General features: G+C 44.0%; 2 long non-coding RNA genes across 4 annotated transcripts in view; one reads left to right on the forward strand and one right to left on the reverse strand.

Annotated features, from left to right (window-relative positions):
• The window catches only part of LOC111098106, an 11,122-nt gene extending 5,106 nt beyond the window's left edge, over positions 1 to 6,016 (forward strand). The window contains exons 2-4 of one of the 2 annotated variants that reach the window (XR_005367046.1): positions 4,102 to 4,414; positions 5,422 to 5,649; positions 5,767 to 6,016. This is a non-coding gene — a long non-coding RNA (uncharacterized LOC111098106). The remainder of the gene's footprint in view (positions 1 to 4,101; positions 4,415 to 5,421; positions 5,650 to 5,766) is intronic. The other variant, XR_005367045.1, reaches the window with a different exon arrangement.
• An 18,734-nt stretch (positions 6,017 to 24,750) lies between these two features.
• LOC102153673 lies at positions 24,751 to 45,364 on the reverse strand. Of its 2 annotated transcripts, XR_005367048.1 has the most exons (4): positions 44,967 to 45,364; positions 44,011 to 44,548; positions 28,113 to 28,177; positions 24,751 to 25,654 (listed from the first exon to the last, which is right to left on the reverse strand). It is a non-coding gene; the product is annotated as an uncharacterized LOC102153673 (long non-coding RNA). The 2 variants fall into 2 exon arrangements; XR_005367047.1 differs by lacking the exon at positions 44,011 to 44,548.
• Between the last annotated feature and the right edge of the window lie 26,725 nt (positions 45,365 to 72,089).

Consider the following 72,089-nt stretch of genomic DNA (forward strand, 5'->3'; position numbering starts at 1 on the left):
CTCTTTTCTCTCACTGATACAGCTCTTTATGACTACTGTGTGTGAATTATTAATTTTCCGTAAATTCCCTTTTATTTCCTTTACAAATTTTTATAATTGACTTGTCTTTTTCTTTTTGCTTTGTTAGAAACTCTTTACGTTCTGGGTAGTAATCCTTTATCTAAGTGTGCACTTTAATTTTTTCCCAAAAGGATAGCTAATTGGTCCAGTCTCACTTGTGGATTAGTCTGTTGTTTCTCTACTAATTTGAACTATCAACTTGATGGTATACTTAATTTTCATAAACACTTGAGTTTGGTGCTGGGTTTATTATTTTGTCTCGTTGATCTATTTCTTAATATCTGCACCAATACTTGACCATTTTACTACAAAAGCTTACTGTGTGTTTTGACATCTGGTAGGATAAGACCCGAATAAGAAATGCTGTTGAATGTAGAAATTGCATTGATAAATAAATATGGGGGGGAAATGGTGTATTTTCAATACTAAATCTCTCCAATCAGGTTTACAACTTCATTTATCTAGGTTCTTAAGTTATTTTATCTTCAAATAGATCTTGCATACTTAAAAATTATATTTGTGGGTTTTGTATAAATTGAATTCTTTTAAAAATTATTATTCTGCTAATTCTAGTATATTGGGAAGCCATTGGATTAAGTATATAGATGGGTCTCTCTATAGTTTTGAATTTTCTTACTAATTCTGATAGTTTTCTTTTGGTTCCCTTGGATTTTTTTTAGGTGGGCAGTCATATTATCTGCAAAAAGTGAAAGGATTTGTTGTTGTTGTTGTTGTTGTTGTTTTTCCTTTCTAGGATTTAAGTCTATTCTCCTTGCCTTTTTGACTTCCTGGGCAATAATAACTAGTATCAATGACTCCAATTGGTTCTGTCTTGTGCTCATCTTTAGTGGGAATGCTTCTGAGACCCCATCACTGAGCATTTAATTACAGATGATTCCTGATTGATACTTTTTTTTTCTGTTGCTGAACTTCCATTCCATTTCTGACTCACCAAGATTTTAAAAAATTAATTCTGAATGCAGAATTTTATTGAATGCTTCTTATATTTATTGAGATCATTAATATTACTTCAACTTTGTGGTGGATGACATGATGAATTTCTCTAATGTTGAGTTGTCCTTTGCCCCTTGGATCTGCTCTCCTTGGACACAATGTATTCTTTAATACACCCTTGGATTTGATTTTTTAAATATTTATAATGTAAAATGTTTGCTTCTATATTCCCAAGTGACAATTGGCCATGCTTTTCTATGGTTCATACTCTCCTTATTCTCATCTCTACTACTACTCTATTGTTAACTGTTTTCTATGGCCACTCCAGCTTTTGTACTCTTCTTAAGACACTTCAAGGCCAATATACTCCCTGTTTCCTCAGACCCAGTTGTCTTCCCCAAGAGGTTTGTGCGGCTGGGTGTTGGATGCTTATTAACACTCAGACACCTGGCCAGATATCGCCACCTTATCTAAACTAGCCACCCCCTCTACCCCTTTAGCCAGTTTTATGTCCTAAGTGCCATTTCTATCAGAAAGTGTATTATTTACCAATTTGTTTCCTTGTTTATTATCTGTTTTTTTTCCTACTAAGCTGTCACCCCATGAAAACAGGTCCCTATCCTGCCTAAGCATGCCACATGTCACAGAATAGATGCTCAGAAAGCAGTTATTGAATGGAGACATGTTTTTGTTTTTGTTTTCCAGACAAGGGGCCTGGGAGACAGTATTTCTCAGTCTCTAGCTTGGGAACATGTTGAATTTTGTCTTCTTCGTTGCATGTGAGTTGGTTGGCACAGGATTCTAATATTTAAGTGCCAGCCCTGGCACATGCAAAATGGAGACAATGAAGGTACTAGTGTCATGGAGTTTTTATGGGCACTAAATGAGAAATGTATACAAAGTACTTCTCAGGAAATGCTTGCTATTATTGCTAGTCCCTCACACAACATGGAGGGGCCTCCCTGAATCTCAGTTGCTCCTCAGTGTCTGAGGCAGATGGTAATTCCTGCCCTGCTTAATCATAGGGTGATATGAGGATCAAAAGACAGCATGGCATTTGACAACAGTAACGTGTCATGAGAATATTGTGATTCTGTCCTGCCATGTCCAAGAAAGAGCCCCTTTAGTTAAAAGGAGCTGGGAAGCAGTGTGCCCTGTAGGCAAAGCACAGACCTGGAGCTGGACCACCCAGGGCTCAAATCTCCACTCTGGTGTTTATCAGCTGTGTGACTTTGGGCAAATCACAAGCCCCTCTGATCCTCATCTTTGTTGTTATTGCTGTTCATTCTGACAAGTGATAATAACACCTATTTCATGAGGTTACTGTGAGGATTAAATAAAAAGGATTATATAAAGACCCACTTTAGCAGTTTTTAAGGAAGTGGGTATTTAATAAATGATACCTATTAATATTATATCTGGATGAAAAGGATTGGCAAGCCATGATTTAGAACATTCTCTTTCCAATTTCCCATCATCGAAATAATCACACTTCTCACATCCTCGCTGGCAGATTTCACAGCTAGTGCATTCAGTAAAAGTTATTTATTTGAATAACAAATTCTTTGCCCATTCCCCAAACTGCACATTCGAGCAGGAGTTGTTATAGGTGGGCAGCGTAGGGTGGATGGAAGAAATGTGGTGATGGTGGTCACAGAGCTAACATGTGTGGGGTATGAGCTGTGTTCAGGTACTTTCTTATTCATCTTCATCTCACAGATAAGAAAGCAGAAACCCAGAGAGGCTAGGTAACTTGCCCAAGGCCACACACTATCAGAGGCAGAGACCAGACCTGAGATAGCAGCCTATTTTCAGGTTAGTGTTCGGGTTAGTGTTAAAATGGAACAGAGGTCTTTGGGGATAGTAGCTCTTCACTTGTAGCTTGCAGAACAATGGGAGAACTCTAGGCCTCCAGTATGTTGTTTTTCAGGGCTATAGATTACTTGCTCATAGTATGGGCTTGACTAATGCTTTTTTAATGAATGAAGAATCAATGAACAAATGCATAAACAAATGTAGTCTTCCTCTAAAGATCCCTGTAAACAAAACCATATGAGTATGCTATGAGGCCATACACTTATAAGAGTGTAAGAGTGTGCTGTGAACAAGACTATAAGGGACCACAAAGACAACCATGTCATTCACTTTAAACCCAAAACTCTAGGTAATGATCACTCTTAGCATCTATTCTTGGCATAGGTTTCCTCCTAATAATTATACTAATACATGTGGCAGGCTGGCTAACCACTCACCAAACCTAGACTGTATTTCCCAGCTTCTTTAGCATCAGAGTGTGCTATGACATGGATTCTTGCCAATGGGATATGATGAAATGATGAGTATCACTTTCTGGCTGCTGTGACTGACAGGTAGATGTGTGTGTTTTCCCTCCTTCCATTTGTCTCATCTGCTGGCTGAAGGCAGAGTGTCCAGAAACCCCAGAGGGCAAGGACAGAGCCACAATGTGGAAGGTGCCCAGGTCCCTGGAAGACTGGTCGCCAACCAGCAACACCTGTGTTGGATGTTCACAGGAGCCACACAACATTTCTTGTGTTAAGCCACTGAAATGTGGGGATTTATGACAGCTCTGAACATAATTTTACTCAAAACTCTGATTCCTTTTAAATTATCAAATCTCCTTAGAGTTTTAGGTATATAGATTGGTTTATCTTGTTGATAACTTGTGAAAGCATAAATAATTAACAAAAAGTATAAATGTAGGAAGAATGCCCTAGAAGTTCCTTCTCCCTGTCTAATGAAGGTATAGAAATAGTCCTTACAATTTACAGAGCAGTTTTACCTCATCATCTAACCCTCATAATTTAGTGGTGTATTTGTTATTAAACAGAAGAAAAGATTAAAGCCCAGTGAAGGTGTTTCCCTCGGGTCACCCAGATGGCAGTTTAGGGGCAGTGTGGGGACTCAAGCCATGTCTGCTTGGCTGTGCATCCTCTCTTCTTTTTTGTCCCAGTGCAGTAATAAATGTGCTCTCCTCCGTGGATAAATTCCTTTTCAGTAAATACGGTGTGTAAGATAGTTCTGACAAGCGCCTTGTCCTTTCCTTCTTTACACCTTTGTCTCTGCCAGGGTTTCTTTGGGATGGAGTGCCCAAGGCTTGTGATTAGAAACAGCTGCAGAAACAAGAGGAAAACATCTTCTAAAAATAAGTAGCGCCTTGGAACACAGTGTGCCAGGACTTGTAGGAGGTGGATGGGGATGTGAGATCTAGAGCGGCCACAAGGAGAGCTCTCATTCTCACACACAAGGTGACTGTTTCTGTTGTCAGCTGCTCCCAGGAGGCTCTGTGAATTTGATCTCGGGACCAGGGGCAGAAAAATTGGACTCATCCTTCCACTAAGGAATGTGAAGACTTCCTTCAGGAGTTCAAACTGCTTCTAAGGTAGGGCCTAATTAGCCCATGGAGATAATGTTATTTAATTATATGGCTGGTTCAAAAGTATTTAATGATACAGGAAAATGCTCACCAGAAAAAAAAATCAGGTCATGAAATAATAGGATGCAAAATGATATAATCAAGAATTTATTAAAATTTTATACAGTTGCACACACACTTGGCAAAAAAGACCAAAAGAGAATGTACCTCAGTGTAGCAGGAGTTATTTCTGGATGATGAGAGATTAAAGTTGAAATCTATTTACTTTTAAATTCCTTTCTGTCATTTTTAATTTTTGTAAAATAAACATGCACTATTTTTATAATCAGAAAAAAAACATTGTAATACAGAAGTAGAGGTTAGGTTTTCCTGAATTGATTTAATTTTAAGGTTTTTGCTCATTTTCAAATTACAGCTTTGTTGGGAGATAAAAGAAAATTAAATAAGCCACAGAATTTTTGCCAAAAATAATAAATTGTTATTAATGTTATAAATTATAGAATAAGTTATCAGATTAAAATGGAAAGCCAGCATAACAGGTTATTCATATAATACTCCACTTCAAATGTTCCCATTTGTTTTGAATTGCCTAGCCTGCTTCACAGAGTTCAGATAACATAGAATTTGTTTCATTTTGTTGTTGTTAGGGTTTGGGTTTGGTTTGATTTTCCTAAAAACTTATACAAACAAGCAAATCCAACCCTCCAGAGGGAAAATTAAAAAGCCAACCAGATGACCAAAGACAAGTAGACACTTTTGACAGAAAGTTAACAATTACATTTTCTAAAGTATTATTTATAAGAAAATAATCAAGTTCTTACTATAGGTAAATGAACAAAGGCCATAAGCATATTTTGCTCAATAAAAATATAACAAATGACATAACAAATGGATGGTCACCCTGACTAGTGAACAAAACCATCACAATATACACACAACTATGAGAAGTCCCAAATTCCAAGAATAGTTGTGAAACTGGTCAACTTCTGACAGCCTTGCTGGTATCTCTCTAGCGATACCCATCGAGAGACATCACTACTACTGTGACTCTTTCAGTTGTCTCCATTGGGGAAGTCAGCTGTGAAGATAACTCAGCAGAAGCAAAGGCTAAAGGAAAACAAAGACTAATTCCAGTATTTTCTCTGAGTGTAAGGAAAAAAGACCTGAAAAAAACCCAATGACTGACCGAGTAGGAATGAATGGAAAGTAAGTTCTGGCACTCCAGCTTCATGGAATGAAAGGTAATGATTTAATCACAATTATGAGGACCACATCAAACTATGAGATATATTAATCATAAGATACCAAATGTAAAAGGATATGTAATCCTATTTCTGCTATGATTGTTGTGATTTCAGGGTAAAATAATACGTGCCTATGATCAGGGATGGAAGGGAAGAGAGAATGACAGCAATTGCATCTTGGTGAGGTGATAAATGATCCTCCTCCTTTCTTAAGCCTTTAAAAATATATACATTGTTTTGAGTGTGTGTTTCAATGAAAAGAAAGAAGATTTACATTTCTGCTCATCTCCATAAATAAAAATCTTCTAAATGTGAGATCCTGTGAAATTTGAGTTGATTTAATTCTGGTTTAGAAATAAAAAAATGATTAAAAAATGACTGTGATCGGTTAATTAAACAAATATTCGTTGAGATTTGTGTTTGTTGTCTATGGCCGTGGTTTAGAAATCACCACAAACTGAGTGGCTTAAAACAACGCCTATGCATTATTTTATGGTACTGTAGGTCAAGAGTCACACAGGGGCTCCCTGGCCTAAGATCAAGGTGCCAGCAGGGCTGTATTCTTTCTGGACTCTCTGGGGGAGAATCCGTTTCCTTGCCTTTCCCAGTATCAAGGGGCTGCCTGCACTTCTTGGCTCGTAGCCCCTTCTGCCATTTTCACAGGCAGGTTGAGTCACATTACATCACTCTGACCCTCTCCTCTGCCTCTTCTTCTACCTTTAAGCACTCATGTGACTAGACTGGGCCCACCATGATAATCTCCCTATCTCCAGGTCAGCCAACTAGAACCCTCATTGTATCTGAAACCTCAATTCTGTTTTGCCAAGTGAGGTCACCTATGAATTGTTACTCTACCCAACAGAAGGTCCTATTCAGTTCTAGAGGTGGTGCTGGCAGATGTTGGGAAAGTGGGGAGAGGGTCCAAAAATGAAGCTCATGGTTAGGAGTTGAGAGTAGCCATGTAAAAGCAGAGCCTACAATACCCCTTGGGCAGTGATTAGGGTCGTGGTAAATTAGCACACAGACACTTGCGAGGGGGAACTGGGTCTCGAGGGAGGTGTGTGGTGGTCTAATATTTGGGCTGAGCCTTGGAGAAAAGGGATTTGATACAGAAAGATGGCAGAAGAAGCCAATGGTATTTCAAGTAATAGATATTGAATCAAAGCCAATGAAATAGCCATTTTCGTAAGGGAAACATAGTCAAATATTGACTTTCTAGTTCAACCTCATACATCAAAGCCAAAGGCATGGAGGCAAAAGGCAGCAGTACGTGTCACAGGAAACATTCAAAAGGCCTCTTCCACCTCCTGTCTAACTAACTTGGTCAGAACTTCTTGTTCACTTATTTGTTTTATCAGCTGTTCATACTCTTATTTTTCCTTACACAGCTTCCAAGGTGCCAGTTATGTAGTTCCGTTCCGAGAAAAGTAGCCTCTTAGCAATTTTTTATGGCTTACAGAGCTTTAGGCTTTGAGCAGAACAACTTCTGCTGTTTTGATTGGACCAGATGGAGCTGAAGGCTGCCTACCAGAGAAAACTTCTATTTGGATGCCTATGATCCAGCCCTGTCGCATGGTACCTGCTGAGGGCAGTTGAGCAGGAAAGACCAAGAGAAAGCAGACACTGTAGGGGAGAGGCGGTGGGAGGTGAAGGAGGGAGGGAAGGAGAGAGAATTGCTATTGCAGTGTCCTTCCAATATGCTTCCATTATTGAAGGTTTTCTGAGCATGTATCTGTGTCTTGAAGTCAATGAAAATAGTGTTTGGGATGTTTTATGGGGGAATCACTTGGCCTCACCAAACCTCTGAGTCTGTTGTGCCTGTAGGTTATTTTGGTTATTAAGATTTCCAAGTTGATTTGATTATCTGTGAGCTGAAGACAGTCCTTCGGGTAGCCAGGTGCTTCTCTTTTGTACCTTATCACTTGTAGCTCTTCTTTACTGATTTTCAGATAATTAAATTACCCATAGAGTTTTTTTTCCTTCTGGATAGATTCTGTATCATATCACATCATATCACTTTATTGGTCTGGACTCTCAAGGGTGAGGATGCTCTTGTACCCCCATGTCTCAAATCCAAAGAAGATAGCACCTAGCGGATGGTGATATAGCCATGGACTCAGCCTCAATAATCAACTCTCTATGGCAAAAATGGAAAGATATGGTTAGAATGAATTACAAGCCTCTGCATTCACATTTGTCGCGTTTTTTTCCTCTCCAAAAATAGAATGCTATTAAAATTCAAAGCAGAGGAGGAGTCATGAGGGCCGCTGAGTTACAAGGCAGGCAAACCCCTAAAGAAAGAAAATAGTAGACTAGTTAATAAATTAATTCAGGAAAGGAAAAAAAAGGTGATTAAATGAAAACAGACACCTCCAGATGGTATTATTAGTAATTACTGTGATAAGATGGAATAAAATGGAAGAAAACAGGAAGGATAGAGAAAAGAAATGATTCACAAAGCATGTCTCAGAAATTCAGAAACAGGGAGATTTTGGATCAACCCCTTTTTATAATCACAAGCTTCAAGGAATTATAAAAAGGACATCAGAAACAATAACCAGCAAACTGGAAATTATTACCAGCCAACAGGAAGAAAAATTAGGTTCACAGAAAAGAGGGTCAAGACAGCCAGAGCCAAGAAATTCCACAGCCTGGCTTTCAAACAAGTGAGGGCCTTGAGGATTGGCAGAGGAGAGATGTTCCCCAAGGCATAGGTAAACTTGAAGGAAGTGAAAAAAGAAATAAGAAGAAAACACAGAAAAATTCCTGTAATACGGTTCCCAAAGAACTACAGTAGAAACAACTCAAGAATGTCTGCAAAAGGAAACCTCAAAAATAAAGATGCCCCCAGATAATTAGTGGCCGAAAATTCCTGAAGTCTGCGTGGAAAGAAAAGATCTTAACAACATATGGAAGAAGAAAAAAATGTCATCCTGTACAGCTCAATATAATAAAAATATGCCATAGTTAGCAACAGCCACTCCCGGAGAAAGCAAAATGTATGATTCCCGAGTATATACACCCTGGTAATACATCAGCCCAAATAAGAGCCCAGCCCCAGGTCTGGTTTCCAGCCAAAATACGTCGTCCCATTTAAAGAGATTTTCACACAGCTAGAAAGTCCACAAAAATTAATCAGTCTTGGTGCTGAAAGAAAACATTCAAAGCTCAGAAAAACATGTTATTCTCTTATTCCTGCCGGGGGCGGGAGGGGGGTGTTGTCAAGGCATGGACTGTGCTAGGTAAGGTCATCAACCATCCCGGTTAGGCTGGGACAGCAAGTTTCCTGAGATGTGGGACGGTGGGTTCTCCCCAGGTCTAGTCTCTTCCACATGACAACCCAGGTGAGCTAGTTGGGCTCAAATGGTCAGTAAAATTAAGATAGAGAATTGTCTAAACTCTTGCAGTACTGCAGTTTGGAATTTGTTGTTTTTCTCCTGCCTTCTAGGAAAATGTTCCTAAAAGATTCAGCATTTGGTGGTTCATTCACTCATCCAGTTAAATATTGATTGTGTGCTTTTGCATGCCTTGGGCTGGGTATGGAGTTACAATGACAAACAAGCCCCTGCCTTCATGGGGCTCAGAGGCAAAGTGGAGGGCAGGGTATGAGGGAAACAAACAGCTATGCATGTAATTGGAAATGTGATAGGTGGACTGAAGGAGAAAGACAGAGTTAATATGCTTGAGAATGCCATAGAACATGTAATTTCAACCCAAGGAGGGGAGTTCTAGTCAGGAAAGCCCCTCTGAGGAAGTGGTCTGAGAGCAGAGACCTGAAGGATGGGAGCGGGGGAGCCAGAGGAGGAGTCAGGCTGCAGTGGGGAAATGTGTGAGTGTGTGGAGATGGAGGGCAGAATGTTCCAGGTGGAAGCAGAACATGCAAAGGCCCTGAGGCAGGAAGGAGCCCGATGAGTTGATGGAGTTGAGGGAAGGCTGGAGTTTCTCTTCTGTTAAGGGGAAAGAGAAATGCTTTACCCTTCAGCTGGAAGAGCCAGGAGTACCGGGAATGATGGTGATAACAGTGGGCCAAGCAAAATTGGCAAGAGAGAGACAGAGACAGACAGAAGGGATGGGGGAGAGACCCAAAAAACAAAGCCTAAATATCAGTAGATGGTGACTTTGTGTGTGTGTGTGTGTGTGTCTGAACTCTTCTTATAACATCTAAAGAAATCAATATAACTGCCCTGGGGTCTCTCTGATGAACACACAGTATAAAAAGCTTTGGGACACAGATGGGAGCAGAAGCTCTGAAACAGAGCTGAAAACAAGAAATGACAGAGACTTAGGAGGATGAGTTGTGGAGGATAAAACCCTACTTAATCTGAGATTTGCAAAAAAAACAAGGAGAAAAAAAATTACAAAGGCTGTTTCTAGTTATGCTAAGCGCCAGAAGAAGGGGTATTAAAATATGAGCAACATTTTGTCTAGCAGATGGTCTCGTGCCAAGAAGACCCAGAAATGCCTAAATATTGCTTCACGGTCACCCTAAGAGGCCCCCAAATGAGAGACACCTGAGGGACTCTGACACAGGAAGGCGATTTCTTGCAGAGCTGCTTCTTCTGCTCCTCCTCCTCCTCCTTCTTCTTCTTCTTCTTCTTTTTAAAAAGCACAAAGGAATCCATAACTTGTTAATTACTCAGGCTGAACCTGTAGGGCGGATTTTTCTATGCTTCTAAACTCCATCTTTCGACCTATTGAATGTTCCAAGTAAAATCCCTGTGAAAATGTTGAAAATGCGTTTTACAGTTTTGAAGATGAAACAAAAGTGGGAGTCCTGTCTGCAATACTGGATTACAGAAATTCATAATCACATTGACAGGCTGGGAGGATGGGGTTTAGGGATGATAGGAGGAGCCAATGCAACCAAGAGGTGCTGGAAGGGACTTTTCTGGGCAAGAGCCCGGGCTCTGGCTGGTGGTGGGGCTGCCCAGGACCAGAGGGGCAGCCAAGGTGTGGGCGCAGACGTGGCCTCTGCCTGGGAGACGGTGTCCTGCAGTCCTCCAGCAGCCACTCCTCTACGTGAGGCTCATGTGTGTGCTCCCTGGGGCTGCAGGCCCGGGGCTTGGGGTGTAGGCACTACTCCAGGTACTCATCCTTGTCTCTTCTGCTTCCAGAAGGTGCCACACAAGGTTCCATAAAATAATGACGAGAAACTCTCATTTCTGCCATTAACCGAATCTCTGGGTGTCTATGTGCCAAACAGCACGGGGAAACATTTAAAGGAAATGCCAGTTTCTAAACAGAAAAATTTCAGAAATGATTTTAAGCCCAAGGAAGTCAATATATGGTGTGGGTTTTACAATGTAAGTTGAATGATATGGGAGTTTTTTTAAAATCCCAATTCTTGCCATAAAATTCCCACTAGGTTTTTAAATTTTATGTGCTTGAAAGAAATGTCATTTCTTGTGGTTTTATGTGGCAAGGAGGAATAAACAGAAAGCCACTGATGAAGTCAAAGACCAGAGAGGGGTGAGATTTGTCAGCATTATTGAAAAGCAGCCTGGGTCACATGGTGTTAATGTTAAATAGAGCAGAGCACACAGACTTTGGAGTTAGAAAGACCTGAGTTTATTTAATTTTTTTAAAGATTTTATTTATTCATGAGACACACACACACACACACACAGAGAAAGAGAGAGAGAGAGAGAGAGGCAGAGACACAGGCAGAGGGAGAAGCAGGCTCCATGCAGGGAGCCCGATGCGGGACTCGATCCCAGGACTCCAGGATCAGGCCCTGGGCTGAAGATGGCACTAAACCGTTGAGCCACCAGGGCTACCCCAGAAAGACCTGAGTTTAAAGCACACTCTGTCACCTAGTGTCCTGGTTGGTGTTGTCATATGATAAAGGGGTTAGTGATACTTATTTTAGGAGGATTAAATGAGATGATGAATGCAGAGCATTTAGCACAGGGTCAGGCATATAATGAATCCTCAAATTTATGATTATTGCTGTTATTATTATTGCTATAATTTTAGGATGCATGAAATCATGGTGAGAATCCTCACTATCAACTGATTAAAAAAATCACTTTAATAATAGACCCAACAGGCAACCAAGCCGTTAAATTCACAGGCCTGGTAAATATCTTGAGAAGCCAGCCAATGAAGTAGCATCTAGTCAAATCATCTTTGTAAGTCCAGAGATGATTTCAGCATCAAACTAAAGTGTTATGGACTGAATCTTCGTGTCCCTGCCCTCCTCACCCCATGCGCATGTTGAAATCCTAACTCCCGATGTGATAGTACTGGGAGGTAAGGTGAGAGGTTCCACCCTCATGAATGGGAAGAGTGTCCTTATAAGGAGAGATGGGACACAGCTTGCTTCTCTCTCTCTGCTCTCTGCCAGGTGAGGATACAGTGAAAAGACAGCCCATCAACAAACCGGGAAGTGGGTCCTCACCAGACACTAGATCTGCCAACGCCTTGATCTTGGACTTCCCAGCCTCCAGAACTGTGAGAAGAAAATGTCATTTAAGCACCAGGTCTGCAGTAATTTCTTATAGTAGGCTGAACTGACAAAGACACTAAGACAGTAGGAATCTGAAAAATAAGAAGACAACAATACTGGCCCAGTTGCTTAGAGGTGATAAATTTATGCAGTATTTAAGTATGTAAGAAACAACACTAGATAATATCACCTACTTAGAATATGCAAAGCTAGAATGTCTCTGCCAAAAGGCAGACAACGACGAGGTTTTAATGAAAAGAACAAATGGGATAAGATGACAACAAGGAAAAAGAAAAAGCTAATAATAGATTAAGAATTAATCTCAAAAAAGATGATGTTCACATAAAAATAAGCTAAAAAATGCACACTATTTTCACGACCAGAGAAATTAAAATAATTTATTAAAAATATCGATAGCATCTAAAATCCTCCATGCCAGCAGAAGACATGCATGGGAGTATTGACAAGATTATACTTTTGAGAGATTTTTTTAAAGCCATTAACAAATAATAATAATAATAAACACAGAAACAATGTGACTAATAAGAATGGCAATCTCAAAAAAAAAAAAAAGGAATGGCAATCTCGAATGTGTGGAAATAGGTCAGAAATGCACACAAATAACAGACATAACACAGCATATGTACCCATTTCTTTTTCTGTTTTGTTTTTTATACGTACTCATTTCCTAAGATGTACTTTTGTAGGAATTATGAATCCCAGAATTCAAGACAGAAATATAAAACCAAGAAAATGGATAACATTTGCAACAAGTTGGGTGGTGGTCTCTTTGGATTCATGACTTAATAAATTGCAGGCATTTTATCCTTTTGTTTGTTTTCTTTTGTTTTAAAGACTGCAAGACAATGACATAGAAATCTCAATATAAGATTTATATTGAAAGACTTGCTCACCTTTCCATTTGAAATCTGAAAGCTCTCCAGTGGATGCAGAAGAAAGTTTAAACTATGAGGTTCACTGCTCGTCTCTGGCTAAGAGCAGATGCTCTGAATCAGGTTGCCTGGATTGAAATCCAGGCTTCATCACCAATGAATGCTAGTTGTGAGAACTGGAAAAAGTTACTCTTTAATCCTTAGTTGATTAATCTATGACGTGAGGACAGTTGTGTGTGATGACACAGTGCTTGGTGCATGGTGGTTGCACAGTCACTACCGATATCATGCGGTCCTCTCTCTGTGTGTTCAGTCTTCTTCCTGTATCCTTCTTTTAAAAATCTTTTAAACCATTTTATTTTTTATTTGATGGGGGGCAGAAGAAGGGAAACAATCTCAAGCAGATGCCATGCTGAACAAAGAGCCAGACATTGGGCTCAGTCCCAAACCTGAGCAGAAATCGAGTCAGACGCTCAACTAACTTACAGAGCCACTCAGATGCCCCTCTTCCTGTATCCTTCTTCCGGAAGAATAGCCATTTTCTGAAAACACTCTATCATCTTGCACCTCTGTCTTTAATCTGATGTATGTATGTATGTATGTATGTATGTATGTATGTATTTTTAAAGATTTTATTTATTTATTTGAGATAGAGCGAGCGGGAGAGAGAGAGCATGAGCAGAAGGGTGGGGGAGTGGCAGAGGGAGAGGGAGAAGCAGGCTCTCCCCTGAGCAGGGAGCCCCATGTGGGGCTGGATCCCAGGACCCTGGGGTCATGACCTGAGCTGGAGGCAGACGCTCAACCGACTGAGCCATCCAGGCCCTACTAATCTAATATTTTTAAAGGAAACTAAGGCTTTATAGGATCCCAAATACAGTAAGTATCAAAACCTGGATTTGAACTCAACTGTGTTGGATAGCTGACTCCTGCTTTACACCACTTCATATGCTCTTATACTCACTTCCACTTTGATGGGCAAGCTTGTATCACAACAATCCTCTTCCAAGAAAACTAGGGGAAAATACCTATTTAAAATTGTTGACAAGCTACCAAGAAACCAGGATTTGAAGTGTCAACGCCCTTGAAAGAAGGAAGACTCATTGAGATGAGCCTGTCATTCCACATTGCTTTTTCTCTTGAAGCATTTGCTGCTTCGTAAGAGAAACTAAGCAAGTGGAAGCCTATTCCACATTCATGGATTAGGAGACTCAATATTATCATTTCTCCACAAATTAGTTTATAGATTATTATAAGCCTAATCAAAATGTCAGCAGATGTGTGTGTGTGTGTGTGTGTCTGTGTGTATGGAAATTAACAAGCTACTTCCAAAATTTATATGAAGATACAAAGCACAGAAAATACCTAAGAATACCTAAGGCAATCTTGAAGAATGGAATTAGAAGATTTACATTTCCAGCTAAAACTATAGTAATTGCAAGTGTGTAATATTGGTAAAAGATATATAAACACACCAGTAGTATAGAATAGAAAATCCAGAGACAGACCAACACTCGTTGTCACCTGATTGATGACAACAAGAAAAAAATTATCTTCGATAAATGGTTCTGGAAGAATATTCATATGGAAGAAATTTGAATCTTGTTACCCACTTTACACTTTATACAAAAATTACCTCCATGTGCATTATAGCTACAAATGTGACAGTTAAAATTATAAAGCTTCTAGAAGTATGACATAGGAGATTATACTAATGACTTTGGAGTAGACAAAGAGTTCTTAAATATTAGGGCTGAAGCAGCACTAAACAAAAAGGAAAACATTAGAAAATTGGACTATAAGAAAACCAAGAACTTATGTTCCTCAAATATACTATCTAGAAAGTGAAAAGCAAACCATCAAATGGGAGAAGACATTTGCAATAAATGTATTGACAAGGAACTTGTGTCCAGAATATAAAAGCAACATGCATAGGCAGTCCGAAAAAGAGAATTCAATGTTTTAAAAATGCAAGAAACCTTGAGTAGAACTTAAAAAAAAAGATATCCAAATAGCCCAATAAGAATATGAAAAAGGTTCAGGATTATTAGTCATCATGAAAGTGGAAATTAAAATGAAAGAGAAAGAACACTGCACACTCACTAAACTGGCTAAATCGAAAATACTGATAATATCACACTTTGGGGAGGATGTGGAGCAACTGGAACTCTCACACGTTGCTGGTAGAGGTGTAAATTGGAGGTGGAGCCATTGAAATTACTACTATTCAGCTTTCATTTGCAAAAACTATAATTTCCTTGGGTTCGAGTAAATACAACCACTTTGGAAAACTGCTTATCAGTGATTGCTAAAGCTGAATATACACAGTTTGTGACCCAGTGGCAGTTTCTCTCTTAGGTATAAATCCAACAGAAATGTGTACATGTGGGTATTGGAAAACATGACCAGGAATGTTCACAGTAGCATTATCTGTAGTAGCCCAAACCCACAAACCACTCAAATACCTATCGTCATTTGAACAATGACCACCAAAAAAAAAAAAAAAAAAAAAAAGTAGAGAAATTGTGACATTGATTCACTAGAATACTCTCCAACAATTAAAATAAACTATAGATATGGGTGACAACAGAAATGAATAGAACATACATAATATTGAGTGAAAGAAACCAGACACAAAAGAATGATGTTGAATAAAGTTCAAAAACAGGTCAAACTAATGCATGGCACTAGAAGACACAAGAGTGGTTACCTCTGTGAAGGGGTTCTGGGGTGCTAGGAATGGCCCATTTCCGGATCTGTGTAGATATGAAAATCCATCCAACTGTGCGTTTGTGCTTTGTGCATTCAAAAAATGAATTAAATTAATATTATTTAATTACAAATCAGGGCTGACAGAGAGCCTAGATAAGGCTGTAGCCCCAGAACAGTGGGGGTGGGGACAGGTGCTCCAGTCATGGTCAGGGCCTCTGGAAGAAAATGGCCCTATGGTTATTTTGAGCCCACAGGTCCACTATAGAAGAGTAGATGTGGACGCAGGGCGAGTTTAGGCAGAGAGGACTGGAGGAAGCAGTGCACCGTCCCTTCCAGCTCTCCATGCCTGCGTGTCCTTTGGAGGAAAGGACACGTGCCCCCGAGCTCCAGTGGAGGATTCAGAGCTGCCAGAAAAAGCCACGTTACTTCCTGTTCTTACTCGCATCCTGCATTCTATCTGCTCAGGTGGATGCTAAAAACTGAGACCTCTCAACAAACAACCAACCAAACAACTGAGCCCTCTAAGATTCGGCTCTTTTGAACCCATACATTTTTCTCCTCCACCCAAAGCTTTGCTTTTGTAAGTGAAATTCCTGATTCTCCAGTTTTAAGATCCTAATTTGGGAGTTAAAGGTTGAACTAACATCTTTTCTATTTGCATTCCAGCTTTCACAATCCTTATCCTCCTCAAGGCAATGGCCCTCCGGTTGAAAAGGACAAATCTGATGTACAAGGATGTGGGGAAAAGCAAAGCACAGTAAAACACTTTACAGCATTGTGTTGGCACGTTAACTTTCATTTTCATCCAATAATAAGCGGTGATAAAATAAATTATAAAATAATTTTTTTAAACAGCTATTTCGGAAAGTCAACAAGACAACATAAATAGGTGACATTGAGGATTGTGTTGTCCAGAACGAGGAAGATCATCTACTGTTTTTCCATTGTTCTGTGGCCAGATTTTGGGTTCATACTCTAAGTGGATCATTTATGATCCTGAGAGGTTCAGGTACAAAGAATAGATAGATATTGTGTTAGTCTGTTCGGGCTGCTATAACAAAAATACCATTGACTGGGTTTCTTAAACAACAAATAGTTATTTCTCATAGTTCTGGAGGCTGGGAAATCCAAGATCAAGACCCTGGTAGATTTGACATCTGGTGAAGACCAGCTTCCTGCTTGGTACATGGTGGCAAGGGGAAGGGAGCTTTCTAGGGTCTCTTTTATTAGGGTAGTAATCCCTTTCATGAGCCTCCACCCTCGTGATCTAATAACCTCCCAGACAGCACCTCCAAATACCATCACATTGGAGGTTAGGCTTTCAACATATGAATTTTCGAGGGACACAAACATTCAGTCCATAACAGGTAGTGACACCACAATGTGTGGGGTATGGTTAATAAAGCTGTGTGTTTAGTTAAAACAAAACAAAACAAAACACCCAATACCAATAAAACCCAAAACCTCGGGAGATTTTATCAGTTGACTTCAAATATCTACAAGGCTTTCTTTTCTCAGTATTTTAAATTACACTTCACATGTGTTTTGGGTTGTATTACTTCATGTACATTTTTGGATAAGGATGGATAGTAATACATTTCTAAGCAAATACAGTTCAGTTCTTTATGTTGATCAGATTGACCTGTTCAACAAACTCCTTTAAGTTACAAATTTGTATATTTCATTTCCAAATAAAATTTCAAATCAAATAGAAACAGAAGCTCATTTTATTAAGGCAACTATATGTGTATTGCTGAAGAATTTATTGCTGAAAAGCAGATTACAAAAGCTTGTTTGCTTCTTTAAATGACTTTCCATAATAGTGGTTTTCTGCCCAGCACAGAAAATACATCCTTAAAATTTAATATGTAGAATTGGAGACCATTCACAGTCCATATTTGCTTCAATCAACTTTGGAAAATAAAATATCCACATTGAATCTTTTTGATGAAGTTGCAAAGTGGATTGGGATAAAAAGACAATAAAAGTCCATGAAAATGTGCATTTATATGATAAAAATAAAACCTTTATCTATCTGAATCATGGAAAAAAAGAATTATGGTTCTTTTATATGGAAATAATCTCCCTCTTATAGAAAGAAATGTGTATTGGTTACTTGCATTTGTCTGGCTAGTGCTTTCCCTCATAAAATTGACCAGGTATAGATCAAATTCTCCAAGTGATCACAAGTTCAAGGATAGGACAGAGACCAACTTTGGTGCATGTTCAGTTGAAGTTATTAAAACTTAAAACATCTTTAAGTTTGGCTTCACAGACTTTGCACAAGAACATTATGTGAATCTCCATTTAGCTACTTAAATAACACCCACCCTGATGTCCAATTATTTGCAGCAAAATTTCTAATCAATACTTTAGTAGATCACTCAAAAATACCTGTAACACTTTCTTACAAAATTCTTATGTTTGAGAGACAGAAGACACACGATGCTTTTAAGATGTCATCTGAGCATAAAGTCTTGGCATTTGATGTTTTTATCATTATTTAGCACAGGTGTCCCAGTTCCATTCTGTCTGTCCCATTCCATCTCATCCCATTCCAACCCTCTCTACTTTGTCCTATTTGTTCCATTAAGAGTCACTGATCTCTGGCCCTCTACCGTGCACATTGACATTTCAGCATGGAGTGTCCCTCTTCAATAGGGAATTATGGGTCAGAGCAGTGGCAGTGCTGGTGGTCAACGTTTCTGAAACTATTTCATCAGGAGTAGTGTTCTCTCTACTGGAAACAGTTTTATGGCTTATCATTCAAACTTCAGTCTATTTGATTTCAGGTAAGAAGACGAGTCTCATTTAGGGAAGATAAATCTGTTTCTTGTCAAAACTCATTCACTCACACAGCCACACATTTTAAAGTTTAGTCTTTTATTTTAGAGACTAATATAATTCTGAGATCTGGAAGGTCTCTGGGTATCTTGGTAGCAGTGGCTTTAGAAAGAGGCTTTGAGCATGACATTCTTTCATTCACTCATCAATACGCTATTATATGAGTATTTATTGTGCATCGGACACAGTGCTAGATGTGAGGGAAATGGTGGTAAGACACAAGATCTCTGACCTCTTCACCATCCTTTGGGTGCTAAGAACATTTCCTTCCACTTTCCTCCTTTTTCTTTTGTTTTGTTTTCAGCCCATTTGTAGTTTTCCCCAATTATCAGCTCTTAACAAATGAGTAGAGGCCCAGATTCCAATTCCGTGCAAAGCACATACATTGGGTGAGACTAGCCATATGCCTCAATTGGCACATACTCCTTTTTTTTTCAAGAAAGAATTTTGTTATGTCTTTAATAAAGATTTAAAAAATAGATGCAGTTTTTATTCTATCACACAATGGAAATATTTCTGCAGTTCATTGGGGAAAATTAACATGGGCCATTTGACACTGAGTTGGGGCATAGGGATGCCAGATGAAATATAGTATTTGGGAAATACTTATTAAAAATTTGTCGTTTATCTGAAATTAAAATTTAACTGGGCATTTCCCCCCCTAAACCTAGCCATATTATTTGGGCATCCTAAATTTTATAAAGCGAGTCAGGTCCACAGTTCATCTTTCAGTAAAATCCAGTCCAAACACTGTTAAATAGAATTGGACATAAAAAAAGGGCTGGAGATCCTTTAGTATCTAAGAAAATTCTGTTCTGACCTTACCAAAAAGTTACCAAGATTATGTCAAGATTAGCAGACTCTAACAAGAGTCCTTAAATGGAGAGTAACACAGGCTTTAGAAATGAGGTAAAATGGCCAAGAACCAGGGGCCTTCTGAAGGCCTTCCTACATGCGATGCTAGAAAGGAATTCATAGATGTGAAGCTGCTCTGTAGAGGGCATGATAGTACTTCAGGTGAATCCCTGGGTTCACGGCATAAACACTCCTTTACATAATGTTTATCTCAGAGACTAGAACAGTTCCAAAAGAACTTCTCTCACTTGCCAAGAAAGATCTATTTTTAAAAACCCTTATTATAAAAAAAACCCTATTTAAATATCATGGCAATAATCCCTGAGGAAAGGTGTAGTATTATAAAGAAAATTGTAAGATAAAAAGATTTCGGAAGGAACTCTTAGGGAAAATTCTCTCTTCCCAGCAGAGACTTTCTGAACTCACATACCCGAATAACTCCAAATAGATTTGCTACTCAGTATTTTTAAGTTATTTGTACATGAATATTTTATAGTGATTTTAAAGAACAGATGTTCTTGTATTTTCCCCTCTTACAAATTTTGAAAATAATCTTTTAAAATGTCTTCAATATTCCAAAGTGCTTAACCTTTGCTCTGAGGTAATTACAGGTAAACATCTTGTTACCCAGTAGGTGGGTTTTTCAAGGATTTCCTAAATCATCTATGAGTTGTGTTCAAATGTTTCTGGCACCTGGTAGAGTCTACCAAAGAGTAGGGTGAGGATCAACACAAATGTCCAGCATTGTCACTGACAATAGTTGACACTTCTTTCCTAATTCCCTCATGACCCAGCTGCGCACTAGAAATAAATTGAAATCAGCCATAGATGAAAGAGAAGAATTGTGGGACGGCTAGGCTGCAAAAGACAGAAGACAAGAAAGCTTCATCTAGGCTCTGAAATGCTATCAAGAGGAAGAGATTAGGTTGGTTGTGTGTGGCCCTGGAGGCTAGAGCTAGGATCCCTAGGAGAAACTGAGGGAAGGTAGATTTCTCATCTGTGCTGTAGAAGAACTTCTAATGATGAGAGCTTCCACTTCTTTGCTCCATCAGAGGGGACTGAAATGTTAGCAGGATTTCTAGATGAAGGTCTCCTTTTCGATTCTATGATTCTGGGGTGGGTCACAAAAGTCAGCAACAGTGAAGCCAGAATGTGCTCCTTCAAATCTGTACATTGCGGAATCTTCTTTGAATCTGAATCTCAGCTCTAGCTGAGTGACCTTGGGTAAGCTGCTTAGAATCTCTATCTACTGCAAAACATTGTGGGAATTGAACAGCATATGAATAATGCCTGGCATATACCAGGCACACTGTAAAATGCCCAGTTTTTAAAACAACAACAACAACAACAACCCCACATCCCTAAACAGCTACATCAATAAGATGGTTTCACCTGGGCTGGGCTTTTTCTGAGGTCTGGGTCTTTTTTGATGAACTCACAAACACCGATGGGAGAAAAGAGTGGACTATCCCCAAAGTTTAATGGGGTTGAAAAGGTAAGTAGCCTGGCCCTTGGCTTGGTGGGTTCCTTGGAAGAAGCTTGCAGTTTTCACAAGTTTTCACAACCTAGGTAGATGCCTGAACCATCATGACCTCCTTTCAAAGGGCCATTTTGGCCTGCAGAGCACTGGGCAAGTAAGACTTTTCTGCAGGAAATAGCAGCCCACAGATGGTGGGATACCTGGTATGGATGGTGGAGATACTGGATGGATTGGAGGGGACACCGGGTAGATGGTAGGGGCCACTGGGCAGATAGTGGGGATACTGGATGGATGGTGGGGATCACTGGATAGATGGTGGGGATCACTGGATAGATAGTGAGGGTTACTAAATGGAGGTGGAGGACACTGAACAGATGGTAGGGAGCACTGGATGGATGGTGGGAGACACTGGGTGGATGGTGAGAGACATTGGGTGAATGATGGAGGACACTGAACGAATGATAAGGAGCATTAATTAGATGGATGGTAGGGAACACTGGACAGATGGTAGGGGATTAGTTCCAATATCCGTGCAAAGGGTTTCTTTCCTGTTCAACAAGAGTTTCTAAATGTATGAGTCCTTGGAGTTTTCATACAATCTAGGGGAGGGGAGGGAGCCATGAGGATAAGACACTGGACCTTCTGCTTTTGGTAGACAGGGCCATGAAACATCTCTAATTTAATCTTCAGAATAAATTAACATGCCCTTCCTTGCATCCTTAGTGAGTGGAGCACCCCTGCTTTTCCCTGGTGCTTTCCCATATCAGTGCCCAGTCCATGCCTTACTCAGTCTGGAGTCTCTCAGAACACTCTCTTCAGACTGCAAGCATCTACCTTGGGGCTACATTTCTGTACTATTTTTCCCTTTGTTTTTTCAATGTTAGAGTTATGGAGACATCAGGGAGGAGATTTCTTGTTTATAATACTGACTGTTTGTCTTTACATAGTTCAAAAAAGTAAACTGAGTAAAGCACTTTGCCTGCTATCTTCTTGAAATGCAGGGGTCAGAATCTGTAAGATTTTTCCTAGTTCAAAAGTCCTGCAATCTTTGATAGAGTTGGGAAGTTCTATTCGGTCATATTTGCAGTAACAGAGACAAAAACAGAACTGCTATGATACATTTGGGTATTTCCATTTCTGTGGCTACCACTCCCATGTCCATACTGACTGTGGGAAACGGGCGTGTTGTCCTTGGAGAGACACAGGCTCCATTCTCATACTCAGAAGCACCTCTGGAGAAACTGGTTTCTAACCTCAAAACGCCTAAACACAGAAGTTCAATGTTAGCCCTTACCTCTCAGTATGCACTTTCTTGGAAGCCTTATTCAAAGGCAAATATTAAAACATTTTGACTTAAGAAGTAATCATCAACAGTGTAATCACTCTAAAAATACTCCTATGGTCCCTTCCATTTTCTACCAGAATCCTCCACATCTTTCTGCATAAAATCGAGGTGATTGCTTGTGTGATTAATTGAGACAAGGTGTAAATGGTGCCTTCCGTGGTTGCTGTGAACAGAGAGGTTCTTGAGTACAGTCAGTGGCAGTCCTAATAGAAGGTATTGATTGCTCTTATATTTGGGCTCTTACGTTCGCCATTTCATTCACACCACTGAGAGGTCAGGACTTCATTTTTGCTCCTATTGCTCTGGAAGGATCCTGAAAGTATCTTTTATGAGGAATCAGATTTTCCAGCTGTGAACACAACAAATCCAGGGGAATTGTCAATCTAGTGATCCATCTCTTTGGAACTCTACTTGCATGATTTTCCATATTTAATGACATTCCACCAGCAGGATAAACATACATGCAAGGTTGAATCATTGTTTCTTTCCCCTTGGATCAGGAATCCAGGAAAACAGGTGCAGAAAGCAGGTGGAAACTCTGGTGAGCAGGCTGCTTCTGCCATTCTTATGCTGTTCAATGGCCCCATGGGGGATGTGGGTGGAGGGAGTGAGAGGACTCTTTGGCTGACTAGGGGTTCACCTCTGTAAAATATGGCAGATCTGCACAGAAGGGGCAGGGTGTGGGGATGTCCAAAAGTGGTTCTCCTAGAAGCCCTTTCAAACAAGACTAGAAAGAGGCAGTTTTCATGGCAGTGGTTGCGAGAGTTTCGATGGGAACCACATCACTCTGGAGGTTTGTTTAAAGATCTAGGGCATAAGGCCTGGCCATGAAGGAAGAGAACTAATTGTGTCTCTGATGAGTGCCATTTGCTCTCCTGGCTAGAGGAAAAGAGAAAGGCTTCAAAAAGTATCTCTTTTTGACCTCATTTAGAGAATAGAAGAGTTTCCAGATTGGATGAGAGAAATGACAGAAGAGAAAATGAAAAATGAAAATACTTCCAAAGAGATGAACAGACATCAAAGTTTAGAGGGACAAGTGGAAGAAGGAGGCATTTTAAAATTTACATGTGTATTCCTCACCTTATTCCACAGCAGGCTTGAAGCAATTTGCAGGACACAGAACACAGAAGGGTAAGAACTAAATGAAAGGATTTGGGCTTCCAAAGGTGAATTCTGGTGAAAGGTGGTAACATAAAGGCATTGTTAGTTCCCCTCCTTTCCTAGACACCCACTGAAAATGAGTAAAAAAGGGGGGGGGTGGGGAGAAGGAAACCCATCATCTTATATAAAACAAGGAAAAAGCCACAAATTGTGATGCCTACCTACCAAATACTGTGAAATCTGGAGGAAAATGGGAGAGGATTGGAAACCACCTCAGGACTTGACCAAGCAGGAGGCTTCCTAAATGTGAGGATTCCCACCCTGACAGCAAACTGTGATTAGAATGGCATGGCCTAGGTTGGATGAGTCATCAGATTAATTGGAATGTCTCTGTAGAGGACAACCTGCCTCCCTGAGAGCAACTGCAGAATTGGTGCTGAAGGCAGAAATCACAGACTTCCTCATACCCATTGTCTGAGACCGACTCCTGGTCCAGGAGTCAACTGGCTGAGGTGAGGTGAGGTGCGGGGAAAGAGGTTGAGGAAACTGCTTTTGCTATTTGCCAGACAGCCTATGGCTTAAAAGTCTTTGTTGTGAACAGTGCAGGCCAAAATATGAAAGGAAAGAAGCATCCAAATGCAAAGAAAATAATGGATTTGATGAAGGGAGGTTTTGAGACCAGAATCCCAAACCCAAGTTTCAGACCTCACCAGCTCACTTCCCCTGCCCTTCTCCAAAGGAAATTCCAATAAACAGCTGATCTCCAGAAGAGTCAGTAAGGAGCATAAAAGAACCCACAGATAACTTACATATAGATCCTGCAAAGAAAGAAGACATATGACTAATAAAGAGAGGCAAAAGCATAAGAGACATCTTGATTATGTTTGAAATATCCAAGATTATTCACTCTGGTGTGTCTGGTGATGCCAAATTAAAGTATTATTTCTGTTGTGAAAAAAATAGACTTGGTCGTGGACTTGAGTTAGCCAAGTAAATATTTTCTTGGCAGTGTACAACATCAGTGCAAAATGCCTATTTATGCATAGACTATAATTATAGCATTCAATTAACATTCTTAAGTGATTCTTATTTCTGGCCTCCTGGTGGTTGGGACTTGGGAGATAGAAGTTCTGCCTGGCATCTTTGCCTGGAAACCACCGACTGATACTTGAGTTTGGAGATTTGAAGTGGACATACTTGCATGGAGGATAGAGGGGGACGTATGAGCTGGGCCACGTTCACATCTCAACTTGTTGCAACTTGGTGTCCAATCTTTGGAGTGAAATGGATCTTACTAAGGTGAGAAAAAAGGCCCAGTTTCCAATCCAATAGACACTTTTAAATATTAGTTTACTTGACTTACTTCCAGGGTACGCAGCACATCCATCATCCTTTTCCCAAGGATTAGAAAGGCAGCAGAGAATACATTATGCCTCCCCTGTACACAGGAGGCCAGTGGTTTATTGAGTGCCTATTATGAGCAATCTGCAATTATTTCTCAAGTTTACAGTCACCCTGAGTAGAAAATGGCATTGTTCCCACTTTACAGATGAGAACACTGATTTGGAGACATCAAGTCATCGGTTCAAACTCACGCAGGCAGTAGTTGGAGGAGCGGAGATTCAAACCCAATGGTGAGAGAATAAGTATTCGCTTCTAAAGGATCATGGTAATGAGCATTCCCCAGTCAGAAATGTTTCTTAAAAGAAACCTACCTAACTTAAAAACTTTGGTGGGATATAAGATGGAATACAAATATATGCATTTTGCACCCCTCTCATGCAAAATGTCATTAAAAGTCCAAAGGAATGTAGTGTGACGGGAAATGTGCAGGAAAATGGGGAAGGATCTTTCCATTTGCCAAAGACCACAGGTCCTTTCTGCAGGATTCAGCGGAGCCATACATGTCTGGACCCAGCAGGGTGGTGCTGGGGGCTGATCAGGAACACTGGGTCACATTTCAATACCATCTTCTGGCTCAGTGCTGGGCTGGAGATGGGAGTGGACCATGGAGCTTCCAGAAGTTTATTAGAGCAAGAAGGCTACCCAGATGCATTCTCCAGCCTCACTTGACCTTTGTGGTGACCGGGCAAGGCGAAGATTCTATTTTTCACCAGCTTCTAATGCAGGCTGTACCTGACCCCGGCAAGTGGCAGAGTCAGGGCTTGAATCTTCTCTGGGATTCAGCACATTTACACTTGCGAGGCTGTTTGTCCAGTGGGCGCTGGGGACACTGAGATGAATTCAGTAAGTCCTTATCTTCCACGAGTCACAATCTTTTGTGGGATGCAGAGTACACTGAGCTATGACAAATGACAGGGAAACTCCTAAGGGCAGAGAAGGGAGAAACTGTGATTGGAAAGGGGCTTCCTTGCAAAAGATGACACTGAGGTAGACTTCAGGGTTGATGAAGTAATTTTTAATCTAAGGTGAAGGCATCTCTGAATGAATGGAAGTATATGAGGAGGAAATGACCGCATGGAACAGTGATAGCAAATCTTGGGAAAATGGAAGAGATTGGCCAAAACACCCACACTCCCGCGCACCTCTAGGGGGCCCACTTCCAGGCCTATGAGGAAAGTTTGCAGAGAGGTGCCTAAGCAGGAGAGTGGGCAGGGCTTTGGAAGGTTCTGTAATAGTCCTGTGTGCTCTGGCAGGGATCCCCATGGGGGTAGTTCAGAGAAGAGGTAGGGATTGCTGCTCTTTATGGCGGAAGGAGACTTCCTACCAGAGCGGGGAATAACATGACTTTGTACTTGTATCTAAGGTAGAGCATTTGATTATGGCACATCTCTGGGTCTCAACAAATAGGACTGAGAAGCAAAATAGTCACACTAGTATTGATACTCACTGAGCATCAGTGTCCCCATCTGTAACCGGGGACATGTAATAATTCCTCCTTCATTCTTCTCTGTGTAACTGAGCCTGCCACATGCAGTATAAGCTCTGGAAGCTTAAATGCAATCATTATTTTTCAGAGTTATTCCTGTTCCAAATCCAACACTTCTCCTAGTCAACAATGGCCTCTTATGGAAAGCAAACAAGCAGAGAAGGAAGCACATTTAAATTTCATTTGTAGAACATCTTAAAATTTGCCAGTTTCCTTCTTTCTATGTCTTTGGCCATGCTTTTTTCATGCCATCTCAGTCCATGGCTCTGCACACGTTGTTCCTTCAGTCTGAAGCATCCTTCCTTGTTATTTCCCCAACTGACTTACTCTTCAACACTCAGCTCAGCCATCGCTTCTGCCCCTGCCTCTACTCTACGTGTCCCTCCTATGACACACCTCTCTCATGGTGTACCTTCAATCCAGATTACAACCACCTGGACGTTTGTCTTCCTTGATAGACAGTGTGGTCCTGAGGACAGGGGCTGTTTTAGTTCTCCTTACCTAACACCTAGCTATGTAGTAAGCCTGACTAAATGTTTGTTGAAAGATTGTCTTGAAGCAGCATCCATAAAATATTGGAGGAAAATGCATTTTTTAACCACTTGGCATTGAGTTATTGTGTGTGTGTGTGTGTGTGTGTGTGTGTGTGTGTGTGTGTGTGAAAGAGAGAGAGAGAGAGAGGGGGGAAGAGAGAGGGAGAGGGAGAGAGAGAAGTTGTAAAATTAGATAAACTCTCATGATTCATTAATTTAAACAATTTTTCCTCGAGGACTCCTCTATCTGGCATTGTTCCAGGCTCTAGGATACAAAGGTGAGTAAGAGAGTCAGTTTCTGCACCCACACTGAGTATGATGTCAGAGCTCCACATCAGGTATTCCGGAGGTGGAGCCAAGGATGTCTCAGCACGGTGGGGTGCTGGGATTGTAAGCTGCTACCTGACACCTGTAGCTGTCCTCTGGTGCTCTATTAAAAACAGTTGGTCTAGTAATGAGATAAGGAAGCATGGAGCTGTTGGATTCAGGCCCCCACAGTAGGGGTAGAAATAGATGTGGAAAGAGCAGCAGCGGTCCAGGGGGACAAGAGAACGGGTTCTTGTGTGAAGTTTGCCATCAAAGGTTGCATGACTTTGGGCAACTTGCTCCCTCTCCTTTGAGAGAGAGCTTTCAAACTTTTGTAAGTTTCCATTTACACAAAAAAAGAGTGGGATGAGATAATCTCTAAGGTTTCTTCCAGGAAGCTTGGATCTATGACAGCTTGAAGCAGGCTCTGAAATCCATCAGCAGGAGCACTTTGATTGGGAAGATACCCCACAGCCCACAAATTGGGTCTTCCCTCTTCCCAGCTGTGTGATTGGCGTCTCACCAATATGGTCACAGCATCTGGTTTAGAGAACCAGCGCACTGACTCGCAACTCTCAGAGCCTACTGTCCATCGGTTAAAGTCATCTTAATGTCTAAATGCAAGTCCATGAACTAGATTAACCAAGTGACCTCAGAAAGGAGGGAGTGGGATTCTGAGTGTAGAGAGGTGAGTCTGTTTATTTTCTAATTCTAATTAGAGAAAGGAAAAGAGTGTCAGGAGTCTTTAGTGATTCACATCTTAATAGCCTGGTTATAATTTATTAATCCCTTTCATCAAATTTTCAGCATCTCTTTCCCCAGGAGTCTAAGACTGACTCAAATGTATTTATTGTTTCTAGGTGGGGTGTCATTAAATATTTGGCATCTCCTAAAGCTGGTTGGGAAACTGGATTATATATTATGTGAAGGCACAATTTCTGAAGGGAAAGGCATGAACTGATGAGACATTTTTAGGCAGAATGAGTGATATATGCGTATACACATATGTTTATTTTTTAAAATATTAATGACTTCATATTTATCTCCAATACTTACAATGCAGGTCTGGCATTTCACTTTTTTCCTGTACTTTCCTTTCACCAGCAAATTCAGTGGTTTTCCTTAAAGTGGAATATCAATTGAATAGTAAATATGTCATGCTTTTAAAAATTTGATATATGTAAATGTTGTAAAATGATTACCACAATAAAATTAGTTAACACATTCATTATCTTGGGCAGTTACCATTCACGCGTGCACGCGCATGTGTGTGTGTGTCGAAAACATTTAATACCCACCAAATTTAATACTCAATAAATTCCAAATATGCATTACAGTGTTGTTACCTCAGGTCACCATACTGGACACTAGGTCCTCAGAACTTATTTATCTTATAACTGAAAGTTTGTACCTATTGACAAGCATCTCCTCATTTCCCCCACTCCCAGCCCCTGGTAATTACCATTTACTTTCTGATTCTATGAGTTCAACTTTTTTTAGATTCCACATATCAGTGAGGTCATAGAGTATTGATCTTTCTCTGTCTGACTTATTTCATTTAGCATAATGCCCTCAAATTTCATCCCTGTTGTCACAAATGGTAGGATTTCCTTTTTTTATGATTGGATAATATCCCATGATATGTCTGTATATACATACATATACGTAGATACCATATATATACACCACATATATACACACACACATATATATATGCACACGCATACATACATCCATATATACACCATATATATATCTGTATCTACATGTAGAGATGTATATGTATGTTTGTACATCTATAGACCTATATGACTCTGTATATACATTATCTATCTCTATCTAGGGGTGTGTGTGTATGTGTGTGTGTGTATGTGCCTGTGTCTATCTCACATCTTCTTTATCCATTCATCTGCTGATAGACACTTAGGTTGTTTTCACATCTTGGCTATTATAAATGATGCTATAATGTACATGAGAGTGTAGATAATCTCTTCGAGATAGTGGTTTTGTTTCTTTTATATATATTCCCTGAGGTAGGATCACTGGATCATGATAGTTCTATTTTTAATTTCTATAAGCACCTCCATACTGCCTCTCATAGTTCACATAACCATCAATAATGTACAACAGTTCTCTGTTTTCCACATTCTTTCTAATACTTATTATCTCCTGTTTCTTTGATAATAGCCATTCCAACAGATCTGAGGTGATATGTCATTGAGGTTTTGGTTCTCATTTCTCTGATGATTAGTGATATTGAGCATCTTTCATTGAGCATCTTTCATATCTATTGGCTATTTGGATGTATTCTTCGAGAAACATCCCTTCAGGTGATTATTTTGTTTTTTTTTTGTTTGTTTTTTTGTTTTTTTTTTTGCTGTTGAGTTGTATGAATTCCTTATATATTTTGGATATATAATATATATATATATATATATTCTTATCAGATATAAGGTTTACAAATCTTTTCTTGCATTTCATGGGGTTGCTCTTTTATTCTGTTGATTTTTCCATTGCTGTGCAGAAGCTTTTTAGTTTCATGTAGTCTCACTTGTTTACTCTTGCTTTTGTTGCTTATGCTTTGGGGATCATATCTCAAAATATCATTGCCAATACCATGGCCAATTTTCCCATTTGCTTTTTCTCTAAGAGTCATGGTTTCTCACATTTAAGTCTTTAATCCATTGTGAGTTAATTTTTGTGAGTGGTATAAGAAAGGAGTCCAATTTCATTCTTTTGTATGAATATCCAGTTTTCCCAATAGTATTTATGGGAGAGAGTGTTCTTCCCCCATTGTGCATTTTTGGTGCCCTTGTCAAATATTAATTGGCCTTATACGCATGGGTTTATTTCTTGTCTCTTAATTCTGTTCTATTGGTGTGTGTCTGCTTTTATGCTAGTACCATACATATTTTGATTACATAGCTTAGTAATATAATTAAAATCAGAAAGTGAGATGTCTCCAGTTTTATTCTTTTTTTTTTCCTAAATATTTTATTTTATTCACAAGAGACACAGAGAGAGAGGCAGAGACACAGGCAGAGGGAGGAGAAGCAGGCTCCATGCAGGGAGCCCGACTTGGGACTCCATCCTGGGACTCCAGGATCACGCCCTGAGACAAAGGCAGACGCTTAACCACTGAACTACCCAGGTGTCCCCAGTTTTATTCTTCTTTCTCAGGATTATTTTGGCTACTTTGGGTCTTCTGCAGTTTTATATGAATTTTAGGATTTTTTTTCTGTTTCTATGAAAAATGCCATTGAAATATCGATAGGCATTGCTTTGAATTTATAGATCACTTTGGGTAGTATGGACATTTTAACAATATTCATACTCCCAATCCACAAGCATGAGATATCTTTCCATTTGTCTTCACTTTTTTTTCATAATTGTCTTATAGTTTTCGGTGTATAGATCTCTTAGTTTCTCAGTTGAGTTCATTTGCAAGTATTTTACTGTTTTTTGACACTATTGTAAATGAGATTGTTTTATTTCTTTTTCAGATAGTTCATTGTTAGTGTATAGAAATGAAACTGATTTTTGTATACTGCTTTTGAGTTTTGCAACTTTACTGAATTTTTTTATTAATTTGAACAATTTTTTGATGAAGTCTTTAGGGTTTCCCATGTATAAAATCATGTCATTTGCAACCAGATGATTTTACTTCTTCCTTTCTGATTTGGATTTCTTTTATTTACTTTTGTTAATTCTTCCAGCTATGTTCAATAGATGTGGTGAGAGTGGGCACCCTTGTCTTGTTTCTGATCTTAGAAGAAAAGCTTTCAGTTTTTACAACTGGAGTATGATGTTAGCTGTGGGCTCTTCATATATGTTTTGGTTAAGCCATGGATATGGCCTTGGTTATGTTGAGGTACATTACTTCTAGACCTAATTTGTTGAAAGTTTTAAATCACAAAGTGATGATGAACTTTGTCAAATCCTTTTTTTTTTTTTTTTTTGGGCATCTATTGAGATGATCATAAAAATTTTATTCATTATTCTGTTAGTGTGGTGTATGTATCACATTTATTGTTTTGTGTATGTTCGACTATCTTTGCATCCCAATAATTAATTCTATTTAACCATGATTCTTTTAATGTGCTGTTGAATTCAGTTTGCTAGAATTTTTCATCATATTCACCCCAGGATATTGGCCTGCAATTTTCTTTTCTTGTAGAGTTCTTATCTAGTGTTGATGTCAGAATGAGGCTGGCCTCAAAAGAATTTGAAAGTGTTCTCTCCTCTTCAAGCTTGGAAGAGCTTGAGAAGGATTGGCATTAATTCTTCTTTAAATGTTTAGTAGAATCACCAGTGAAGCTGTGTGGCTCTGGGATTTCTTTCTTTCTTTCTTTTTTTTTAGATAGAAGGTTTTGCTTACAAATAAGTAAGCTAAATAGCTAAAGAGCTAAATAAATAAATAAATAAATAAATAAATAAATAAATAAATAAATAAAATCTCCTTACTTGTTACTGACCTGTTAAGATTTTGTATCTTCATGATTCAATCTTGCTATTGTATATTTCCAGGAATTTAAACATTTCTTCTAGACTACCCAATCTGTTGATGTATAATGGCTCATACTAGTCTCTTACCATCTTTTGTATTTCTGTGATATTTGTTGTACCATCTCTTCTGTCATTTATTTTATTTATTTGAGTCATCTTTCTTTTTCTTGGTTAGTATAGTTAAAGGTTTGCTAATTTTGTTTGTCTTTTCAAAAAACAAACTCTTAGTTTCATTGCTCTTTTCTATTCTCTATTTCACTTATTTCTGCTCTAATCTGTTTCTTACTTCTATCAACTTTGGGTTTAATCTGTTCTTTTTTTTTCCAGTTCCTTTGGTGTGTAAAGTTTTTTTTTTTTATTTGAGATCTTTATTTTTTCTTAATGCAGTTATTTACAGCTATATATCTTCAGTTCTGTTAATATTTGCTTTATATATTTAAGTGCTCTTTATAATTCTTTTATCTTCCTGATGGATTCACCACTTTGTGCCAATATAATGATTTTTTTTCTCTCTTGTGATCATTTCTGACTTTAAGTATATTTTGTTTGATATAATTATAGCCACCTCCTGCTCTCTTTTGGTTACCATTTACTTGGAATATCTTTTCTGTTCCTTCACTTCCAGCCTATTAATAGAGTGAGTCTCTTATAGGTACATATTATCAGGTCTTGTTTTTTATTCATTCAGCTATTCTGTGTCTTCTGATTGGAAAACAAGTTCAGTTATGTTAAAATAGTTATTGGTTTTTATATACTTACTACTGCCATTTTCTTCACTGTTTTCTGACTGTTTTGTAGTTTATTTGTTTCTTCCTCTCTTGCTGTTTTCTGTTGTGATTTGATATTTTTTTCTTGTGGTTTGCTTTGGATTTCTTTCTCTTAATCTTTAATTTTTCCACTACAAACTTTTCCTTTGTGGTTACCATGAGACTTACATAAAATATCTTATAGTTGTAACTTCCTATTTTAAGTTAATAACAACTTAACTTTGATTGCATACAAAAGCTATACTTTTATTTCTCTTGGCCTTCAGTTACTTCTTTTACTTCTGTCTCCCTCACAATTTAGATTATTGGTGTTATAATTTACACCTTATTTACATTGCGTACCAATAGCAATTATTAAGTTATAGTTATTTTTAGTATGTTTACATTGTGATTTGTAAGTTTGAAATTGGTTTACATATCTCCATTACAATATTAGATAATTCTGACTTTATTTATATATTTACATTTACTGGTAAAAAATATTTTAAAATGCATTCATATATTGTTAATTGGTGTCCTTTTCTTTCACCTTGAAGAATTCTCTTTAGCTCATTTTATAAGACTCAGCTTTTGTTTGTCATATTTTTATTCATTTTGTTCTTTTCATTCACAATGCATCAAACTATGTGGCAACATTATGAAGGGTCTATTATTATCGCAGAGCAGGAAAGGTACTGAGAAGTCATTTTAAAGATCTGTAAATTGAAGCCTGGAGTGGTGAAGTGACTCAAAACCATAATTCTAAAGATGAAAAGGGACCTAACAGATCTATCCTCTTTTGAGGCTGTAAACTCTTCTACAACATTTCCACTAAAAGTTGTCAGTTCTTGGCTAGTTCCTCTCCAGAGACAGAGAGCTGACAATCTTCAGAGGTAGCTTTGCTATCAAGGAAAGCTTGACCATTAGAAAGTTCCTCTTTATTCAGCTAAAATATTCCTCCCTCTACCTTCTCCTCTGTGGTCTTCAGTTTGCCTTGAAAACATCCCTTGCCCTTAGTAAGCAATGGCCGAGCAATGGAAGAATCTTTTTTTTTTATTTTTATTTATTTTTATTTTTTTATTTTTTTGCAATGGAAGAATCTTAAGGCAGGGACAGCCAAGCCTGACACTAACTCCAGCAACCCCAGGTGCATCTATCTCAGATGGGAGAGTTCTCTGGATACAGTGAAACATTATTCATATGGCTTGTCCTGATTAGGAAAAGGAATCCTTCCACATGGTCTAGCTCGGCTTCTTAGAATTCTATAACAGATTTTAATTCTAAAGCCTTAGCTGACAATGTCTTGTTTTGGTGCTTTTGAGCATAAATGTCTCCTTTGGACTCCTTATGGGGAAGAAAGTGATTGGGAGTTTAGGCAGAATTTAGGATATACCTCGTTCTCCCGGCCATATCCCATTTTCTTATCATCTTTCAAATGTATGATTTCTTATAAAGTGAACATTGACATTGTATGCCCTTTGGCTCACATAAATTATCCTTTTAATTCATACATCCTTAGGCTTAGGCATCCTTAGGCTTACACTGCACATTCTCAGACTCCTTTCCTGGCTGCCTATATTTCTTTGGCCCCATCTCATGGTGTCATTGATGTCTTTGGGCCTTCCGCTTTTGAGTTCCTCCTCTTCCTGTAAAACTAGAAACATCTACTTTTAACATCTTTAAGCCAACATTTATTTACTTAGTTCAGAGCCTGGCCAGCACCCCCAGATTTCTTGTCTATAAAAGTTTTCTGTAGAGAATAGGGCCTTCAGCATCTTTATTGGCATATCTTGAAAGCACACAGAATTATAACATGGCCTTTTTCCTTCTCTACCAATAGGCAGCTTATAAACCTAACTGACCCAAATCTACAAATCCCATATTTACATTTGTTCTTAATAATGTAAACCACTTCCTTCTCAAAAGCTCTCTCATCCACACTGTCTCATGGTAATGGCAAGGTGACTACTTTCACAGAAGGAGCTAGGACACATCCCCCCTGCTCAGCTTCTAGCTATCCTGAAGACAGCTTGCCAGGGGGCCTCAAGGTTTCCCAAATGGTTGGATACACCACATTTGGAGTCTGTGAGCATCTCACATCCAGCCCACTGATGAGCAAGTATTTTGTGGGGAAGCTCACCCTGGACCTCTAGAATGTTTTTAAAGAAAGAAATAATGAAAACCTCTCAACGTACAAGTCCTAGGAAGCAAAGTGACTGACATAAAACTTTCCATTATATTTGAAAGCATTCATTTGAACAATAAGGCATAGGATGGAATTTGTGTTGAATTTCTTACTAATGGATCTTTGGAGGAGAAATGCACTGTCTGCTGTTGTCCAGATATTTTCTCGAGAGAATTACCCATCACCACACTACATATCACTTTGGTCAAAAATAAAATCAGATGAGGAAAAATTTGGTCTTCAAGTGACAATCATTATTATAATAATAATAGTAATAGCTAACTATGTAAAAGTTAGCTGAGTAGTAGGCACTTTGTATATATTATCTTTAGTCCTTACATCTCCAGGAAAATATGAATTATCAGTAGTAGTGATAAGATGGCAAAGTGTTTTGCTGAGATCCAAATCCATGAGTCTTTTATCAGTCTCCTGCCTTCTCTGACACCAGCCTTACCAGCTCCATGGGCAATGTACAAATGGACAAAGGTAGGCAGAGGAAAACCGTTTATAACTATAGAGAAAGCTGTGGCACCAAGTCTTCTCACCTTGGGGAGAAAGGCTAGACTGGGTCTGATTCATAAGGGCCTACTCTGTGCTCCTGGATGGACTAAGACCTACATGAGAAACAATCCTAGTTCTTTCTGAGAGCTATCATTCCCATGAGCAGAACCAAGGAAGGACACACCCAAGAGAAAAAGCATAAAGGGAAAGAGTGTTTTCCTATGATTTAGTGCAATAGCTTTCAATCTTCCACCCTATCCACCTTTACAAGATTAATGGTAGAAGGGGGCAGCCTCATAAGCTAGGGGAACTCTTCTTAGCCAACTAGAATTACAGACATAATCATTTCCAAAATGAAAAATGAATCCATTAGGGTATACTGTGAAGAAAGAAGAATTTTATTTTATTTTATTTATTTATTTAGAAAGAAGAATTTTAAAAATTCTTTTTTTCCTCCTACTAAAACCTCATCTTGTTAGTATAGAAATGGCAAAGTACTGAGATGAGTGCAGATACCCTCAGCTCCTGAACCATGGCCAACATCCTAAATCAATGATGGCCCTCATTCTTGCCAAACCTAGAATTTTTCTCAACATCATGTCCTAAGCAGCTATATTAGATGACTAAGATTGGCAAGTGCTTAAAATCCTTTTACCATCATTATCTTAGCACCCCAGTAGAGCACTGCCTATCACCCATGTCAGAAAATTTCTGTTTATGGGTATGGTATGTGAGAGGTGCTTTAGCTTTCCTCCCCAGAAGTTGTAATCTGCAGCCAAAATACCCACTATTCTGATCTGTATTTTTTACTCAGAGATGTGGCTTTGGGCCACAAAAATCAAGAGTATCAGAAAAGTCTTGCTTGATTCTTCAAGAGACCTCTTCTCCAATCCTTGCCTCTTCTCTTATGTTTAGTTTTAGAGTTAATGAATGAGCAGCTCAGCCTATTTTCTTCATGTTTACCTGCTACTTAGATCCCCTAATCTCACCTGTTCTACCCTTCATTTAGAAATATGCTTAGCCACTTTGATAACCAAGTTCACCAGACAGATTTATACAGTGTGCACCAGAGAATGAAGTAACTCCCACAAAAATAAAAAGAACATACAAACATCCTGGAAAAATGCTAAAGCAGATGGCAAGTGAGGGCAACAGGCATAAACTAGGACTTTATTCAGTGAATCTGAGTGTAAAGCCACCTTAGTCAATAGCATCTGTAAGAAGTGCACAATAATAGTCCCATACCCAGAGAATATAGAAATCACAAGCATATCTCAGGATCAGTATGACTCCACATTTATACCTCAGCCTAATATCTAGACTTGATACAGACCAAGTAACTCTCTGGTCCCATTTTCTTACTTCCCAAATGAAAAATACCCTGGGATATTTTTTTTAAAATACATATGGCATGTGATACACCTCCTCCACAAGTAAAACAGGGCTGCTCCAGAAATGGAGATAAGATGAAGTGAATTCTGGCCATTTAGATGCTCTTCAATCTCTAGAGGTAGGCTCTAGGGAAGAGTTTTTAAATTCCATTTAATTCCAGGTCTTTTATGTCCTAGAAACTGACATATATGGATGGCATTTGGCTTTGGGATCTGTATTTTCCAGATGCTGCAAGTGAGTCTTAGTGTAGCAATTTGTTTTGTTGACCCTTTGGAACTTTGGAGAAGTGGAACACATTAGAGAGCTGGCATTGAATGGACCAGCTGGGGGACATGTTGAAGTTGCTGAAGTAGAAGATGCCATCTGTAGCTACTGAAGAAGAGATCTAGTTTCTGTCCCAGCTCCTTTGGCTCCCATGGCTCCTGCTGCTGGGATCAAGCAGAACAGGAAGAAAGAAGGTACACACACACTCTTATATTTACTGCTGCATTATTTACAATAGCCAAACTATGGAAGCAGCCCAAGGGTCCACCAATAGATGAATGGATAAAGAAGATGTGGCATATACACACACAAGAATAATACTCATTCATAAAAAAAAAAGAGTGACATCCTGCCATTTGCAATAAGTGGATGGAACTGGAGAGTACAATGCTAAGTGAGATAGTCAGAGGAAGACAAATACCATATGATTTCACTCATATGTGGAATTTAAGAAACAAAACATATTAGCAAAAGAAAAAAGAGAGAGAGAGAGAGAGACAAACAAGAAAAAGACTTTTAACTATAGAGAACAAACTGATGGTTACCAGAGGGGAGGTGGGTGGGGGGATGGCCGTAATAAGTGATGAGGACCAAGAGTACACTTATCATGATGAGCACTGAGTAACGTACAGAATTGTTGAATTGCTCTATTGTACACCTGCACCTAATAGCACAGTGTATGCTAACTATACTGGATTTAACATAAAAAACTTAATTTTAAAAAAGCATATTAAAAAAAGAAGGTGCAAAGGGAGCTTCTGACATAATTTGAGAATTTGAGAAATTTGTTTCTCCTTGGCAAAGGGGGCACTGATTAAAATAGGAGGGTTTACACTACAATAACTTGACAGTGTGGTGGCAAATGTGGGTGTTTCCGTTGCAGTCACAGCTTGTTGCTCTTGGATGTCCATTATGTAGTCTTCCTTCAGCTTGTTAGCCTTGTGGTGAATATGAGAGAACACAACATGTAGAGAGAATGTGGGGCAGCATGAAAAAGGCATTTGTAAAGCCCTTGGGAACATGAGCTCCCATCTCAGTGGTCTCATGAAGGGCTGAGTAGGACATGGGAGTAGTGAAAAGGATTAGAGATACAGCACTGCCAAAATACTACTAGGGCTTTTCTGATAATTCATGATTTTCTCTCTAGCTGGGGACATCTCTGCCTCTGGTGGGTCTGGTCCTGAGCGCACTGGACTAACTGGTGATTAACAAAAAGAATGGCCTCTAGAGGGCGCGGTAGGTTTCACCTGTGGTGGAAATCAAGTCAAGGGCACGCTTGGATTAGAGTTCTCCAGATGAGAGGCAGGTTGAAAAATTCTGGTATCTGAGTAGCAGGTTCTGCTTAGACCCTCTTCCCTTTGCATCTTCTGTGTTGAGGATCCTACTTTGAGCCTTCTCATCTCCTAAATAAAGAGTGGCTAAGCAGCCAGCCACTGTTTGCACTTGAAAGGCCAGTGGGAACTGAAGTGTGGCATATGTAGTTTAAAAAAAAAAAAAAAAGCGTGGGTAGGTGGCTTGTTCAGGCTGCCCTAACTTCAGAGAGTGGCTAACTTCCTGTCCCAGAATTAGGGCAGAGGAAAGTGTACCTTAGAGCGCAGTTAGCCTGCTTCTGACCAAGGATTTAAGCCAAATGGAATTCCAGGCTCACATATCATCTATCCCAAACTGCCAAGACATTTATTAGGGTTTGGGGCCATGATTAGTAATGAAAAGCGTGGGCATCTGCCTGCCTTCGTTCACCCTTCAAGGACCTCACAGGTCCAAGAAAGCAGCTATGCAAGATGCAGAGGTCCGATGGCCTCTGGGCGGCTCAGTTAGTTGAGTGTCCAGCTCTTGATTTTGGCTCAGGTCATGATCTCATGGGACATGGAATTGAACCCTACATCAGGCTCCATGCTCAGTGGGGTGTCTGCTTAAGGATTCTCTCTCTCCCTCTCCCTCTGCCCCTCTGAGCTGTCTTCTCTAAATAAATAAGTAAATAAATAAATCTTTAAAAAAGAAATCTTAAAACAAAACAAGCAAACAAACTCACAAAAGATCCAGAGGTACGATCCTGGTTTCTTACAGACACAATCGGCCATTATCATCTTTAGTGTACAGATGAGGCCATATGGCTTAGGGGTAGCAGGACGAAGCATGACCCTTCCCTCAGACCCTCCTTCCCACTGCATCCCTGGTGTGGGAGTCAGGACACACACATTTCAGCCCTATCTCTGCCTCCTTGAAAGGGACTCCAGGAAAGGTGCTCTCTGAGTCTCAGTTCTCTCATCTGACAAATGTATGGCTCACACTAGGCCTTCTTCAAATCTGACATTTAATGATTTGCCACATTATTACAGCTCTTACTGTTTTGATTGAGGGACTTGGCATTTTCATCTTCTTAAAAAAAAAAAAAAAGGCATCAAATCAGGAATTCAAGCCTGCAGCCAATGAACTTTCCGCCCCCGTTATGAGAAACAATCCTCAGAATCCCAAGGAAACCGAGGTCCAGGATTTCCCCTGGGGGAGGACTCTGCATGCGCACAACTTATTTTGCCTTGTAAAAAACAAAAACTCTTGTGACGTCCTTCTCCCCAGTAAAGTCAATGACTTTCAACTTCCCTTCCCTTTCCTACTCTTCTCCGAGTCCTAGGCAAATTAAAGCAGGAGCATTTAATCTTCTCCCCAGATGTTTTGATCACAGAAGGGCCACATATGTGCACAACATTCCTGGATATTTTTAGATATTTACAGGCTCCAAAGTTCGAGCTGCTTTCTTGCTCTGCGCTTTGTGGCCGCTGCGGGTCGCTCTGCCAGAGCAGCCGAGGCAGGGCTGCCGGAATAGGGCCTGGCACAGGGAGGTTCTGGAAGCCTCTCTGCTCAGCCAGGCTCCCAGAAGTTGCTCTGAGCGATCATTGCAGGCTGTAAGGCTGCAGGCCCTGAGTCCTCTCTGGTCACCAAGAGCAAACAGATTACTGCCATTTAAGAATTATGCGTTACACGGACTCCCTCCTGGAGTGTTCTGGCTGCAAGTCCCCCCCCAGACATACCAAAACCAAATAAAGAGGTAGCAAGGTGGACAGAAGGTCAGGAGATGTGCTTCTGGTTGGCTATATGACCAGTCACTTTTCTTTACTGGGCCTTAGTTTCTCTATCTGGACAATGGGATGCATTATATGTGCTGCACAGAGGTCTGCAAACTGTGGTCTACAGATTGGCTGCCTGTTTTTGTGATATAGTCATGTTGGGACAAAGTCAGTGCCATCCTGTCATGTATTACCTGTGGTCAAGCTGACTGGTTGCAACAGAAACCACATGGCCCACACATCTAAAATATCGACTCTCTGGCCCTTTAAGAAATAGCTTGCTGACTCCTGATGAAGTTCATCACTCTGGGTTGTGCCAAAAGCCCTACTGCCAGCAGCTGGGACTCTCCTTTCTCTTGAGGGTGGGGCTGATAGAAGTTAATGCCCCCAGGATCCGGAGCAGCCCTTAGCCAATGACAGATGGAAGTTGGTGGTGGTGGTGGTGGGGGGGCTGTAAACCATCCCTCCTTCCTTACCTCAAAGGTGGGAAAATCCTCTGATGGGTTTCATATTGTCTTCTAGATGTTCCCAGTAGGATGGCCCCCCAGATACCTACAAGAGTAGCCTCCTCCTCACTAGACCCTGGGTCAGCTTCCTTCCTTTCCCAGTCCTCTCTCTCCTATCCTACTGGTGCTGCCGGGGTTCCATTCCCCCAGAGCCCCTAGTACTCAAATCATGGACTCAGGCTCTGCTTCTGAGGGTATGCAGCCTAAGTCAGGACATAGGTCTTGTGCACCTTCTTCTTTTTCTCCCTTAGCTGGCATCCCACCAGGTATATGCTGCCTGTTGACTTCTGGCCTTAGATGAAATGCCACAGAGCAGGATGTGGGCTGAATTTTCTCAATGGCCACCACAGTGCTGGATGACTCACCCTGGAAGTGTAGTTTGTTCTCCATGGGGTAGACCTTGACCATAGGAGGAAAACTGACAGACACATGTCCCCTACTGTCCTTTGCCTTGGGCTTCCGTCAAGTGTGTCTTCTCTTTGCAAAACTTCTAGGGAAATTCTGTGTGCTGAGAAAGCATGCTTGCCAAGAGACCTACTGTGTTTCTTTGGTGTCTTGTTGAGTGGTTGCGTGGCAGAGAACCCGTGCATCTTCCCTCGTGTCACTTCCTAGTTTTTTCCTAATACTAACCACCCTGTGTTTGCACTTCCCAAGTAAAGTCTCAGTACTAAAATCCTTGCCTCAGGCTCTGCTTTCCAGAGGCCTTGAGCCAAGGCATGGTATTGATTTAAATAACTCTAAGGACTCTTTCAGTTCTAAAGCACTAGACTTGCACTAAATTCCATTCTTTACATACCTAGGGATTTAAAAAATGCATATCTACCTTTCTGTCCATGAAACACCATTTAATTCCCCTAAAGACTAGTTTCTGAGGTATGCCAGGGGTCTTGATAATTACAATTCAAATCAGACCAACAGAAGGTGTTATAATAATAATTGTTTATAATAGTTTTCAAGTTCTATATGCTAGTTTTAAAGTATTTGATCTTCATTTAAACCTTATTGGGTTCTATTATTACCCTCATTTTGCACAAAAGGAAACCGAGGTCGGAGAGAGTAAGCCACTTCATCCTAAGTTGCTCAGTAAGTGGCCAAGCCAGGATGGGAACCATGACTAGATTCCAAGGGATATGGTCAAAATCAGATGCTTTACTCTATCTACTAGAAACAAATACAATACTCTTTCAAAACTTCGTCTTCGAATAGACACTCCACCAATGAAAATATATGGATGGCAGATAAGCACATGGACAGATGCTCAACGTCCTTAGTCATTAGGAAACATAAAACCACAATAAGCTATCATTACACCGCACTAGGATGGCTTAGTTAAAAAGACAGGCCATACTGAGTGTCAGTGAGGATGTGAAGGAACTGGATTCCTATACGCTGCTGGTGGGAAGGTAGAGTGGCACAACTAATTTGGAAAACAATTTGGCAGCTTCTCAAAAAAAATGAAACATAAACTGACCATGTGACGGAGGCAATCCACATCTAGGTATTTACCCAGAAACAATGAAGACATATGCTCACACAGAGACTTGTCCATGAATGCTCATGGCTACTTTATTTGTAATAGCCCCAAACTGAAAACAACCCAAATGTCCATTGGCAGGTGAATGGATAAACAAATTGCGGTCCCCTATCCATAAAATGGAATGCCACTCAGTAATAAAAAGGAATGAACTTTTGATATATGCAACAACCGGGACAAATCTCAAAATAACTATGAAAGAAGCCACATAAAAACGAGTTCATGTACATACTGTATGATCCCATTAAGATAAATTCTAGAAAATGTAGTAATAGCAGGAAGTAGTAACTCTGTGGTTGCCTCTGTGTGTGTGTGTGTGTGTGTGTGTGTGTGCAAGGAAACTTTTAGGGGCAGTGGGTATGTACACTGTCTCAAGTATGATGGTTTCATGGGAGTGTACATATGTCAAATCTCATCAAATCCTGTGTTTTAAATATATGCAGTTTATTATAGGTCAATTATATCACAAAGCTGCAAAGAACAAAAATCCTGTGGATAACTGAACACTGAAGATATGGCTTTGGAGAAATGCTCTTTTTTTTTTTTTTTTTTAATTTTTATCCATTTACTTATGATAGTCACAGAGAGAGAGAGAGGCAGAGACACAGGCAGAGGGAGAAGCAGGCTCCATGCACCGGGAGCCTGATGTGGGATTCGATCCCGGGTCTCCAGGATCGCGCCCTGGGCCAAAGGCAGGCACCAAACTGCTGCGCCACCCAGGGATCCCGAGAAATGCTCTTTTAAATTGGCTTTTGGGATTGTCCATGGAACTCAAACCCATGGTGAAGGAATGAGCTGATTGATCTTGTCTTGGCTGACTCAAAATGGTGCGGCCCAAAGAGAGAGGGTGGGGATGCAGTACTTTACCTCTGTGAGCCTCAACATCCTCATAGATAAAATGGGAATATCTTCAATTGCCCTGCATTCCCCATGAAACTAATTTGAGGAAAAGTAAGTGAGTTTGCTTTCAGGTGTGAATGACCAAACTTCTTCATCCATACACCATGCCCCTGCCAAGCACTTGGTGGCAATCCCAGTCCTGGGTGTCACTGGCCTACCCTGGCGGGGGGGGGGGGGGGGGGGGGGGGGCGTGCGGCAGTGTGCTGGGACCTTACAGCCCCCGCCTCTGGAATCAGCACAGATCATCTCCCTTTTAGTCTCTCAGGCTGACTGCTCCTCTGTGACTGTTCCCAGACCCTGTGCAGCTTGTCCCTTAGGACTCATTTCATGTCCTTGCTTCCCAGCTGCTTTGATGGCCCAGTTGGCCTCACATCTCCCTCTGCACATTCTCCAGTTCCTCATGTATTTTCTGCTGTTGAGGGCCAATAGGCTGGACCTGCTCACCCACCTAAGAGTGGCTCTCATTGTTCAAGGCGTCCCCAGAGCCTGGGCAGACAGATCTGACACTAAGAGAACCACAGTCTGGTGGGAGAAACAGACACAGGTCTACTGTGCCAGCACCTATCCTGTGTGATGCTCTACGGTAGAGGTGCCCTGTGTCGTCCCAGGGACAGTGGGGTGGGGAGGTGCAGGGTAGCAATGGGCCTGGAGGGGGACTCAGATGAGGAAATGGTTCAAGTGGACCCAGAAGATTGGGTGAGGACTTTTGAGATGGAAGTCAAAAGACAGCATTTCAGACACAGGATGTGGGATCCCCTTCCACAAGGACAAAGGTCTTGGGGTATGGGAACCCTGAATAGTTCGGTGTTACTAAGACCCAGCAGAAGGTGAGGCTACAGGGTAAATGAGGGCCAGATCCTGGAAGGAAGACTAGCCATGTGTGCCCAGAGGTTTGGGTCCAAACCCGTGGGAACTGAGCAGCTGCTGAAGGACTCTGAGCCTGAGGGTGACAGTCACAATGTACACTAGGAGGGCAGAAGTGTTCGTTTGTGAGTCCCTGCTCAAATCCTCCCCAGGATAGTTAGTTTCTCTCTATAATGGAGTTTCTATTGGCATTTGGGGTTGGATAAGCCTTTGTCATGGGCGGCTGCTCAGTGCCTCGTAGGATGTCTAGGAACAGCTTCTCTGACCTCTACCCACTGGATGCCAGTAGTGCTCCTCCAGTTGTGACAACCGAAAATGCCTCCAGACATTGGCCCTGGGGTGACAAATTGCTCTCTATTGAGAACCACTGCTCTGAAGTTTTTTTCTCATTTGTTTGTCTGTATTTGAGTATGTTTACGGATGGCCCTCCCGTGTTTGCCCTCTTCCCTCCTCCCAACACCTGGCTTCCAGCCTTTCCATAAGGTACACACCTGGATGGTGCTCTTGGCTCCTCGCACAGCCTTGTTTTACACCTTGTCTCCAATGGCCAAGCTCCCTGTTCGTGGGGGCTCTGGTTGGGGCTGGCTGCAGGATCCGGCTGCAAATAGCTCCATCCACGTCTGCAGCCAGCCAGTGGGGCACCTACTTCTCAGTGGGGCACCCCACGTGGTGTGGAGGAGACTACTGGATGGGGTCCCACCTTCAGGTCAGCTAGGACCAGAACCGTCCAAGCCTGTTGGCCCTGAAACCTCGGTCCCTCCGTCCTGCTATCTGCCAAGCTTACAGCCTGGAGGGACAAGGGAAGCCGGCCAGGGAGAGGGCACTGGGCTGGGGACAGAGGGCAGGTGGTGGCAGCTGGAGGCCATGTGACCGCTGGAGGCTATGTGTGTCACAGGGCAGAGCTGGGCCACTGGCTCGTTCCTGTGCTCAATCTGAGAAGGCCTCACATGACTTCTCTGTGGGAGCAGGCAGGCGTGTGGGGGCGGGAGAGGAGGTGGGAGGGAGGGGGAAGTGATTTTAGGATCCACGCTGGAAATACAAAATACATTTGTGAATCACAAGCAGATATTCATCATATGACCCCATTGGCTTTGCCAATGCAGACATCAGGCTAAAGGTACCAAAAAATGCATCCTACCCCCTGCTCTGTGCAGGCCACGGTGGCCTGGGGGGTAAGGGGGGGCACTAGCATTAGAATAGAAGATGAAGGAGCCAGCCAGGGGACTCGCACTGTCAGCAAAAGCAGGCACAAATCAGCCCCCCAATTCTGAGTCTTTCCATGCACTCATTCATATGTTAATCTCACAACAGCACCCCCTTCCCAGTGAGAAAACCAAGAGCAGAAGATTCCTCTACATTCCCTTTTCTCCCTTCCTCAGAACTTCCAGGGTTTGCTCTGGTTTTGGTTTCGGTTTTGGTTTTGTACCCCCACCATCAGCTTCCCTACCTCTCACCACGATGGCAGGTCCTTCTTGTTGACAGGACGAGGTGAGGCCCCCTAAAATCACCGCACCTCCGTGGAACAGGCCTCTGTGCTGCTGGGGTTACAGGATCCCCGGCAGCGGGGTCAGAAACGCAGGAGACTGGATTCAGGCAAGTTCTGGAGACAGGGCGAGAATGCCCTGGAGGCTCCCCCACCCCCACCCCAGGAATGAGGGGAAAGCCCCAGGGCTCCTCCAGCAGCCCCACCTCCAGGCCCTCGGTATGCCAGGAGCTTTATTTAGTTGCGCTGAAACCCCAGGGCCTGGATCAGGACTCCTAAGCCTGTGTCCTTACCGTCAGAGAGGACAAAATCTTGTGAGCAGGCTCTGTCCCTCCGGGCAAAGAGCCACCTCTCTCGTGCTTGCTGAATGTTTCACCTCTGCGCTTATCACTTTCAAGATCATATTTAATAGATTTAATCTGATTACATAAGCAAGACATGTTCAGTGCAGGATATCTGGGAAACCCAGAAACGTGTAAAGAAGGAGATTAAGAATTCACCACCAGCTCACCAATCGGAGACCGCCTCTTCGAAAATGTTGGTATATAGCTTTCTCATCTATTCTTGAGTCCTGGGTATGCCCGTAACTATAAAAAGTAAAGCCAGAGTAATAGCTTAGATAAATTTTTTAAAAAAATATTGAGGCCTAACATACATAGTAAAAGGCACAAGTCTTTTTTTAAAATATTTTATTTATTATTTATTTGAGAGAGAGAGAGGCAGAGACATAGGCAGAGGGAGAAGCAGGCTCCATGCACCGGGAGCCCGACGCGGGACTCGATCCCGGGTCTCCAGGATCGCGCCCTGGGCCAAAGGCAGGCGCCAAACCGCTGAGCCACCCAGGGATTCCCAAAAGGCACAAGTCTTAAGTGTACAGCTCAATATATTTTTACATATTATTGTACCCATGAAACCATCACTCAGATCAAGACAGGGAACATCTCCAGATCCCAGAAAACTCACTCCTGTCCTTTCTTAGTCAATAATTACGCTCTGCTTCCAAGATGTAGCCAGGATTCTGAACTTCGACCCTTCCAGATTAGACTTGCCTCTTCTTGAGTATCCCCGGAATGGGCTCACATAGTATTTATGCTCTTGTGTCTGGTTTTGCTCACCCAATCTGCAGCATCTACCACAAGGCCTGGCCTAGCAAAGGCACTCAACGCTGGCACCCGAAATGGACGTTGGATGCATGTGAAGTCATTGAATGAGTGAGGAAATAGGCTTTGGTTATGGGGTAGTCTCCTGTGTGTTTTGGTCACCATGTGGTGGTCTGTGTGGAGAAAGGAGAGCAGTCAGGTGGCTGGCGTAATTATCCTGGTGGGATTAGATGAGCCTGAGCTACAGGGGTGGCTGTGGGGAGGGGGAGGAGGGAGCAGGTTGTGCATGCTTGTCTGCTTGGCACTCACGAGGGTTGGGCCGGTGCCCTGTGAGCAGCAGACCGGGAGTATTTTTAGAAACCCCATCACAGCAGCCACTTGACTTGGTGGCTGCCTCACTGTCACAGTGTCCCATGGCTCTATGTGGAGCGCCCACCCTGGGTCAACCCCCAGTGCTGTGAGTCACACAGCATATAGTGTGCTACTGCCCCCAGTTGGGAATCACACTCAGCAGTGGCTTGAGGTGATGAACAAGAACATGGCAAGGGGCCCCAGGTGTCCCTGAAGAATCCTCCCCTGGCAAATGCAATTACGTGGCTCCTGAAGAAATGGGTGCTGTGGTCCTGCACCCCAAGGAAGAGATGTTTACTCTCTAGATCAGAATCATGGCAGGGCTCCCAGTCACTGTAGCCCCCTTTATAATTTCAAGGCCTCAATATTAAAAAGGATCCCTCTCCTGCCCCATGCCCCATGGGAGGCTTGAACCTTTCTTCTTCTTTCTTCTTCTTCTTCTTCTTCTTCTTCTTCTTCTTCTTCTTCTTCTTCTTCTTCTTCTTCTTCTTCTTCTTCTTTCTTCTTCTTCTTCTTCCTCTTCCTCTTCTTCTTCTTTTTGTTAAATATTTTATTTATTTATTCGTGAGAAACGCACAGAGAGGCAGATACCTAGGCAGAGGGAGAGGCAGGCTCCCTGCGGGGATCCTGATGAGGGACTTGATCCCAGGACCCCGGAATCATGACCTGAGCCAAAGGCAGATGCCCAACCAGTGAGCCATCCAGGTGCCCCTTCCCAACACAAGCTCAGCTCCCTTTGTGCTTCTCTGCAGTTGCCTCTCTGGGCCCATCCACCATCATCGCTCAGCTGCCTGTGCCAGGCACCTCCTTCCTCCATCTGCTCCACGTCCTGCTATCTGTTCAGCTCTGCAGCCAGGGGTCAGGCACTCTCCACAGCTGTGGCCTTGACAAAGTGGCTGGAAGCCTCAGGAGAAGGAGCAACATCAAACATTACTGGGGAGGCATGGAACCGTGGTCACAAGAGAGAGCTGCTGGGTCATGCGGGTGGGGGAAGGACTCAGGTGTGGCTGGGACTGAGAGGTTGATGGGGCGGGCCAGGGTGGGCGGTGCTGACCGGACATGGGTGGCCTGAGACCAGGCAGGATTTGACTATTTTATTAAACGTTGACCTTGGTTCCTTTCCTTGGGCTTGTGGGGTGTGTGGAGATGAGGCAGGGGGAGGTGCTAGGTTCTTCCATTTTTTTTTTTTTCTGTATCACTGGGGAGATGGCAATGGTTTGGAAATGTAGGAAATCGGTTTTCCATGAGCTTATGAACTATTGGGGTGGAAGATTGTCATGTTATAAACTTAAACCACAGACAAGCAGGCCTTGAACAAGCTGTTACAATCAACAGAGTTGATGATTAAGAGTGTATAGCATGTGACCTGGCATGGCTGTGATGCTGTCCCCGAGAACAGCGACATTTCAGGTCAGCAGTATTTGGGGGTTCTACTTGGAGACAACGACCCCTCAGCTGACCGGTGCTGTCCTCGTCCAGTGATTTAGTGGTCAGACTTGCTCAGCTGAAGGGGAGCAGGGTCATGACAAGGCACCTGTGCCCATCTGCCAGTTCAGATGAAGGGCTGAATCACAGGGTCAGTAAAGCCTCCTGGCCAGGGGACATGAGCCGAGCAGCTGTCCCCGACATGCTGGCCAGGAGAGGTCCTCTTACCAAGGCGACCAGGTCACCACGGGGAGGGTGAGTCCCCTGTGGTCAGAGGGGGTATGAGTGGCAGGGCTATGGTCAGAGGGAGGCAGGGAGCCTGTTCAGCCATGAATCCAGGAAGCTGGAAAGGAGGCCTTTAGGCCGGGATGGAGGACAGCCTGGCACTCTCTGTGGCCAGAGGGGTGGGTGCTTGGTGCACACATGGGGACAGCTGGGAGAAGGGACTGGAACCCAGTGTGTGGCAGTTAAGTAATTCCTAGACTGCGGAACATCTCCTGAGCTTCATCTTCCTCTTTTGTAGAATGCATAAAATGAGATGAGGGGTGCAAATTCCCCATAAGTGGAATGGTTTTATATAAATCTGGGGCATTATTTGCCCCAGAAATTTTTGCATTTAATATTTTTATCAGCAAGTTGGAGGAAGGAACCGATCCAGGCTTCTCAGATGGGTACAGAAAATAAAGCTGGGGAGAGTGGCTGAGACAGGTAAGGGAGACCTTGAATGGCAGGATCTGCATCCCTTGGTTTCTCTCCCCTGACCGCCCCCTCTGTGTGACCCTCAGAAAACCCAGTGCCCCTGAAGGAGCTCCACGCTTTGGGATATGGCCACCACCTCTCTCTAGCTCAGGGTTTCCCAATCTTGGCACTATTGCCATCGTGAACTAGATCACTCCTTGCTGTGGGGGCTGCCCTGAGCGTTGTAGGATGTTTAGCAGTATCTCTGGCCTTCACCCACTAGATGCCAGTGGCGCCACCCCTCCTCCCCCTGTGACAACCAAACGTCCCTGGGGGACAAAATCACCCTGGTTGAAACCACTCCATTACCCTCAATCCTTGCACATCCCCGCGTACATCAGATGTGGTTCTGGTCACACCAAAGTACACGTGGCTCCTTAAATAAAGCTTCTCCACATCCTTCCCACACCTTTGCATACACAGATCCCTCCCTCCATCATCCCTTCCCACTCCTGCCTTTGGAGCTTCATAAAATCCAGCTCATCTTTGAAAACTCATCTTAACTATGTCTCCTTTGAGGACACTGTCCTTGAGGCTCCCGGACAGCTCGTGGACTCACAGCATAGTTCTTCTGGAGCCCTGGCTACACGGATGTTCACGTTTTTTTTGGCTTGTGATTGTCTCTCCCATTGGACTGTAAACTTCATGAGGGCAAATCCTGGATCTCGTTCATCTTTGCTCCCTAGTGCCTGGTACATGGCCTGGCACAGCGTGGGACTGGGCAAATCCTAGCTGAGTAATCTCATTTAATGCCTTGCTACTTGCTGGCCACAGGATGTAGAATGCTGCAGTCCAAATGGGAACAGTTTCTGGATCTTAACAAAGCAGAGTCTAGTAGTGCATCCTCAGGCAGCACAACACAACCTTCCTCATCTCTTATGCAGAGAAAAACCAACTTATTATTGTTTTAATCTCCAGGATGCTAGAGAGGTTTGGGGGAGTTGCCTCCTGTGACTCTACCCTTAAGAAGACACTGGCGTGGCTGCAGGAGGTAGCACTTTCCCTTTGAAAGATGCTGAGGATAGATGCCAAGCCCCGCCAAACTTTTCTCCTTGCTTCCCTCCAAAGCAGGGGACTCCATCTCATCTTTCTTAAATGCAAATTTGATCCCTCCTGTCCAAGAGCTAAGCCCCGCCCTGCGGCTCCCAGCACCCTGGGCTGCGGGACTTTCTCCAGCTCTCCCCTCTGCATTGTCAAAACGGAAACAGACTGCGCAGAAGGAACGCGTTTGGTGCTGAGACCAGAGCCAGGGCAACAAGCGGCAGATCCAGACAATCTGCTCCGCTCCTCCCAAGGAGAGAGGAAAGGTTTTTATTCCTTTGCTGACAACCAAGTCAGCGATAGGAAAATCTCTGGGTGACCAAAGCTAAGCAAAGCAAGAGACGCACACCCTACGTTGGTGCGCCTTGAAAATTAAAGAGCCTCTGGCTTTAAGTGGCCAGGCTTCACTGTGTGTGTGTGTGTGTGTGTGTTGGGGGTGGGGGTGATGTGTATTACTAAAAGCAAAGTCCTGGACCATCTTGATATAAAAGCCATCAAGTGCCCCTTCCACCCAGGAGGGGACTGCATTGATGATTCTCCTCCCCACTTGCACACTCCCATGACAGGGACCTCTCATGACCCTAGCCAATGTTGGCTAGCTCTAAGAGAAAGCTTTTGGTCACTCTGATGGTTCAGCCTTTTGTTCTAAGTCCAATTCTTTGTTCCACCTGGAGTTTGGTCAATGCTTCTTCCCCAGGAAAGATGTTCAGGGGCAACTCCTTTACCGCCCAGATCTGTTCTCCTGGAGGAACAGGCCCAGTTCTGTCCGCTGTCCTCTGCGTGGTGCAGTTTCGTCACCTCTCTTCCCGACCACATTTTTCTTGTTACCACGGTGGGTCACACAATACCCCAGTTTTCTGCAGTTCTCAGAGCGTGTTATTTGGGATGACAAGTTTTCTAGAGGGCTGAGGTGGTACCTCCTTAGCAACAAACTTTGGAAAAGCATGACAGCAAGAGTTGGAGCAGACAGGATACAGGTGCCTCTTAGAGTGAGCACAGCCCTGCCAACTCGCTCTTCGATGTTTCTCTGATGAAGTCCCTCTGACTTCACTGCTTGCCAGTTCTTCCATTGCCTCCCAGCTCCTCTGTGCATCGCCCCCTCCAACCCCACTGGACATCCTGTGCCATCTCCGAAGGTTACCGGGGCCAAGGAGAGGCAGCCACAAGGAGTCAGATCACATAGGGCTGTGAGAAGCGCCTTCCAGTGGTTGTGCAGTTCAGACCTGGGAGGGGTGACACCCACTGGGAGCAAGCTCTCCATCTGAAGCAGAGGCACATGGCGGGGTTGTTCCTGAGGGGCCTCTACTCACTGGTCCGCTAAGGTTTGGACGAGGGGCCTCATAGTCTCTTTCAGCCCTATGATTTGTGCTGTGGACAAAGAATCCACGGTGGCGTTGAATGTGAAATGAGGGCTCCTGGGTGTCCTTGTGACAGTGGGAGGAGAGGGATAGAAAGCCAGTCCCTTCAGTTAAATATCTGTGGGGCAAGATGGAGCAGGTCTCAGCCCCAGGTTATGGCTGAGGTGGGCTCTTTGAGAAGAGGGACCTGCACACACAGTGTGGTGACAAACAAAAAGAAGGAGGCCATGAGTCTGTCCCCAGTGTTTAGAGGAATAAGGCACAGGGGTTTGAATGTTTCTGGGTCAGTTCTTCTTCTGGCCCTCTCTATGGGGCTGGGAGGTTCCTAACTGGTCCAGGAGGATGCACTGTTCTGAAAAGTACAGGGGTGGAGTCTGGGACAAATTTGGTGTCCAAATTGCTGGACACCAGAGAGGCCACTGGGCTTATCATAAATGTGAGATGTCAGTGGTTTTCATGGGATTTTGGAATTCAGGCTTTCATGCTCTTCCAGTCCAGACTCTGTCATCCAGCCTCTGCCACAGCACCCCAATGTTTGATTAAAGGAGGTGATCAATGGAAATTATCTGCCCCTGGCAGGTGGATAAATGTCTTCCTTCCCTTTTCTTCCTTTTGATGACAGGGAGCTCACTCACTCCATCTTTGGGTGGCTTTGACCTGTTTAGCTGGGTGCTCCATAGGACGTCTTCTTGTTAATCCTGTGTTATCTGGGGGAATCAGAAGTTATTTATTACTATTGGTTATGATAATGCTCATAGCAACTTCTTAATAAGTACTACCTTGTGCCAGACAGGAGGTTAAATAGTTTATAAACGAAACACAGATGTCTGGCTTATAGAAACTCCAAATCTCGCCAGGTCTCAGCTGGAAGAGCCAGAGGCCATTTAATCTAGCCTTCATGTTCCAGAGTATGACATCTTAAGCCAGCAACACAAGGTCTCTCATGGGTAGGTGAAAACAGTCTCCTTAAAGAAGGCCATAGTTACAAAGATTCTTGGACATCTCAGTCTTCCTCCGAGTTTTCCAAGAAGCCAGTCCTGTAGTTAAGGTCTGTGGCTCCCCCGCCAGGGTCACCCAGAGAGCCTCCTTAGAACAGCCTGCCCATCCAATGCAAAGAGAATGGGCCAAAGACAGGTATTCTCCAGGGAAAGTGGAAGGCCTTCCCTGGCCACCGAGGACAGCAGGAAGAGGCAATGACAGTGTCGAGTCAGGTTCCCTAGAGGCAGAGCCTGAGATAAAGTACCTGTGGTTTATTGAGGGAGGGTCTTTAAAGAAAAATCAGCAAGGGAGGGAGTGGGGAAGCAGGAGAAGGAGAAGGAAAGAGATGAGCACAGAGATGTGGTTGAGGGTAAGGCTACCATATAAAATAGAGGATGTCCAATTACATCTGAATTTCAGATAAACAACAAGTAATTTTATTTTATTTTTTTACTACAAGTATGTTCTAAATATGGCGTGGATGTACTTATACTAAAAATATATGCTTTGTTTATCTGAAATGTGAATTTAACTGGATATCCTGGATTTTTATTTCCTAAATCTGGCCATCCAATCAAGGCTGACCAACTGGCTCCAACTACCCAGCATTGAAAGGTTTCTGGGACCTGGGACCTTCAGTGCTAAACCGGCTAGACAGCCTGGGATGGGAGGGCCCCCTGAGTTGGGGCCTCAGGTAAAGCCTGATCTTGTCCCGATCCTTGGGGAGGGAGTGGAAAGCAGGATGGACCCTGGAGCCTAAAACATGCTACAGAGTTGTCCCTCTGAAGGGAGGGGCCTGCATCCCCCTGGTGTCACTTGGTCATTGCCCTGCTGAGTGGGCTTGGGAGTAGGTATAGGAGAAAGCTGTAACCTCCTGGAGAGGCAGCTGGTTCCTGAAGGCAATTCTTCCAGGAAATGGGGCAGCTGTGAGGCAACAACAGGCAAACAGAGGGTGTGGACATAGGCCCCTCACAAGAGGACTGACTAGCTTGGGTACCACAGATTCTATTGCATTAACTAGGGCTCTCAGGATAAGAGCTCTGCTCCATGCTCCAGAAGAAGGGGAGAGACGAAGCTTGACTCCAGTCCCGTTGATCAGCTGAGCACCTCCCCTGTTCTAGGCTGGGCACACAGACCTGCCCTGCCCTGCTCGGCCTGAGATGTGCTGCCCTGTTCTCCTAGGAGCTGCTGAAAGCCCAGAGGAGGGGCTCTCGTTATTCCAAACTGGGAGAGAGGACCAGAACAGATTTCACAGAGGGAATAATAGTTGCCCCAGACCTTGAAAAAGGGTGGGAATTTGCCAAGGGTCCCGGGGTGGGCAGGTCAAGTGGTGGTGGTGGGAAAGGTGTGGCCAGAGGCTTGAAGGTCACACCTTCCAGGGTCACGGAGGCCAGGTGTAGAGGTGTGGCAATGTAAAGAGGTCTTAACCTCAAGTCCACCAAGAAGCAACCATCGGGGATTTTAATTCCTTTTCTGCAAACCCCTCCTGAAGTTGGGTGAGCACAAGGCAGGTTTTGTCTGAGCTGACAAGACATCTGGTCCGTGCAAAGGGCTGGATGATTTATGATCTGACCCAAGCTAATGCTTTGGAAAAGTGCTGGCGGCCCTACTGACCTGGAGATGCCTGGGCACCTGGGGAACGTCCCAGCTCCTGGCGGGGGAGGCCCTGCCACCCGGCCCTGGCCCAGATCCAGGGGGAAGACAAGCTTCCTTCTCGCCTTTCCAGTATATCCTGAAACCAGAAGCCCCATGACACTGGCTCCTCTGTCACTGTTCTGGGATTTCGGTACTGGCCCAGGCAGGACACTCACACTGCTGAGAAGTCTGAGAAGCTGCTGGCACAAAGTGCAGGGAGGGTCAGCCGGGGAGAGCGATGGGACCCATCCCAGATCAGTGTCCCCATTTCTGAGCTGAACTTGGCCCAGCACTGGTAGAGCTCAGCACCTGAGGCTTCCACTGGCTCTGCAATTTTTTTTCAGCCCTTTGCAGAGAGACACAGGCCTATAAGCCCTTCTTTCAACCCCTTACTTGCTGTGTGACCTTGAACACATCACTTGGCTTTGTGGAGCCCTCTTTCACATCTCTACTAATGTTAAAAACATCAGCATTTGTAACTAATGGTCTTGTGGCATTTGCTAGCTTTCAAAGCGGTGCACTCATGTAAATTCTCTCGTTTGAACTTCTCTGCAGGTTGTGAAGCAGGTGAGTAGGTGAGGTGGTCTTAGGATCTCCATTTTGAGGGAGAAGAAATTAACTATTAGCAATGTGACTTGCCCTAATGTTACAGTTGCTAGGCTTCTGGGCTTGGGTCTCCTGACTTGCAGGACACCAAGTAGATAAATAATCTCTTATCGGAGTCTCCAGAAAATGCTCGAGCCGGACAGAGTCAGCAATTTTAAAGTCTTGATGATGGCGACCCAGGGAGCATTTGGTTTGCATGGGTTTTCTGACACCATGGAAGTTGGGCTAAGGAGGGCAGGTGTCCTACAATGGGCTCCGTATTCTGTTCTGTTATCATCTGATGTGAATTCAAATGTCAAGACTCTTTGCTCTTAGAAAAACAACAAAAATATTTCCCTCTTGAGCCATAATCCAAATTGATTGTTGGAGGGATAAAATAAGATTTGACCACATGGTTTCTCTGGAACACTTGAGAATCTACGAGGTCTTTGCAGGGGGCCCTGGGCTGGGGTCCTTTTAGATTCCAATGTGTTTGTATTTCAGATCAGTCACTGCTCAGTATCTGAAGAAGGAGGGTTCTGAGGTGGGAAAGGTCTCTTCTAGCTGGGGTGGAGGGTGAGGAGGGAAGAAAGTACTCTTTCCTCTAGGGGCAGAAAGTAATAAAAGCAGCTTTAACGAAGACTTTATTTTTTTCACAGAGGTGAGAAGGAAGCAGTAGGTGTGAGACTTGGGGGCCAGCATAAGTCCCAGCTCAGTCACTTCCCAGCTAATTGAATTCAGAGCAGCTTCCAGATCTCTCTGGACCCCGTCTCCTCACCTGTAACCCTGGTGCAGGCAGGGCCAGCCCCTAGCACCCTTGTCAGGGTCAGGGCTGGACCACAGCAGGCACTGAGTACGTGCTAATTCCATGGACTTCTCCCCCCTTCCCACAAGTGGATGGTGCCTCTGGAAAGTACGAAATTTCTTTCATCAAAATAAACAAAAATTCTGTCTTTTTAGAAAAATCTGATAAAATTAACTTGTAAGCTGAAACAAGGTTCTGCATGAAGGAGGAAGCGGTTGGCTTGCTCTGACCTGGCTAGCTCCCTCCCCCCAAGACACACACAGGCAGATCTGGAACGCCACGGAGAAGGAAGGCCAGTCTGTGTCCCCGAGTCCTGCCCAGGGCAGTTGGGAGCCACGACGGAGCCCACGGAGCCCGGGCACTGGGGTCGGTGCTTGCCCCCGCCGCAGGCACCCAGGAAGTCCACAGGCCCGGGACTGAGCGTCCCCAGGAAAACTCTGGAAACACAGCCTGCCAAAGACCTCTCGCGTCCTGGTTTCCTCTTGGGGCAAGAAAGGAAGGAAAGGAAGGAGAAAGGAAGGAGACAGGAGAAACGAAAGCGAAATGATGGAGGGAAGGAGGGAAGGAAAGAAACCTGGTGCAAGTGTGAAATCAAAATAATAGACTCAGGATGGTGAGATGCATGTGAACGGAGTGTGACGCTGGCAACCCCCACAAATAGACCTTCTGTTAAAAATAGCCTTTGTCTAAATGTGGAAAGGGTGTAAATATAGTAGCGGTTTCGGCTTACTATGGAGCCGCCCCAGCTCCAAGTAACAGAGGCTTATTATAGGACCGTGCGTCAGCAGCAGGGGAGGGGCGGGCGGCAGACATCCCCGAGGGCGGGCGGCGGAGGGGGCGGTACAGTACCGCGGGGGGCGGCCCCCCACGGCCCCAGCGCTCCAGGCCCGGAGGGGAGGGAGCAGGGAGGGGAGGGGAGGGGAGGGGAGGGGAGGGGAGGGAGGAGGAGGGGAGGGGAGGGGAGGGAGGAGGAGGGGAGGGAGGAAGAAAGGAAGGGAGGAGGGAAGGGGGGGAGGGAGGGAGGAGGGAAGGGAGGGAGGGAGGGAGGAGGGAAGAGAGGGAGGGAGGAGGAGGGGAGGAAGAGAGGGAGGGAGGAGGGAGGGGAGGAAGAGAGAGAGGGAGGAGGGAGGGGAGGGAGGAGGGAAGGGAGGGAGGGAGGAGGGAAGGGAGGGAGGGAGGAGGGGAGGGAGGGAGGAAAGAAGGAGGGAAGAGAGGGAGGGAGGAAGGAAGGGAGGAAGAGAGGGAGGGAGGAGGGAGGGGAGGGAAGGGAGGGAGGGAGGAAGGAGGGAAGGGAGAGAGGAAGGAAGGGAGGAAGGAAGGAAAGAAGGGAGAGAGGGAGGAGGAGGGAAAGGAGGGAGGGAGGAGGAGGGAAGGGAGGGAGGGAGGGAGGAAGGGAAGAAGGAAGGAAGGAAAGAAGGAAAGAAGGAAGGGAGGGAGGGAGGAAGGAAAGAAGGAAGGAAGGATGGAAGGAAGGAAGGAAAGAAGGAAGGGAGGAAAGGAGGGGAGGGAGGAGGGAAAGGAGGAAGGAGGGAAGGGAGGGAGGGAAGGAGGGAGGGAGGAAGGAAGGGAAGAAGGAAGGAAGAGAAGGAAGGAAGGACAGAAGGACAGAAGGAAGGAAAGAAGGAAGGGAAGGAGGGAGGAAGGGAGGGAGGGAGAGAAGAAGGAAGGAAGGAAGGACAGAAGGATAGAAGGAAGGAAAGAAGGAAGGGAGGAAGGGAGGAAGGACGGAAGGAAGGGAAGAAGGAAGGGAGGGAGGGAAGAAGGAAGGACAGAAGGAAGGAAGGACAGAAGGACAGAAGGAAGGAAGGACAGAAGGAAGGAAACAAGGAAGGGAGGGAGGGAGAGAGGAAGGAAGGAAGGAAGGAATCGAGCGCCAAAAAGAATCTGGGGAGAGTGCCTTGGGAAGCCCCTTGCCCTCATCTGGGGTGTCACCAGCCAGTGCGTTCACTGTCCTGCAGGCTGGTGCTCCTGGCACCCCAGGGACTTTGTAAAGGAACCTCCTGGGGACGCCCGACTGCTGACAGACTGGTTCCCCGCAGACCTGAGCGCAGGGGACAGAGCCCCTAGAGACCCGTGGGAAGTGCCAGGAAGGACTTTGATTCAAGTCTCTAAGAAAAAGGCTTCATGGCTTAGTAGGTGTGTGGCCGAGGTGGCCGTGGCTGAGCGTGGGCGTGGCCGGGGTGCTGCTTCCCTGGTCGGAGACTCGACCCGGGGCATAGAGCAGTTCCGTGGGAAGCTCATGGCTCTCCGTTCTCTTGATGCAGGTGGTCAAGCGTTGCCTGCCCGCGTGGGTGCTAAGACCTCGAGGGTGTCTCCCACCCGACCCCGCGAGGCCCCTCGTTGTCCTCTTGGTCTGTCACCCTCTAGCCCAGGTCATATCTCCTCCGTGCTCTGCACATGTCCGTGTATGTATCACAGGTACGCACAGACAGCCCACCCCAACACGCACATGTCAACACACCAAGGTTCAGTCAGAGGTCTGAGGCCCATTTCTAGCAACAGCCCTCATACCCCTTGCTTCATCCTTCCCCTGGCCCCTTGCTCCACTGGCCCTGCTCTAGCACTCTGGAAGCTTTCCATCCCTAACCTTGACCTTGCTCTTTGGACCTAAGGTGGGCCAGGCTCCTCTGGGAGGAATCATCATCTTCTTCTCAGGGGCTTGCTGTCTGATTGTGCCCCCTCCGGCTCTGCTGGGCCTGGGTGACTGCCCCACTGACTTAGCTCTTACCCCAGGACTGATGCCCTTATCACTGCTCACCTACACCCCTACTAGAGACTGGTCCCATCTTGCCAGCCTCCCCCAGCATCATCCAAACTGCCCTGGAAACCATCCCCAAAATGCAGGCCCAGTGGTGTCACTGCCCCACTCGAAATGCCAGCAATGGCTCCCCAAGACCTATAGGACAAAGTCCAAACCGTGTGAGGCTCTGACCTGCCTCCCGTCTGCTTTTCCAGCTATGTCTCTTGCTATCCTGTATTATGTACTCAACCCACAGGCCGTGGAGATGAGCTCTTGTCCACTGGGCATATCCCCCATTCACACCTCTGTCAGGGATCAGGCTGTTTCCTTAGGCTGATGTGCTTTACCAAATCTCTGCCCATCAAAATCCTACCCACCCTTCGAATTCCCAGCTCCAAAAAGGCCGTCTACCTCTTCTGAGAAGCCTTCTGGGACCTCTCTTCCCACAACCACCATGTCCTTTTTCATCCTACCCCAAATCCCAAGTCACTTTTGTATGTTTAAGTGGAAAACGAATCAAGAGGCCCAGTAGCATGTCTACCTAGATGAGGTGTCCTCCCGTGTGCTCCAACAGAGACTTTGTGTCCCTCTCTCCAAATGCCTATCACTGTGTTGGAGTTGCCTGTTTAACCATTGGTCTCCCTCCACTGGACTATGACTCTCACCGGGCAGTGTCTGGAGGCCTTGTTCACGCCATATCCCCAGGGCCTAGTACAGGGCCTGGTTTCACCGCATAACACTGTAGGGCTCTCTACTTCTGCTACGGACAGAATGTGCCCCAACCCCTGCACTGTCCCCAGTTTGTATGTCAAAACCCTAAATCCCTAATGTGTTGGTATTTGGAGATGGAGCCTTTGGGAGGTAATGAGATCATGAGGGTAGAGCCCACAGGATGGGGTCAGGGCTTTTCTGAGAAGAGGCAGGAGAGAGCTCCCTCTCTCTCTGCCATGTGAGGACACAGCAAGAAGACCACAAAACTGGAAGGAGGTTCTCACCAGAACCCGATTATACCGGTACTCTGATCTTAGGCTTCCAGCCCCCAGACTGTGAGAAGTAAATGTCTGCTATTTAAGCCGTGCAATCTATGGTATTGGTGTAGCAACCCAAGCTGACGGAGAAAACTTGGTCACCGACAAACTGAGTGCTCCCCCGATACCGGGGCCTTCGTTACAGCACTCACCCACTTCCAGCCATGCTCTGGAAGCCTGCCCAGAAGCCTGCGAGGTTGACTCCAGCTGTCATTTGGGCCCATAAGGATGTCCTAGAAAGCACTTTTGCCACCTCTCTGTGTTAACAGCTCAAAATCTCCAGGCACTTTTGGTTACCAGGACCCTTATGAGCATACAATGGTTTTCCTTCTCAAAATTCTTTTTTTTTTTTTTTTTTTTTTTTTTTAAAGGAGGTTTGAATGGCAGTCAGGACTGGCAAAAGTTGGACTTTCATTGTGAGCTGAGGAAGGAGGCTGGGGAAGGAAATGGGAAGAAAGTGGATATGCTGATAGGCAGGCTGGTGCTTCTCCAGGTAAGTCTACCTGCCCTGGCCCCAAGCAGTCCCCTGGGTTTAGCTGGGCCTGCAGGCTCCCAGGATACAGCAGAACTAACAGCCTGGAACACCAAGTATCTGGGCAGATCAGATCGTCTGCCTAGAGGGGAGCAATACAGCAGGAAGAGCCCAGCTCCAGTCTCTGTTCTACCCCCTTCCTAACAGAGTTAACTAGTCCAAGCCTCCTGACATCCCAGAGCCTCAGTTCTTCATCTGTGAGGTGGGGATCAATCAGACAAGAACCAAAGTCAAAGTCAAATATGATTGTTAATCTACTTACCTGTGCTCAGTAGATGGTCATTGAGACTGGTTATAAACAGATTTCTATCGGGGAGTATCTCATACTGCCAGGAAATAAGCAAAGACCATTCAGAAAAATGAAGTGTCTTTGTTTTTTTCAGTAAACACCTCCCCATCAGAACAAAACAAGCCTGCAAGGCATGCTGAAAAACTTGCCATGATAGCAAGGGTTTGGAGGAAGGATAAGAAAAGAGATCTCCTGTAGGATTATACTAGAAGAACCAGAACCTCAAATTTCTTAAATGCTCCAAAATTTGTGCTATGGCCTATTATATAGAAATTCTTACAGCTAAGATCCAATATATATTTTCCAGATGACACACACTAGTAGAATCAAATTGTGTGTGTGTGTGTGGGGGGGGGGGGCAGTGATTTTGGAACTATGTCCGTCTGTCAGTCATCTATTTATGAACAATCTATACTTCTCCCTTCTTTGTCTTCATTTTTCTTATATATGCACATATACGTGGTTTCGTGCAACAAATGGTCATATGACTAGGGGTGAGGGTGTAGTGGAGAGACAAGAGCTCAGATTTTGAAGAGACATATTCCTGGAACAATCCATGGCTCTGCCTTGTATTATCCAAGTGGCATGTCAGAGAAAACCTTTAGGCTGAAAAGAAGATGATACCTGGACACATATCTACTTATCTACCTCAAAGATGGTTGTGAAGATGAGAGACACTGTGTGTAAAATGCTTAGCAGAGTGCTAACCATATCACTGTATAAATTCACACACACATACACATAAATATAAATGCTTATCCACATATGCAAATATAGTCATTCATATGCATGCACACTGATACGTAAGCATGCATACCTACACGTGTGTGCATTCAAGTACAGATAGAGACACAGGGTGTGTGCAGCGCTGCTATATGATCTAATCGAGAGGTGGGAACATAGTGTTTCCCCCAGAGTAGGGGTCCTGACACGTCACTGAGCTTGACTTCCTATAATATTCGGGGTGAGGAGACTGTGGGTAGGTGGTACGAGGCTCCTGGAGTAGAGGTGTGGGCCTGAGGCCAAGCACCTGATGTGGGTGGCCAAGTGGAAGATGTCAGAACATCTTCCTGCAAATACAACTAACTGGCAGACACAGAGCCAAACTGACCGAAGGCCCCAGGTGCTCTGCACTCATATTTGTGTTGAGGCCACACTTTCTATGGGGTGCTCCCAGTCAGTTGGTGACTGAGTATGGCAGAGAGGCTAGGTTGTAAGAGACAGGGGCTTCTCTGACAGGTGACTTTGACTGGAAGACTCCCTCCTGGCCTTGCTGACCCTTCCTGGGGCTCCTAGAAGCCTGGGACACTTCTGCCCAACATTCCTTCCCTCCCTCTTGCAGTTGGGTCAGACTTGCATGTGGTGTGATGGCTTTTCCAGCCTCTCCCCACCTCTCCCAGGTCCCTCCTCATTTTCTCTCAGGTGTTTCCCAAGTAAAACCCTTGTGTTTTTAATTCTGCCCTGGTGTGTGCTTCTGGCACCACAGGGGAGCATGGAATCCCAGGTCACAGAGGAGCCTTGGGTTCAGAAGTCCCAGGAGCCCAGAAGGGAGAGCACAGACTGGGTTCCCCGATCATGCATGCCCAACCTCCTTTCATTTGCACAACCACACAGCCAGGCGACACTAGTTAGCGCCCCTGTAAGGTTAGGACACTGACGTCTGGGAAGTTCTATGACTTACCCAAGGCCACAAGATCAGAAAGTAGCGCAGCCTGGTTGGGAACGCAGGTTTCCTGACCCCCACATCTCTGCTTTTTTTTTTTTTCTCTGTGCTGCCCATTGAGCATCTTCCTAAAAGCTTCCAGAAGCATGATGTCCTATCCTCAATTTCCCCTGTGATGAAGCAGAGTGAATTCATCACCTGCATTTCACAAATGACAAGCTGAGACTCAGAGAGGTGAGGTTAGTTGCCCAGGGCCGCTAGGCGAGCAAGTGACAGGGCAGGAATTATGACCCCAGTCTCCTGTCTCCCAGCCCAGGGCCACACATCTTGTGTCCCTCCTCCAAGCCACTTTGGTCCCTGCACAAAATCTGGGAGTTGCCCACTCTGCCTGCCACTCCCCACAAATTCTCATTTCCCCTCTCCTCCTGGAAGCACAAGTCCCAGATTGATGGACAGCTTGGCTGTACCAGGTACGCAGCAGCCTCGGGTCCGGCCCGGGCGTGTGGGGAAAAGCTCCTGCTCCCACCATTGGAAACCCGCCCGCTGAGCCTCCTTCCTTCTTGCTTAAAAGTGCTCTAGAGTTTCTGTGCTCACAATGCATCTCTTTGGAAGTCTGCCCTCCCAGGGTTGCCATGGTGACTATTTTGGTACTGCATGCTAGAAAAAGCCGAGGCACCTGCTGGTCACACCACCAAAACTTGTCTCTCTGAAAAATCAGCAGATGGCATTTGTCAGAAATTCCTACTTCTTGATTAATTTGGGAAAAAGAAGAGTGTGTGGTAGCACTGATATCCTTTAACCTGGACTGGCTGTTTTGGTCTTTTGGGGAAGATGTGAAATCGCTGTGCGCAAAGCCCAGGCACTTCCTCCGAAGTGGCGGGTCATCTAGTTTTCCCAGAGAGGCTAAAAAGTTTCATGGTTTTAATTCCAGCAGATGAAAACAAGAGGAAGACCATGATGTTGCTTTCATATTAAGAGGGGTTGGGATTTCAAGGCCAGTTCTAGAAAGGCCCATCCCTCACTTCTGGTGACCTCCACGAATTCTCAAACATGACACAGGCTGGGGCCGGCTTTTAATTTGTACGAAGGGAAAGAATTTGGAGTTTATTCCAGATCCCAGCTCTGCCATCTATTGATAGTGTGACCTGAGACCAGTCTCGGCCCATCCAAACCTCAGTTTGTCCATCTGTAACACAGTCATGATAATAGTGTTGATCTCACAGGACTGTAATGAGGATTATAAGAGCTGGTTACCATCCTCATCCTCATTATTCACGAGAATTAAATTTAGGCACAGAGGGATTGACCAATCTGTACGTTCGTGTGGTTTTTACACACAACTATGCTCATGAAAATCAATTAACTGGACTGTGTAAGCAGTGATATGACCATTAAAGCAACATTTAAAAATCCCCCCAAACTTCTGGGTGCCCATGGTATAATGTGTCTCTAACTTGATATCTTGTTCTGCTTTTCTAGGAACCTATTGCCTCCATTTCCCAGATCCTGGTTTTCACACAGCCTTTTCAGTTTGCCATCTGATTTGTTCCCAGTGTAACTATGACGGTGGGTGTGAGCCGGTTCCCCAGGCACATGGTGACTACCACCTCCTAAGGAGAACTGGTTGTGTCGTTTTCCACCCTTCTTCTGCCTTGGTTCTCTGTGGAGAGTGAGCCTTGGGTTTGCACCTACTCAGTGTGATTCTACAATGAGGCCTAGTAAATCAGGCCCCCTGCCCACCCCCCACCCTCGGGGCCTGGACTGTCGCTGCTAATCAACCACTGCGCTCTTCCCACGGCCCCCTCCCCCCCCCCAACCTGGGAAGCTTCCTGAACACCGTGCTGAAGCCAGTCACTGCTGATTCATCAGCACAGCAAAGCAGGAAAGCTGATGCTAATCCCAGTTCTGCCTTGAACTAGCTGTGTGAACTTGGACGGATCATTTCCTTCTCTGAAGCTCAGTTTCCATATCTGAAATGAGAAAGGGAAGGAAGGAAGGAAGGAAGGAAGGAAGGAAGGAAGGAAGGAAGGAAGGAAGGAAGGAAGGAAGGAAGGAAGGAATTAAGAAAGAATAATCTTTAATTCCTTCTAGTTCTAAAAGTGTCCCTACCCTCAGCATCCGCCCTACCCCCTCCATGTACGCACACTCTCCCACCAGGTGGGCTTCCCACACCCAAAGCAGGCTCTGTTCTGTTCCTCTCCTGGGGCTTGTCCAAATGATCAGATTTTATCAAACATCCTGGGGTGGTTACGCACTAAATAAAACACTCTCAGATGCTCAGAATGATCAAATCACAGCATTTCTGAGCTGAAAGTCACCCCAGCGCACAGTAAACTGAATCCTCCACGTTAAAGATGAGGAAACTAGAACAAGAGAGATTTGGCGACTTCCCCGCAGGGACCACCCCATTAGCAAGTGGAGCTGGTCTCCCTCGGGGGAGCCAGAGGCTCTGAGATCTGGGCCGTCCCTCAGTCACATGACCTGGGCTCCACAATCAGATGTGCCTGTGGAAACATTCAGCTCAGAAGTGGAACAGGCGGTAGAGGGGTCGCCTGGCGCCCTCCCTTTGACCAGAGGAGCAGAGGAGGCCTGCAGCCTGGGTGGTATCAGAGCCTGAGGTTCTGGGGCGCGGTGCTCACTGTGTTCGGTGAAAGCTGTGGTGTCCATGACCAGGAGTTTTGCTGGTGGGAGGAGGAGGGTGGTGTCTTTGAAAGTGTAATCTCACTTCGTGGTTTGGGCATCTTCCTGGCTGGCTACCTTTGTGTTGCACTCTTTGGCTGTCCTGGAGAGTCTGTGAACTCTAAATATTCTTTAATAAATTCTCTTCTTACTGAAATGAGCTAGGGTGGGTTCTGTTGTTTATACCAAGAGTCCTGACTGGCACACCAACCCTTGAAAGGAAAGGAAATTCTAAATATAAATGCCACTTCACAGACACTTGTTAATCCTCTCTCTTCTCCTCCGCCCTCCTGCCTTTCCTCTGTCATGCCTGTCAAACTCATCAAGGCAATGCATCATTGAAGCATTGTGGGACCTGAGAAGAGGGATATGTTGGATCTAATATTCCTACAAAGTGACACTGATTGTTTGAAAACGCTTACACAGAGGCACTGCTCCTCAATGGGGAGGAGGAAGAGTCACAAGGATTTGTGAAGAGTGCCCAGGGTGGCGGTCAAGGAGGGCACAGATGTCCCTATAACTCTTCATTTCCCATCTGCCCTGTTCTGGAGTTTAACATAATAGCCAGAATAATGTTGGAGCATTTTTCACTGCTTCATGTATGAATTCGAATTAGAGTTGCTTCCTAGCTTGACCATCCTGCTCTTTCCCCAGATCCCTCCTTGGAAAGCTTTGCCAGTTGCAAGATATACCTGCAGGTCCACTTGCTTGAAAGGACCTTTCATGCAATGATAAAGCAATTACAGATAATCCTACCAAACACAAAAGGGCAGAAGGGGAAATAAAGAACAGCATAGCAAAGGGGAGGCTGTGAACATCCGGAGTGAGTTCTCCTTACCCAAACTCTTCAAATGGCAGTTGTTCATACGCTCTTTTGGCCAGGAATCCTGACAGGCTGGTGATGGTAGTGTATGGAGCACGGACTCAGATCTGAGTTCAAGTGCCAACTCTGACACCCGTCAAGATGAATGACCTTGAGCTCCCTGGGTAAATACTTCATCCTCTCTGAGCCTTGGTTTCCTTTATTCTCTATACAGAATATATTTACAGTCTACACTGCATTTTCACTGTTTGTGATAGTTGTGGTCTATAAAGTCACTGGGAATGCAGCATTAACAAATATGGAACTGCAACTCCTAGGGGAACACAGGGCTGGGTTCCAGGGAGCCTCTGGTCGCAACACTTCTATCAACCATGAAACATGACCTTGTTTGGGTGTTTCTGCTTAAAGACATCTTATTTAATATTATTGTGGATTCATTCACATTGAACTCCTGGCCAATAGCACTCTAAGTCCTGGCTGCATGAAGCTCCACTAACGCACATTTTCTCTAGAAGGCACATCACAACTTCTTGCACGCTATGCTTGGGGACATTTTAAACAGCAAAATCACTAACAACAATAACAAAAAGCACAAAAATGTGAAAAACAGGGCATTAAATAGACCACAATAGGACACTTGTTTACATTATGAGAACTGAAACAAGACGGCAAAGCTTCACCTTGTTTGACCTTCTCTGGGAATGTGTACAACAGGCAACCCAAATTATTCATTACTCTGCTCCTGTCTGCAAATAACAATAAAGGGCTGTGAGTGTTAATTTGGGGGTTACAAATAAATGCTAATGAGTAAGCAAATTTACATATACGGAATCTGTGAATGATAAGGATTGACTATACTGTACGTCAATTTATACATCGTTACCTCACTTCACATAGTTTTTCTCAGGACCAAATGCATAGGAGAATGCATCGCAAACCATGAGGCACAGTATAAGCGAATGTGATGGTTACATAACACATGTGCCTGGAAGATCCTGGCTCGTTTTTCAAGCGTTACCTTTTCCCGGGAAGTCTTGTATTAAAGGCAAGGACCCCAATACAAACTAGAATGAGTTCTTGAGTCACCTGGTGGGGAGGAGGGAAAAGAAGGTCAAGAGGAAAACCCAGCTGTCTCATTCAACTTCTCACTTTTTCCAGTAACCTAGGTGCAAGGGCGCACATAGTCAAGTGGCAAAGTCAGGACTTGCATCTCTGATTCAGGATCTCTGACTCCGGAATTAGCAGCCTTAGCCTCTAGAATTTACTAGTAACACGTTTCATTACTTTATCATCAAAACAAAAGTATACCACCTAAAAATTCCTGGAGAGAACTCATAGACCTTTGAGGATACATCTCTGCACCCCTACTCCTTGCTGCCATTACAGAAACATGGATTTACTGGAGTCCTTTGGAAGTGTTCTAAAGGCTGTAAGCCCCCTTTCCTGCTCCCTTCACAATAGCACCCCACTGGTGACATGGTAGTTTCAAGATGGCAACTGCATGGGATGAAAACCTCCTGCATGGGATCGTGTAAGCTGAGAATGAGCTGGCTCCATGGAGGATTAAGGATGGACATGCGGGCTAGGAACTGACTAAGCACCAGCAGAGAATACTGAAGAGCTCCTATGATGGGGACACTCCCTTATGGCCTCACCTCAACTCATTTTCTCTCTGCTGCCTATGCCCTTATGGGGATAGGGGTTCCCTGAACAGAGGCAATATTTCCTGCAACTAGTAACCTAAGGAACTCATTCATTCTCTAAAATTTACCCAACAGGGTAAATCCCAGGATTTGTATAAATGGTGGGGTGTGCTGACATTAGTATTAGGATATAGTCATATCCTATTTACTTTAGGAGAGATAGTCAGGCCCAGTGGTCGAGAATATGTATACTGTGCCTCAGTTTCCTCCTGTGCGAAATGGAAAAATCTTAGTACTTACCTCATGAGTTGCTATGAAATGAAATAGGTTAATACATGTAAAGTTTTGGGTCAGTTGCGTAGCGTGTAACAAGCTCTCACTAAATATTAGCTGTTGTTAAGTGACCTACTCTAAGAGAGAGAGAGAGAGAGGAGAGAGCTGTGCCAGTAACTATATAAGCCATTTCTTTCAAAGTGCATATGCTTCTGATAGAAGGTGGGATTTTGAAGTATCATATTGATTAGGTGTGGACTTCACCTTGTGAACTTACCTGAGAAATTAGCCCCTGTAAGAGTAGCCTGTCATATTGGTAGCAACAGTAAGTACTTACTGAGCCAGGATGTATCAGGCCACAGTGCTAAGTGTTTTGCATGTGTTATTTAATCTAATTCACACAATAATCAGTACTATTTTTGTTTCCATTTTCAGGGGAGGAAACTATAAAGCAGTAAAGCAATGTGTCCAACGTTACAGCTGACATGCGGCCAGGTGAGGAGGTGAACTTGGGTTTTGTAAGTGCAAATGCTGCGCCTTAGCCGATAAGCTATATTGTCCTTGAGAGCTCACAGCCTCCTGGGGAAGCTGGCAGTTTGAAACAAATAATCACAGTAGGTTGGAAAAGTGCCGGAAGAGGTAGTATGGTGAGTCAGCTCTTCACAAACCTGTTCTCTTCCCTCCACTCTCTTGTTGGTGCCTAGATGGCAGGGACCAGATCTTACCCATCTTGGTTCGCCTTGCACCAGTGAGGTGCTCGGTAAATATTTGCTGATTTCGTTCGATTTGAATGAGATATAATGACTCTTTCAGATGGCTAATGATTTCTCTAGTGTGGATTACAAGCCCTAAGGGTATGTTATTGTTTCTGAAGTTGGAGCCAGAACTGACAGTCTCTGTTTAAGGATGTAAGAATGCTCAAAATAAGAATGATGTTTGTTGCAGGCAAATTTGCTAGATGTGGGTTCCTTTGGTTTCTGGGTCACTTACAGCTGGCTACCTTGGACTCTTATACATTCCAAAAAGCTCCTGGCTGTTCTGTTTCCCTGAGTCATGAATTGAAGATGCAAAATAAGAAGACAGATCTTATCTTTGCAATGAAAACCCCACACACTACATTTCGTCTGTAATAGCTCGCTCTGCGCCGATCTGACCCCTCCCCCAACTCTATGATCCTCCTGCCACTCAGGGGAAGGGAGATCATCACCATTCATTCCATCTTTGGGAAGTTCTAAGCCCCAGGAAGGGTCCTATTACTCAGTGAAAGCTGCCTGCCTAGAGCTTCCTCCCACTCGTTCTGGCTCCCCCATCCTGGGGCCATGCGAAGCCCCACCAGCTTCCTTTGCCTCGAGACAATCTCTTGCTATAGCTGTCAAGACATATGGCCAGTTCTGCACAATAAGTAAGCATCAGTGGGGAACTGCTGTGAGTAGGGACACAAGAGAGATGAGCCTCTTTCTCCTTGCACAAGACCCTGATGTACAGACTGGATTCACGTGGCAAGAAGCAGAACCAGGAGGACAGGCCATTGGAGAAGGCCTTAAAAAAGGATATTGGCCCAAGGTTAGGATACTTGAGGTTGAAGCACATTATTCCATTTATCATGAAAGCAGAGGTGCCAACATCTCTGCTCACAGGGAGGAGATGTGACAAGGTCAAAGTGGCACATAGCCTAAATATGCTGGGTGACCAAGAAACACCAGTCCAGAAAGTCATGACAACCTATTTACATTTTTACTGAGGTCTCTTTGAGTGGTAAAACGGAAAGATTTCATTGAGTGAATCCTAGCAAATATCCTCTTCCCCTGTGCATCTATCTCTCCAAAGTTGGCCATGGTTTGATTGCTGTATACTTTCTCCCAGGTAGAAGTTCCTTTCTTCCTTTTCTCTCCTCTCAAACCTGTAATCCAACTTCTCTGATGGGGAGGATGGCCAGCAAAAGAAAGCCAAACTCTTGATTCCCTGTATCCTTTCTTATTCCCACCTTTAACTGAGTTCTTCACATTTACTCCATTCTTCCAAGAGTTGTTTAAAAAGTTTTCAAAAGCATATATGATGCATGTTTCAATGGGAAGAGACTGAGCTTGTAGAGCAGTATTTACTCCTCGAAGCAAGTTAGCAATTTTGTCTCCTCCTACTTCTCAGTTCACACTGTAGGAGCCTGTAGGGGCTTGGGGTAGGGAGGGTGGGGGAGAGGGAGCGCACACAACCAAGCCCGGGTTCAAATTCAACCCCACCATTTGCTGCCAAAATAATCCTAGGCAAGTCATTTAACTTCCCCGAGCCTCAGTCTATCATCTGTAAAATGGGATGACATACCTACCAAGGCTTTGAAAAGATTAAATGTAAGGCATGTAGTATGTGCCTGGAAACAATATATCCTTTCCATAGCAAGTCACATCTAGTCAGAAACACTGTGCTGGGGCCCAGGGGAGGTGATCACATGCTCCAGGCTGAGTCTGTTCCCTGGAAAAATTTATGGGGTAGTAGGGGAGAAAAGAGGGGTACAGCAGTTCATGTAACAGAAAGTAGAGCATGCTGTGGGGGCCATGCAGGGCTGTGTGAGGCAGGCAGAGCCCAGAAGGCCCCGGGAAAGGTGGAGTGTGAATGGCTTATGGATGGATGGTCAGGTTTGGCCATAAAGGGAAACAGAGGAAAGGAAAGCATGGTATCTGTCCTGGGAAAGACAACTGGAGCACTGGAAAGCGGATGGAAAGTAGGTGGGTTGTCTGAATAAGGACGACTTTCTTGTCTCGGAGCTGGAGCTTCCAACAGGCCCTCCAAATGAAGTTTTGTACAGGTTCACAAGCAAACACTAGTCCAGAAAGCTTTAATGCTGTCTCCCACTCCCTCAAGACCATGTGGGGAGAGAGAGAAGGATTGCAAGGCAGGAGGGGGTGTCACTGTTTCTCACCGTTCTAGGTAGGTTTGGTGTCAATGACTCCAGTGGAAGATGGAAACATTCTGATGGCCTGGAACCCAGGGAGACGAGGTCCCTCTGCGTCCTCTCACTTGCCTGGAAGCAGGAGCAGGTGTGCAGCTCATCACTTCAGGCCTCTTGGATGGATGGTCATCAGCTCTTCTCATTTCCGAGGCTGACCGGGCATAGCTCTTTTGTTCAGTCATTGGCCACTCAGGCTTAGACTGTTTAGTCAAGAGTGACCGTGAGTTCTTTAACCGTGCGTAACTATTACCTGTCACACTATTACCATTTCTAGCATAGCATTGGCTCCTACATATAAACTGCTGATGGCATCTGTCATCTTTGTATTTAAGGCATATCTGCTTCAACCACTTTGGGATAGTGTTATCTGTTAATGGTCTCCAGGTCCCCCCAAAAGATTTTTCTCCAGGGCTCTTACCAAGATTTTGGAAGCCAGGTTCAGGCAGCTGGAGGGTCTTTCTGTGGGTTCAAGAGAAGGTCTGTGAGATGTAGGATGGGATCCTGGAAGAGGACAGCAGTGGCAGAAAGGCCACTGGGAAGAGGCCTGGGGCATACCATAATGACTCAGAGGAAAAGCAAGGGTTGGACCAGGCATGAGACAGAGGAGAGGATAGACTCAAGAAACAAAGTCAAGGGCAGACCATGACTCTAAAGAAGTGAGATGGTGCCAGCCACAGTTAGGGAGAAGGTGGATTGCCTCCTCCATGTCAGTGAGATAAGGGAGTTCCCTTCCAGTGTGTTGTATTTTCTCCGTGCAAGAGGAGAGCTCATTCTCTGGAGGTAGGATGCTGGGTTAGAGGTGGAAAGAGATGCCTGAGAGGCTTGGGCAGGGGGCACAGAGGCCATAAGGGCAGGAGTGGGCATTCAGAACTCTAGCAGGAGTGGCTCTGTCTCTTCACACCCTCTGCTCCCCATATCTCCCCATTGAAGACAAGTGCTAAGGACCAATTACCAACTGGACAACTGGAGACTCCTTGCCCTGGGGTCTTGAGGAGGCATAACCAATTGAAGTGATCATGGCCCTCTGAAAACTGGCAAGTTGGCCTCAGGAGACTGTTGAAAAATGATGGATGTGAAATGCCCAGTGGAGGAGCAGGCATGTGCTCAATGTCAATTCAGTATTTCCTTCCTTTTCCCCATTTTTAAAGGCATTTCCAACCTCAGAATGTTCACGCTGGAATGGGTCATGTGATCAAATCCTCATATTTGCCACAGGGAAAAGAGGCAAGTAAATAGTGGGATGGTGGGTGCTCCAACAGAACAGGCAGGGTCATATGGGAACACTAGTGAAGGACACTTAATCCTGCTCTGGGTGGGGGTGAACTCCCCAGGAGGCTCCCCACTTCACCCCCAGGCCCTGGCTCTTTGCTGGGCCCCTCCCACGCATGCAGGCACACACCCACACTGGCTTCCAGCCCTGGCTGCCCACTGGGAATGGTCTTACAGGGTGGAAAGCTCTTAGGATACTTTACTAGGACTAGAATATCATTGTGGAAAATCTCCCCAGGCTCCAACCGCTGACTCATCCCTTGAGCCTTGTCCAGGAAATCAGTCTCCAAGATTGCACAAACTCACATGCAGAACAGCTATCAATATGTTCGCATTTGTATCCATGTCAATCTCCTTCTCTTATTCCTTGATATAATGAGTTATCTAATTATGGTGACATCTGTTGAGGAGGAATCTAGCTTCCCTCTCCCTGCTCAGAACCCAGTCCAGGGCTCTTTTTTGGGGGGAGATCACATGCTTCAGGGGTTGTGGGGGGAGAGACAGAACCCCAACAGGAATCAGCCGTGGCGGCCACAGGACTTTTGCTATCCCTAGCAGCCAGCCCCTCCCTATCCCCAGCAGTGTGTCTGGGATGGGCAGACCTGCAGACTGAGCTGAGAGAGCCGTAGGCTCCGTGACCACAGGTCTCGTACTCCCAGCCCAGGCTGACTGAGATGTCAATAGGGAAGGCAGAAGAACGTGCCCTGCTTGCTTCACCTCTGTTTAATAATGAACACACTTGCTTTATTTTAACACTGGAACGAGTTCACATTGGTTAATCACCATGTGACCTGGAAATTAATGTATTCACAACTCTTCCTCTCTTGTTCCTCAAAGCCAGATTTTAAGTCTTGGCCAACCTTCCTTCCTTCCTTCCTTCCTTCCTTCCTTCCTTCCTTCCTTCCCTCATTCATTCATTCAACCCTTCAACAAATGCTTGTTGAGCACCTACTAGATACTAGGAGCACTGAGATAAATAAGCACAGTTTATTTATTAACATTAATGATGCAAATGATAGCCACAAAGGAAGATGATGCCTAAGACTTGAAGAGGGGGCTGAGAAAGACTTAGAAGAAGGGGCCACCTGAGCCAGAGTTCCCCCTTTGCCATCGCCCCAAAGTGTCTTTAGAAACCACAGAGTTCTCACCTCTCACACTGAGCCCCCAAAAGACTCACAATGGCACAGC

Source organism: Canis lupus, chromosome 11 (assembly GCF_011100685.1).
Source record: "Canis lupus familiaris isolate Mischka breed German Shepherd chromosome 11, alternate assembly UU_Cfam_GSD_1.0, whole genome shotgun sequence".
Taxonomy (NCBI): domain Eukaryota; kingdom Metazoa; phylum Chordata; class Mammalia; order Carnivora; family Canidae; genus Canis; species Canis lupus.